Source organism: Saccopteryx bilineata, chromosome 2 (assembly GCF_036850765.1).
Source record: "Saccopteryx bilineata isolate mSacBil1 chromosome 2, mSacBil1_pri_phased_curated, whole genome shotgun sequence".
In the NCBI taxonomy this organism is placed as follows: domain Eukaryota; kingdom Metazoa; phylum Chordata; class Mammalia; order Chiroptera; family Emballonuridae; genus Saccopteryx; species Saccopteryx bilineata.
The window spans coordinates 298,703,282-298,761,833 of NC_089491.1; the positions used below are offsets into that span (position 1 = coordinate 298,703,282).

The 58,552-nt window shown below is 45.6% G+C and overlaps 1 protein-coding gene, 1 long non-coding RNA gene and 2 pseudogenes across 3 annotated transcripts; 1 reads left to right on the plus strand and 3 right to left on the minus strand.

Annotated features, from left to right (window-relative positions):
- Nucleotides 1–695: 695 nt before the first annotated feature.
- Nucleotides 696–33,840, minus strand: UTP25 (UTP25 small subunit processome component). 2 transcript variants are annotated; one of them, XM_066261447.1, is made up of 12 exons: nt 33,637–33,840; nt 32,239–32,278; nt 31,430–31,661; nt 28,038–28,208; nt 22,455–22,543; nt 20,126–20,317; nt 17,285–17,504; nt 15,488–15,690; nt 13,298–13,480; nt 12,719–12,831; nt 11,323–11,568; nt 696–1,278 (listed from the first exon to the last, which is right to left on the minus strand). In XM_066261447.1, the coding sequence occupies exons 1-12, from the start codon at nt 33,741–33,743 to the stop codon at nt 1,035–1,037; spliced, it is 2,040 nt and encodes a 679-aa protein (XP_066117544.1). In that variant the 5' UTR covers nt 33,744–33,840; the 3' UTR covers nt 696–1,034. The 2 variants fall into 2 exon arrangements, with proteins under 2 accessions (XP_066117544.1, XP_066117543.1); XM_066261446.1 differs by having other exon boundaries at nt 20,126–20,536.
- Nucleotides 30,579–31,002, plus strand: LOC136323314 (small ribosomal subunit protein eS19 pseudogene; annotated as a pseudogene).
- A 5,282-nt stretch (nt 33,841–39,122) lies between the features above and the next one.
- Nucleotides 39,123–46,146, minus strand: LOC136322538 (calponin-2 pseudogene; annotated as a pseudogene).
- Nucleotides 46,147–48,253: 2,107 nt separating this feature from the next.
- On the minus strand, nt 48,254–51,063 carry LOC136323315 (uncharacterized). Its single transcript, XR_010728958.1, has 3 exons — nt 50,980–51,063; nt 50,237–50,499; nt 48,254–49,784 (listed from the first exon to the last, which is right to left on the minus strand). It is a non-coding gene; the product is annotated as an uncharacterized lncRNA (long non-coding RNA).
- Nucleotides 51,064–58,552: the final 7,489 nt, after the last annotated feature.

Sequence of the window (58,552 nt, forward strand, 5' to 3'; positions counted from 1 at the left end):
CAAATAAAAGGAAAACCCTCCCAGTTTCTGTAGGATGATGTGGCAGCATGTACGCATGCACAGATGATGACGTAACACCATGTATACAGTGGAGCAGCCCACGGCCATGCCAGTCGAGATGTGGACGGTACAGAGGAAAGTTCAGTGTGTTCTGTGGCTCGCTAAATTCAAACCTGTGACCAAAGTGCAACGTGAATATCAGCACGTTTATAACGAAGTGCCACCACATAGGAATAACATTACTCGGTGGGATAAGCAGTTGAAGGAAACCGGCAGTTTGGTGGAGAAACCCTGTTCTGGTAGGCCATCAGTCAGTGACGAGTCTGTAGAGGCTATACGGGATAGCTACCTAAGGAGCCCTAAAAAATCTGTACGTGAGCCCACATCGAACTGCACTGAATAGGTATGAAACTGGGAGAGTTTTCCTTTTATTTGGTGCAGATTTCACATTTCTATCATCTTCTGTTGCTTTCCTGTGACCGGTCAAAAGTGCACCATGACTTTACAGACACACTGTAGAATATTTAGTTTTAAAGAAGTTGGGGGAAAAGAACAGTTCTACAAAACCAGTGCAACCCAGAATTATGAGTCAGCAGCAAGAAGGAGTCTAGTCTCACATAACCAGTCCTCACAAGCAACAACATGTGTGCCTTACTTTAGGAAGTGTCAAACAGAAACAGGCAAACCTGAACGAGTTTACCAAGTGTAATAAATTAGAGATAAGATCACAATAAAAGAATTTATGGCTTACAAAACTATTCACAAGCAGAAGTTCCCTTTATCAGCTCCCCAGAGTTCCTCCCATTGGTTCCCTCCTGACCTCTGAAAGGTGGGAGTTACCAAAACTTGGTTTACATTGCATTTCTCAGGGACATGGACCCGAAAAGAACGTTGTATCTATCGGACATGCTGCGCCCCGGTGCTCCTTCCTTGTAGCAGTCCTGCTCCTGGAGAAGTGATCAGAATCAGGTCCAAGTGGCACAGAATCAAGTATCATGTCTCAGGCCAAATACCATTTCCTAGCCAACAAATTCTCATCTTTCCCCAGTAATGAAGAGGTGGACATTCTTCTTGGACTGCAGCATCTGCGCGGCCCGCTCCACACCAACTACCGCGGCCAGCGGCTGGGCGTCGTACTTGGAGTAGAGGACAGTGCAGGTCCAGGCGGCTTCCTCCCCTGTGGTGGTGGCTCTCAGCATGTTGCAGACTTCACTGTAGAAGTGGGGATATGTTGGCAGTTCATAGAAAATCAGGTTCCTGATGCCTTTGATAGTATACCTGTTGGAAGGGGAAGAGAGGCCGTGTCTAGCGGAGGAAGTGCACGGAAGAGGCCCTGAGAGATCTGCAGGGCACAGCTCACTCCCACCGCCCCGCTCCAGGGGGCAATGGCACAAGTATCAGACCACAGGGTTATGCTCATTTGAGCTTAAAGGGCTTATTTTTTGTGACAACATATTTGAATTTCTAACATTTGCCTTAAGATATAAATAAAATAAATTGCATTTCTTGAGTCTACTCTGGGTAGACTGAGGTAGGGTGAAGAAAACAGTAAACTGTTATAAGTCTGTTGGAGAAAACAGACTTTAAAAGTAGGCACTTATAATTTAACGTTATTCTTCTTATAATCTGGCAAAAGGGAATGATCTGGAATGAAGATGAGGTCAGAGCCAGTACATGAAACAAACTGCATAAACTGTAAATGCATCCCCATCAGTCTTTTCTTGTCACTCTACAGACATGTTCACTCCACGGCAGATGTTCCAAGTTCATCCATTTACAAAACTCCTGAGGCCCATTAGGCATTGTAGGAGAGCAACGGTTCCAACAGCTCTGCACTGCTCTCCCTGCTGCACAGCGCTGCAGGGCGGGGGTGGGGGGCTCTAGGGACTCACTCTGGTTCCGGTCAAGGTCAATCGTTCCCTCTGGGGTCCCCTAACAAAAGATTTTATATGTTGACAAGGTTCTGATTTTCCTGTTAGACTCTCATACACTGCTGACATTTCAGGCTCCCTTGGGAATTTCATTTTACTCACAGAGGTTAAGCTCTCCTTGCCTTTTTACCCCATGTCTCATCCTGATCTCTGGAGAACCTCCTCTTTCAACTGTAACTGCAATCCATTCCCTGGTCACCTTCCTTTTTTTTTTTTTTACAGACAGAGAGAGAGTCAGAGAGAAGGATAGATATGGACAGACAGGAACAGAGAGAGATGAGAAGCATCAATCATCAGTTTTTTGTTGCAACACCTTAGCTGTTCATTGATTGCTTTCTCATATGTGCCTTGACCGTGAGCCTTCAGCAGACCGAGTAACCACTTGCTCGAGCCAGCGACCTTGGGTCCAAGCTGGTGAGCTTTTTGCTCAAATCAGATGAGCCCGCACCCAAGCTGGTGACCTCGGGGTCTCGAACCTGGGTCTTCTGCATCCCAGTCTGATGCTCTATCCACTGTGCCACCGCCTGGTCAGGCTCCCTGGTCACCTTTCTACATCACGTTTCCATAAAGGAATTCTAATGGCTAATGAACTTGAATATGCTCTTCTATCTCTCTAGTTACTAAAACAAACAGAAACAAACAATGAGTTCCACTTCAGCTTACTATAGAAAACTCAAGAGAACACTGCTCCCACGCTAAGGAGAAAACTCCCTGTCATCTACAAAGCGTTCCTTCTCTTGAGCCCAGACAGTTGATGTCAGGAGGCAACCAGGTGAACTGACTCAATCAGGTGCTAGTGTAGTTTTAGTAACAGGTTCTCAGTGGGCAGAAGGGTGCTGATTTGAAGCACTTGTCAACTTCTGGGGTGTAAATACTCCCACCATGGTCAATATCAAGCTACCACTGTCATGCTGCTGAACTTGAAGTTGGGAAGAGACATGCAAGCAGATCTTAGGGGCCACACAGACCAGCTGCAGACCAACAATGACTATCCTCCACAGTGACAACCTCTCTGAGGACGGGACACGAGAACTACTTCACCTCTGGCAGAGAACAAGAGGAAGGGAGGAGCCGCCAGGAAAGTGGGGAGGAAGAAAACAGCTACACTTTAACCAATTCTTAAAGGGCAAGTGTGGGCTGGGATAGTTCAGTGTGCCCGGGGTTCCCGGACACTGCTTTAGCTAACACTCACTTGTGAGCCCTCCACAGCCTCCACTGGGAGCCCTGGAAAAGGACTGGAGGCAGGCAGAGACCTGAGACCCCACAGGTGGTGCAGACACGAACCCTTATACACTTCCCAGACCGTCTTACATGAAGCAAAAGCCTAAAGCCAATGGGAGAGGGGCAAAGGTCAACTGCTGGTGGAGAAGGGTAGGTGAAGCAAAAGCCATCTGCCCCTAAGGAGGGGCAGTAAAGCCCCCAACTCCACCCATCCCCACAATTACACCCAGTAAAAAGCAACAGCAGCCTGTTCCTGGGAAAACAATGCAAAGCCTGTTCAGCCCAAGATTCCACTGATGTGACGAGGTCTGTCACCACCGGGGAAGGAGCAGGAACACTTCCCCAGCAGACCCCTCACAGACACAAGAGTTTGGTTGCCATGGGGGCCAGGCCAGAACTCAGAGAAAGTCCCACCTCCAAAGTCCACAACGAACAGGCTTGCTTAAATCTGAGCTGGACCCCGAGAACCCCCTCTCCCCCCTCAGGTGGTGCAGGGAGCAACAAGCAGGAGCACCTGCTGCTGGAGGCGGGGCAGGAGTGTGGGGACAGACACCCCCCACCTTGGACACTGGGGCACAGGCCGTGGGGAAAGCTGTGAGCAGAGCAAGACACTGAGGAAGGTCCCTGCATCACCCAGGCTCCACATGAAGCTGGCGGAATTTACTCTGCAGTGCAGGGAAGGTTACTATAGTAACAACCAAATCCTTACTAGAGTCCCAACTCCCACACCAGTGACTTGGCAGAAGGAGGTGTGCTTGGACATGAGCGCTACTTACCTCTGCCTCTACAGTCAACTGACAATTGTAAAAGCCCTAAATCACAACAAAAAGACATTAAAACAATGAGGTTATCATTCTGGCTATCAAGTCACTGACAGCCTGACCAGGTAGCGGCGCAGTGGATAGAGTGTCAGACTGGGATGCGGAAGACCCAGGTCCAAAACTCCAAGGTCGCCAGCTTGAGCACGGGTTCATCTGGTTTGAGCAAAGCTCACCAACTTGGACCCAAGGTCACTGGCTTGAGTAAGGGGTCAATAGGTCTACTGTAGCCCCCTGGTCAAGGCACATATGAGAAATCAATGAACTACTAAGAAACTGAAACGAAGAGTTGATGTTTCTCATCTCTCTCCCTTACTGTCTATCCTTCTCTCTGACTCTCTCTGTCTCTGCCACAAGAAAAAAAAAGTCACTGACAATAAGTATAAATTGTTCTGTATTTGGCAGAGAGGGAGATAAGGAGAAGATGGGGGAGATAAGTGGCGATGTGTAGCAAATTTTTAATTGTGTAACTATATGCATAAGGATGTTCCTGGCATTATCGCATGTAATAGAATAAAACAGGGAAAAATCCATATGCCTATTAAAAGGAAACTGAGTTAATTATATATCCACACATTGTAATAGTATGTAACCATTAAAGGAATGCAATACACAGCCCACAGATCATTAATTACACAGAAAAGATATTTTTACAATGGAGAGAAATGGATGGAGTGCCAATCCACCTTGACCAAGTGGTTATATTTAGTATTACCAAAAGTGGGGCAAATGGCCACTGTGCCCTCAGATGAGATGCAGTGGGAAGTCAACATCTAGAATGTCAGATTCTTACCAAGATGTTTAATCTACATCAGTGGTGCCCAAACTCTGCTGGATATTGAATCCCGTTTGTGCTTTTAAATATCTATGCTTGACACTGTGATTTAACTGGTATTGAGGTTTGACCTGGGCATTCAGATTTTTTAAAACTGCAAGGGAATTTTAATGTACAGCAAAGTTTGGAAACCTCTGATTTAAATAAGAAAACATGGGACATAAAATAGAGACTCAGAGACACGGACAAGAGTGTGTTGGTTATGGGGGGGAGGGGGGGAGGGGCACAAAGAAAACCAGACAGAAGGTGACGGAGGACAATTTGACTTTAGGTGATGGGTATGCAACATAATCAAATGTCAAAATAACCTGGAGATGTTTTCTCTGAACATATATACCCTGATTTATCAATGTCACCCCATTAAATTAATTAAAAAAAGAAAGAAAGCCTGACCTGCGGTGGCGCAGTGGGTAAAAGCATCGACCTGGAACACTGAGGTCGCTGGTTCAAAACCCCGGGCTTTCTTGGTCAAGGCACATATGGGAGTTGATGCTTTCTGCTTCTCCCTCCCTTCTCCCTCTCTCTCTCCTCTCTCTAAAATGAATAAATAAAATCTAAAACTAAAAAAAAGAAAGACTTAAAAAAAAAAGAAAGAAAGAAAAAGAAAAAGAAAACAATTAGCATGACCAGGCAGTGGCACAGTGGATAGAGCGTTGGATTGGGACGTGGAGGACCCAGGTTCAAAACCCCGAGGTAACCAGCTTGAGCGTGGGCTCATCTGGTTTGAGCAAGGCTCACCAGCTTGAGCCCAAGGTCGCTGGCTTGAGCAAGGGGTCACTCGGTCTGCTGTAGCCCCTTGGTCAAGACACATATGAGGAAGCAATCAATGAGAAACAAACGTGCTGCAATGAAGAATTGATGATTCTCATCTCTCTCCCTTCCAGTCTGTCTGTCCCTGTCTGTCCCCCTCTCTGTCTCTGTCACACACAAAAAAAAGAAAACAATTAGACAAATTGAGACTAGGGGACATTTTATAGGAAACTCAATTACATCGTTAAAAAAAAGAATAAAGTAGAATTATTTCATATCAGTTTCCACCTCAGCTCTACTGCTGTTCTGAGCCAGATCACTGGTGGTCCTGGCGACTGTCCATGTACCACAGTGTTCAGCAGCGTCGAGGCCTCGACCTACTAGCACCACCAGACCACTAGAATAACCCGCCAGTTGTGACAACCAAAAATGTCTCCAGATATTGCGAAATGTCCCCCGCAGAGCAAAACCATCCCTGTTTGAGATCTAAGATAGATAAAAGAAAAATAACCAAATGCACTGTATGAGCCTTAACTGAGTCTGGATTGGGGGGGAAACAACTACAATGGTCATTCTGGGGACAACCAGGGAAATTTGAAGAGAAACTACATGTTGGATGTAACTGTAGTGATGCCAAGTGGTATGATAATGTGTTGTGGTTGGAAAAAGGGCTCCTCCCCCTCCTATGCTTTGGAATGTGTGCCCCACCTGCCCCCCCTGCCCCCAGAGCTGTGCCCTGACAGAGCCGTGACACAGAAACACGGTGATGGGACTATCTGGGTACGTGATGACCCCAGTTAGCGCCCTCATGTGAACTTTTAAGATTCTGGCAGTCTATACCTTCATTTAGCAAACAGTCCTATATCCAAGTTACAGTGGATACATATTCTGGATTTATAGTAACCTCTGTCAGAACAGGAGAGGCTGCTAAGCATGTTATAGCTCATTGTCTGTATGCATTGTTCTATTATTGGATTTCCTAAACTGGTTAAACTGAAAATGTTCCTGCATATGGAGCAAAAGCATTTACTGTATTTTGTCATTCTTACAATCTTTAAAGTTAAGGTATTATTAAAGTGTACCCAGCAAATATTTTAAGGTCAATTAAAAAAAAATTTAAAAGGGGGTAGTCATATCCTGGAACTCCTACAGGTCTACCATATCATGCTTTTTACTTAAAAAAAATTTTTTTTAAATTTCTTTTGAATGCTGATGAACAGGAGATGCCAAATCTTTTTCGCCTGCAAACTACTACCTTCTTTATTAGATCCAACTAATAGCACTGTTTTGTCTTTTTCCAAATAGCTCCAGATATATGGAAAAGATTTATATAGGCAGATGGGGATCCTCAAACCCCTCAGCGAGATCTTCTGAGCATGGCTTTTAAGATACCTAGAGGCAGAAAAAGCCCAATAGAGATCAGGGGAACTACCAGCTTTTAGGATACACCCTTAAAGGCTCCAATGCCCCAAAGGGGTCTCATAGGATGCCATCTGGATCTTGCTTCAATAGTGGAAAGGAAGGTCATTGAGCTAAAGCCTGCCAGAATTACATGCCTCTGCTGTGAGGAAACAGGGACACTGGAAGGTAGGCTTCCCCCTCGCTCCTCTAAGGGAGGGTTCAGTCTCTTCCAGCCCTGTTCCAGCCACCTATGACCTAACCTTGCCCAGAATGCTGGGGTTTGCCACTGAAGGCTGAAGGTGCCCAGGGCCGTCGGCCCCATCTACGACACTGTGGACAAGCCTAGGGTATTGCTTCCAAGAAGCAGGTAAACTGATCTCATTTGCACAAGGCCACTTAACTATGTCTTGCCTGAATAGTCAAGTTTTTTATTCTTCCCTCGAAGATCTCTGTTGTGGGTGTTGATAGTCCTATTTTCTGCTGTTTTGTTTAATATATAGTGTTTCCTTTATTCCTCCTACCTCAATGCCCCACTCATATTTCAGGCTGGAACCTACTCCTAATTTAGAGCTCTCTTTCCCCCTTTTGCCAACTTCTATTATGAATCTACCTTTGCCACCGAGCTTAGTGTATCCCAAGGTTCTCTTTACCAAGCCACAGTCACAGAGCTCCAGGGAAAAGCAACCTGGTCTCATCTCTCCAGGCAGAGGAGAACAGAAGCTCCATATCCACACATGCTGCAGATGGCTTTTCCAGTCTACCTGAATCATTACCAGCTAGAAGCAGCGGTCATTGGGACTTGGACGTGAGCTGCAAAGTATAGAATTGTGACAACAATTCCAGAGCCATGCAGACTTTTCCTGGATGTGGACTTTTCCTGGACCCCTGCTCCTTGTGACAGCTCCTAACAGACTGAACTGGGGTTGGGTTGCATTTTCCAGGGATTTGGCATAGTGTTGGGGCCAACTCGGACTTGGTGAACATGTTAAGGACACTACTCTTTTATGGATTCTTGCTGTATTGGCCAAGAATTTGCTTAAAGGCTTTAATCACTGTAAAAAAAAAAAAATAGAAGACTAGATAAAGAAGATGTGGCACATATACACCATGGTATATTATTCAGCCATAAGAAATGATGACATCGGATCACTTACAACAAAATGGTGGGATCTTGGTAACATTATACGGAGTGAAATAAGTAAATAAAAAAAAATAAAACAAGAACTGCAGGATTCCATACATTGGTGGGACATAAATATGAGACTAAGAGACATGGACAAGAGTGTGGTGGTTACAGGAGGCGCGGGAAGGGGAGGAGGGGGGAGGGGGAGGGGGAGGGGCACAAAGAAAACTAGATAGAAGGTGACAGAGGACAATCTCTCTTTGGGTGATGGGTATGCAACAGAATTGAATGACAAGAAAACCTGGACATGTTTTCTTTGAATATATGTACCCTGATTTATTGATGTCACCCCATTAAAATAAAAATTTATTTATAAAAAAAAAAAGATTCTGGCAGTCGATGTGGGAAAGTGTTCATCTTGTGGGCACCCAGACAAGCCTTGTACATAAGTTCCCTTGCCTAGTAAACCTGCCACCCACCAATCTGCCTCCTGCTCCGGGTTCTCCTGGCCCTCCCGAGTATGGAGGCCAGGCTCAGATTACACCTGAGAAGGCCCCAGCCAGGGTTTCACTGATGTAAGATTTAGGGGTTAAGTGTTATGAAGCCTCCCACAATTTATTTCAAACAATTCAGAAAGAAAAAATAAGAGATGTGGGTGAAGAGAGAGAGAGAAGAGAGCATGGGTGTGTGCGAATGTGGCCACAAGCCGACGCCTGGTGAAGTCTAAGTGAAAGGAGCTATAGACGTCCAATTTTATAGCCTTATAATTTCAAAATAAAAAGTTGGGGGAGGGAAGATGGGACAGAACTATATATGTTAACTTAATACCAAAATGTTAATGTATTCAAAATTTTTTCAATGAGCACATAAAACATTCAAGATTTAAAAAAATTCCATAACACCTGACCAGGTGGTGGCACAGTAGATAAAGTGTCGGCCTGGGATGCAAAGGATCCAGGTACCAAACTCCGAGGTTGCCAGCTTGAGTGCAAGCTTACCAGCTTAAGTGTGGAGTCACTGGCTTGAGCATGGGATCACAGACATGATCTCATGGCCACTGGCTTGAGCCCCAGGTTGCTGGCTTGAAGCCCAGGGTCACTGGCTTGAGCCCAAAGGTCACTAGCTTTAAGCCCAGGGTTGCTGGCTTGAGCCTAAGGTCGCTGGCTTGAGCAAGGGGTCACTCACTCTGCTGTAACCCCTGTGTCAAGGCACATATGAGAAAGCTATCAATGAACAACTAAGGTGTTGCAATGAGGAACTGATGTTTCCCATCTCTCTCCCTTCCTGTCTGTCTGTCCCTATCTGTCCCTCTCTGTCTTTGTCACAAAAAAATAAAATATCAGATCACAAAGGCAGTGCAGTTCGAAGAACACATCAACATTGTGGTGATCTCCAGCAAAAAACCCTATAGTTGGAAACCCTGAGATAATTAGTCACAGAACTCTGACGCACATTTTTCCATTCTCACGTTCAACACGGGATATACGTATTAAACTGGTCCAGGGTTTGAAGCAAATGGCACATGCTAGGTCACACTAGGTTTGTCTTTACAATGACTTTGCAGGCAAAAAGCACTTGGTAAATAAGTGAACAGTGTTAGACAGGGGACTGTCCTGTCTACTGAAGAGAAAGGGCCTTTCTCTTAAGTAGGACATCATGCCCTGTCCCCGAGAAGCTGCTGTGAGAGCCCCTCATCCCAGCTAATTCACACTTGTAAGACAATCACACTGGGAAGTGTTCCAGTCTACCCACTCCACCGCAAGGGCTGCTTTCATTTGTCAAGCTGATAGAAAACAAAGGGCTCTTAAGACCTGCTGAGTACAAACTCCCCCCAAATACCACTCTCCAACATGAATGAAAACAACTTACCGGAACAAAGCAAATAATGTCAGCAAGCAGGCATTCACTAATGCTCTTTGGCCGACAGCCTCGTCTCTTGGATGGGACCCATGAAACACAAATGTAGTCATTTCCCTACTCTCCACTCACAGATCACTTGTCAGCAGAATACCCACAGAGGTCAGGTCATGGCAGCCAGCTGTGGCTGGAGAGCTGCTGGGGCCCTCCCACCCCTCTTGGTGACGAGAGCAGGGCAGGGAGCCCCATCCTAACACCAGCACCCAGCACTGCAATGTCGGGATGCACCAGCCAGTACGCTCCAAAGCCTGGAAGAGCTCTGGCTCACATGTTAGGGGTTCTCTGAGAAAACAAGCCCCTGGTGAGTATTTATGATGGAGAGTTAATAAAACAATAAAGACAGAACTTAAATGCACCAAACATTATGAATCTGGAAGAAGAGGTAATACGACGCAAATCCCATCTCTCTCTAGGTGAGGTTCACACAGGGCTTTTTCATTTGGAAGCAGAGAGAATTAGCAAAATAATTGGGGAAGCAAAAGGCTGTAACTATCCCAAATAGTATCAGAAGGTTCAATATTACCAACACCCTAATTAGAATATTAAAATAAAAAGGCCAATCTGAAAAAAAAAAAAAAAAAGGCCAATCTGACTTATTTTGTCCAAGTCACATGGTAGGGAAGCTATTCAACTGTGAGCCCCTCACCTTTTGTCTCCTGCCAACATCAAGGGGCCCCAGTTCCTGTCTCCATGGTGAGGAAGTAAGTGCATGCCTACCTCTCAGGACACACCAGAACTTTCTGAACATGGACACGTGCTCAGCATCTATCTCAACAGCCACACAGGGCCCAATCTGGTGTCTGTGTTTCTAGGACAGGTCTCTCCCTTTCCCGTATTCACTTGTGTTGTCCCAGTTAAGAGTTGTTCACCTGATCTGTGGTGGCACAGTGGATAAATCATCGACCTGGAATGCTGAGGTTGCTGGCCCAAGGCTTGCCAGGTCAAGGCACATACAAGCAACTACTGTGAGTTGATGCTTCCCGCTCCTCCCCTTTCTCTCTCTCTCTAAAATCAATAAATAGAATCTTTAAAAAAAGAGGTGTTCAATTCTGTCTTTCTTGAGGTGTGCCACCACAGCTACAGAAAGGACCCTGACAATGGACCCCTCCAATCATTTCCATAGCCTTTTTCAACAATGCCTATTTTGGGAGAAAATGAACCAGACAAGGAGAGTCTGTCCAGCCCCCAACCTCCTTGGCTTTTCTGCCTGAGGCAGAGTGAGGGAGGACCTTGTAAAAGCACGTGTGCTCAGAAACAGGCCCTGCTCTTCTCTGCATCACCCCATGCAGAAACGACCCTGACCCCCTGCACCTCTCACTCCTTCACCTTTTGTAGAAATGGAAGCGCTCTGTGAGAAGCAGAAACTGCTTCTCTCCTTGAAGGAAAAAGTGCCTGGCCCTGGAGATACCAGACCTCTGGGTGTACTCGCAGATATGGGTGAAGTTCAGCTCTTCCCTCTTGAAGTAATTTCGGAGACGCACAAAGTCAAAGTAGGAGGGGACGTAGATGAGCGTGTGAGACATGACTGCATCACGATACTGAGGCAAAATCTTGTTCACGAAAAAGTTAAACCTGATTTGGAAAGGCAAAGGGGAAAGTCAATGGTCTGGAGTGAGCCTGTAACATCACTACTAACTGAGTAACCCTAGGCAAGTCACAATCTCCCTCCACCTCCCCAGAGAGGACACTATGGCTTACCTCATTGCAAAAAGATTACATAAGAGGCCCTGGCCGGTTGGCTCAGTGGTATGGTGTCAGCCTGGCGTGCGGGAGTCCTGGGTTCGATTCCCGGCCAGGGCACACAAGAGAAGCACCCATCTGCTTCTCCATCCCTCCCCCTCTCCTTCCTCTCTGTCTCTCTCTTCCCCTCCCGCAGCCAAGGCTACATTGGAGCAGCGTTTGCCTGGGCGCTGAGGATGGCTCTGTGGCCTCTGCCTCAGGCGCTAGAATGGCTCTGATTGCGGCAGAGCGATGCCCCAGATGGGCAGAGCATCGCCCCCTGGTGGGCGTGCCGGGTGGGTCCTGGTCGGGCGCATGAGGGAGTCTGTCTGACTGCCTCCCCGTTTCCAACTTCAGAGAAATACAAAAAAAAAAAAAAAAAAAGGAAAAAAAAAAGATTACATAAGAATAAAACTTGATACACACATTAAAAACACAAGCACTAATACCATTCATTATCAAGAAGAGATGTAATGCTAGTTATCCCTGAAAATTATTCTAGGAAGTATCCAACCATATCATGCATTCATTCTGTCATCAGTCGGTTGGTCAGTCAGTTAAGAAATAATTGCTGGACACCTCCCACATGCTAAACACCATTCTGCTGCCAGGGCACCCTTAACTAACCGTGAGGAGGAAATGGGGAAAACAGAGAGAATCAGCAAAACAGTTTTTGCCCCGAAAGGTTTACAATTAAATTGCTGACATGGAATACTTTGTAGCATTAAGCAGTACAATATAACTTAAAGATGCCACAGTCTGGGAGAAGGATCCGATTTACCATATTAACCCTGCTACTAACTATGAGAAATAGGCCAAGGCATGGTTTATCTCTGGACTTCAGTTTCCTCCTCTGAAAATGGCATGGCTGGGTTCATTTCTCTCATCTCATTTGGTAAATGGTAATCTATAAAACCAGCATGGAGTCCAATTCTAAATCTATATGCCTAAATCAAATCCCTCTGTGGCCCAGGTGTCTGATGGGACTGGGAGGGTTAGGTACCTAGCATCAATCACTGAAGCAAGGCCTCCAGCCTCCAGCCTCTGGAAGACATGTGGGAGCTGCACCAGCACATGACTGATGGAGCCTGTCATCGGGACATTCCTCACCGCCACCTGCCAGGAGACAAGGAGAGCATTAGGCGGCGAACTGTCCACATCAGGAGTCCCCAAACTTTTTACACAGGGGCCAGTTCACTGTCCCTCAGGCCGTTGGAGGGCCAGACTATAAAAAAAACTATGAAAAAATCCCTATGCACACTGCACATATCTTATTTTAAAGTAAAAAAACAAAACGAAAATAAATATATACAATATTTAAAATAAAGAGCAAGTAAATTTAAATCAACAAACTGACCAGTATTTCGGTGGGAACTATGCTCCTCTCACTGACCACCAATGAAAGAGGTGCCCCTTCCGGAACTGCGGCGGGGGCCGGATAAGTGGCCTCAGGGGGCCGCATGCGGCCTGCGGGCCGTAGTTTTAGGACCCCTGGTCCACATCGTTGACCAATGGCTCGCCTTCCGCCTCATGACCCAAACACTACACTATGCTACACAAGGATCCAGAGGGGGGAACACACCTGGCCTTGTACATTGACACAGTACTTGTTGAACACGGAGTTGATCTGGGCATCCTGCAGGGCCCCAAACAGCAGGGTCTGACGATAGTACTTAGACCAATTATTGAGGCTCCACATCCGCACCCGAGAGAAGTCCACCCCATGTGAGTCCAAGGGCAGCAGGTTCATGTGGTTCATCAAATGCTTTGAGCAAAAATAACACTACCATTAATGTTCACTGAACATCAACAACTGGGCACTGCCAAGCATTTTACAAATCAGTCATCTTATTTAACCCCATGGATAAAGTACATACTTTCATCTCCTAAATTACAAGAAAACTGAAGTTGAAATGAGTAAATGCTTTGCCCATAGTCAGGAGAACAATCCCAATAAGAAGATAAGCTAAGACTGGCGCCTTTTAGACCTTGGATCAAAATGGTACCTACAGAAATATTCCTTTAAAAGAAACTTCTGAAATGCCCCTGTGGTCACTCCAATAGATTCCTCAGTCCCACACAAGACAAGAAGGAAAATGACAGAGAAAACAGACTTCTTTCCTTCAATGATGGGTTCTCAAAACATCAGGAGCTTCCCAGAGCCACTACACATACCTTGTCCTCAGATTAAACACTATGACAGACATTGGCATGTCTTTTCTATTTTAATTATATTTTTACCTTATAATATATGTTAAAGTATAATGAGTACTATAAACTTATCACCTACTTTATAAATAAGTACTCCCCTTTATTTGTCCCAAACTTCCTACAAGCCCTGAGGTTAAAGGTAAGTTCTCATATGCCTTAAAAAAACAAAGCCATAGAGGCCCTGGCTGGTTGGTTTAGTGGTAGAGCGTCGGCCTGGCGTGCAGGAGAGTCCCGGGTTTGATTCCTGGCCAGGGCATACAGGAGAAGCGCCCATCTGCTTCTCCACCCCTCCCCTATCCTTCCTCTCTGTCTCTCTCTTCCCCTCTCGCAGCCAAGGCTCCATTGGAGCAAAGTTGGCCCAGGCACTGAGGATGGCTCTGTGGCCTCTGCCTCAGGCGCTAGAATGGCTTTGGTTGCAACAGAGCAACACCCCAGATGGGCAGAGCATCGCCCCCTGGTGGGCGTGCCGGGTGGATCTTGGTTGGGCACATGCAGGAGTCTGTCTGCCTCCCTGTTTCCAACTTCAGAAAAATACAAAAAAAAAAAAAAAAAAAAAAGAATGTCACTTTCTCAAAGACTAATTGCATCTTTAAAACAAAACAAAACAAAACAAAAAAAACAAATAAAAAAAAAAGCCATAGCTCTGTGATATAAATTGTTCCAAAGCACAGTTTTTTAATCCTAACACTGACAATACTGCAGAGTATGTAGAGAGGAGAAATAAAAATCACAGCACAAATTACCGTAGAGGGAGAGAGGCATCCTAAATTTCTCTGCAAAAAAAGATCTCACATTAAAAAATTGTGAGCCTGACCAGGCAGTGGCACAGTGGATAGAGCGTCAGACTGGGATGCGGAGGATCCAGGTTCAAGACTCCAAGGTCACCAGCTTGGACCCAAGGTTGCTGGCTTAAGCAAGAGGTTACTCAGTCTGAAGGCCAAAGCTCACCAGCTTGGACCCAGGTTTGCTGGCTTAAGCAAGGGGTTACTCAGTCTGCTGAAGGCCCGCGGTCAAGGCACATTTGAGAAAGCAATCAATGAACAACTAAGGAGTCACAACAAAATACTGATGATTGATGCTTCTCATCTCTCTCTGTTCCTGTCTGTCTGTCTCTATCTATCCCTCTCTCAGACTCTCTCTCTCTGTATATATATATATAAAAAAAATATTGTGAGCTTTCCCTTCTCCACTGACGACCAAACAAGAAAGAATGAACATAAAATGTGAATTGTATCAGGTAAAGACATTTCTAGTGTGGAGGATTTTCAACCAACCAAGCAACCAACCAACCACACTAAAGTGGTCTAATAGCAGAAGTGACCTTTTAGGGGAAGAAATCTTTCTGGAGATTTGAAAATACTGACAAGAATTTTTATCTTTTTGGAGTTTATTGACCAATCTGTGGGTAAAAGAGGGGACAAAACTTTTCATCTCATATTAGAAAAATGTGGCCCATTTCCCTATTTCCAAACTATCTGTGTTTTCATTTGGACTTAAATAACCCTGTAGGACTTAAACCACTGAGCTTCTTGTCCCTCCAGGTGTGAATGACCAGCATTACCAGGACATGCTCCCAGTTCTGCATCAGGTAAATGTCAGCTTGATCAATGATGAGAAGCTCAATAGAAGACAGAAAGTCAAAGTCTCTCTTCTTCTCCCCTTCTGCACCGATGATGGTCCTCAGGCCCAGAGGGGAGGCAATGAGGATGTCCGAGGAGTAAAAGGGGGCATAGAGCCGGATGCTTCTCTGTAGTATTGCCACTCCTATACAGAAGAGCCAAACATACATAGTTCATTCATCATGACCCAGCCATTAGCTCTACCCTCTCAAAGGACCCACCCTTACAACTTCCAAATCCTTCCCCTTAGCCTAAACCACGCTGAAAACTGATTTATTAAAATCATCATCACCCCTCCCTTGCACCTGTGGATCCGTCTAGCTCCCACTCTCTTCCTTTCCTTCACTGTCAAACTCCTCCAGCAGACTGTCCCTGCTCCGCTACCTCCCACTCATCCTCAACACACCGCCATCTGGCCTCTGATGCTCAGGCTGCACTGAAATGGCTCCTGCTAAGGCACTTTCGTTTCTTGTCATGATGCATACACAGCACTTTGAACACGCCTTCCTTGAAATGCTCTTTTCCTCTCTGGTGGTTTCCATACTTGCTTCGCTTCTATCAATGAGCTGGCCATCATCAGTATTTCCAGATCCAAATAGCTCTTCCACAAATCCCTGGATTTGCCCTCAAATTCTTTTCCTCTACATAGAGTTTTGGGTAAATTTACTCACTAACCGTTTTTAACATCACCTTCACATAAATTTTTACTTCTAGCCCATAACTCTTTCTTGGGTGTCAGACTGACAGGATGTATCAGCAGCATGCTGGATACCTGCACAGGTTTAAAACTGAACACTGGCTCTTGTCGCCTACACGCCAGCCCTGCTGAAGCTGTGTGAATTTCAGGTCATGCCTGGCTTATTCACCCCAAGCCCGCTGCACATGCAGTTTCCTGGCTGAAAGTTTTTTCATTTGTAACTGGCAAAATCCTATAACAAGTTTCAACTTAGAACAGATGGCACCTCCACCAGGTGGCCTTCCCTGACCACCCTGTGCCCGTGCTGGGTTAAGAAGACCGCTTTAAATGCTCTGAGAATACTGACTGCATCCTCTGATCATAACAGTTATCATTCTGTACTGTTTCCTCACAAGGCTGAACTTGCTTAATAGTAGGAATCCTAACTTTTATTTCCTCATCTCCAGCTTCTTAATAGTATCTGGCAAAGTAGATGCTTAAGAAATGTTTGATAAATGAACATATGCAGCTAAGGAACACTCCAAGAACTTCACTCGGTCAATGTACAACCAACCAAGTACACTGGTGAATGACAGACAAGCAGAAGTGTGAAAAGTTGAATGGGAGTCACTAAGTCCTGCATGGAGGGTATTCGGGGGTAGGGACTCTGTATGGCAGGCAGGAGGGAAGTCCCCCATTATGCAAATGCTTGGTTTATGCAGTCTTCCCAGGTGGACCCCTCAGCCCATCACGCCAAGCTCCCTGAGAACTCCTGTTGCATCGACTATGTGCTACAGCTCTGGGTGAGCTGAGACGTCAGCTATAATGAGCATGTGCTTTCTATGTGTGCCTTCTGAGATGCTCCACCCCATCAGCAGTGGCAAGAGACTCCCCCAAACTCCCAACCCTCGACAGACAAGATGCCTCAAATGCACTGGTTCTGCTGGGAGGCTGAGTCAGTGATCCACTGAAAGAATGCCTAATTCCAGGTTTCTAGAATGCAGATATGGGAACCTCACACCACAGGCCCCTCGGGGCCTTGGTGCTGACAAGGAGGAATTACCGATCCTAAAGTGGTCATCGATGTTGCCGACAAATACGGCCTCGTAATCCTCAGGCCTCTTCAGGTTGGGTGGTCGCTCCTCAGGATCAGAGCCATACTCTCCGTTAAACCTTTTTTTGTTGCTTACAATTATTTTCTTCTTGCTGTCGCCCTCAAGCAGGCTGATGAAGAGCTGCACCACCCGCAGGGCAGCTTCCCGGAACGGGACCACTATCAGCACCTGTGGGGGAGCAACGGGCAGCCTTGGTGGGAAGGGGAGGAAGGGCGTCCGCGGCAAGCCTGCTGAGGACGGGTGCCGAGAGCACCCTCTGTACAGGAGTGGCCCCAGCCAGGGGCATCTAGGTCAGGCCCTCTGCACAGAACCTGGCTCAGTGCTAGAAGCTGAGTGCCCTTCACACCCACAGTGCCATGTCCTGTGGATTTTAATCTCCTGGTTCCATGGGAGCCAACTCTCAAGCAGAATTTGGAAATATCTTTTAGGCTAAGTCAATGCGTTTAACAGAGAAGTCCATCAGCAAACACCCAAGGATATAAACACACATGCTCTTAGAGGGCAACTTCTGTCTCCTAAAAAAATTAATACTTTTTAAAATGTTTTTATACATAAGACCCAAGGAACAAATATATGTCAAATAAATAATGAATTAGATATGATAAGTAGACAGAATTAAAGGGCGTTTTCTATCACAGCCCTAAATCCACTGAAGCTTAGGCTTATGAGCCCACACAAATGCAATCATCACTTTAAGCAGCAGTAACTACACAATGGAAAACGGATTTTTCTTTTCCAAGGTTTGTACACTTATGCGGCTCAGTGGAAGAGAATCTCTGATTCTCATCCCATCTCTGCTCTCTCCTGCTTCTCTTCAGCAAGGCCCTGCAAATCTGCGTCTCAGAACAGAGCTGGAACACGTAGAGATTAAACAAGAGGCTCATCAGGGGCCCATCCAGCTCCACAATCACAAAGAGCTTCATAATGGAATGTTTATTTATGGATGCTCAGGGTTTACCTTAAACCAGAATGATCATGGAGGTATCTCCTACTCACAAGTTTCCAAATAAACTGATGAACAAAACAGACACAGAGGCATGGACACCTAGAGCAGACTGACCGCTGTCAGAGGGGAGGGAGTGGGGGGCTGGAGGAAAGAAGGTGAAGGCCTTATGCAAAAAAACATATATATATGTTTTTTGTAATGACAAAACATATATAACACATAAGCACAGACTACAGTGTGGTGACAGAGGGAAGCGGGCAGGTGGAGGTGGGCAAAGCAGGGGGAATAGGGACAGAAAGAGACTTTGCTGGGGGCGCTAAGCGCATGACGCAGCGTGCAGACGATGTCTGGTCGAGTGGTACACTTGCAACCTGTATGATTTTGTGAACCACTGTCACCTCAATAAATTCAATTAAAAAACAAAACTGGACCTGACCAGGCAGTGGCACAGTGGATAGAATGTCGGATTGGGATGCGGAGGACCCAGGTTCGAGACCCTGAGGTCGTCAGCTTGGGCGCGGGCTCATCTGGTTTGAGCAAAAGCTCACCAGCTTGGTCCCAAGGTCGCTGGCTTGAGCAAGGGGTCACTTGGTCTGTTGAAGGCCCGCGGTCAAGGCACATATGAGAAAGCAATCAATGCACAACTAACGTGTCGCAATGAGAAACTGATGACTGATGCTTCTCACCTCTCTCCGTTCCGGTCTGTCCCTATCTATCTCTCTCTCTGTAAAAAAACTAAACAAACAAAAAACAAAACAAAACTGGGGCCTGACCAGGCAGTGGCGCAATGGATAGAGCATCGGACTGAGATGTGGAAGGACACAGGTTCAAGACCCCAAGGTCGCCAGCTTGAGCGCAGGCTCAGCTTGCTTGAGCAAAAAGCTCACCAGCTTAGACCCAAGGTCACTGGCTTGAACAAGGGGTTACTCGGTCTGCTGAAGGCCCATGGTCAAGGCACATATGAGAAAGCAATCAATAAACAACCAAAGTGTCGCAACAAAAAACTGATGATTGATGCTTCTCATCTCTCTGTTCCTGTCTGTCTGTCCCTGTCTATCCCTCTCTCTGACTCTGTCTCTGTAAAAGCAAACAAACAAAACAAACAAACAAAAATACTGGGCCTGACCAGGCGGTGGTGCAGTGGATAGAGCGTCGAACTGGGATGCCGAGGACTCAGGTTCGAGACCCCAAGGTGCCAGCTTGAATGTGGGCTCATCCGGTTTGAGCAAAAGCTCACCAACTTGGACCCAATGTTGCTGGCTTGAGCAAGCAGTTACTCGGTCTGCTGAAGGCCCACGGTCAAGGCACATATGAGAAAGCAATCAATGAACAACTATGTGTCGCAATGCGCCACAAAAAACTAATGATTGATGCTTCTCATCTCTCCATTCCTGTCTGTCTGTCCCTGTCTATCCCTCTCTCTGACTCTGTCTCTGTTAAAAAAAAAAAAAAAATACTGGGGCGGGGGGGATCATCTACTGAGCCAAGTTCAGCACAGCTCTGACACTACCTGGCCCACCTGATAGGCTCACTGTTGGACTCATTCATTACTCTAATTATTAAAATACCCAAATACCGGCCTGACCTGTAGTGGTACAGTAGATAATGGATCGATCTGGAATGCTGAGGTCGCAGGTTCGAAACCCTGGGTTGCCTGGTCAAGGCACATATGGGAGTTGATGCTTCTTGTTCCTCCTCCCTTCTCTCTTCTCTCTCTAAAATGAATAAACTAAACTAACCAAACAAACAAACAAACCCTGAATACCTAATAAGTGTCAGGCATCTATATGGCAGTGCCTTGCAGCCTCCTTCTTGAGGGCAAAGCTCTCCTGCTGCCACTCACCTTGGGCCTTGTTAGCCCTTGGTCCCTGAAGTCATCATCGTTGCCCACCCCAAGCTTCTGGCTTCGGCGCCTGCTGTTGTTGCCAAGCACCTGGGCATTGGCTTTGAGGACGTGGTTTACTGCATGCAGGCAGTACACATGGCGGATCTCCTCCCCGTTCTTCAGGGCGGTCCTTTCCGGGTAGAACAAGTCCTGGTAAGAGTTCATAATTAAGAAGAGCTCTTTCTGGAGGGGTGTGAAGGGGATACTTGATTTTTGGGGACCAGAGAGAAACTGGCTATTGGTCTTGGTCCAGGTGGATTCCAGAGGCTTCTGGAGATGAAATGCCTTTAAGTCAACATCCTTTGGGGGTTTAAATGTTTCCAGCTTCTGAAACTTGGATGAAAAGACAAGATGACCCAGGATGGGCCACTAGGGCAGAAAGAGATGAAGAACTATGTTAGAAATGAATTATAATAGCTTATATCCATTCACACAGTACTTTATAATTTACCAAGACCTGGCCCTCCACTGGCCAGTTAGATCAGTGGATTAGTGTCATCCTGAAACACCAAAGTTGTGGGTTCGTCCCCCGGTCAGGGCACATACAAGTGACCAATGAACGCACGACTAAGTAGAACAACAAATAAATGCTTCTCTCTCTTTCTCTCCCTTCCTCTGTCTAAAATCAATTAAAAAAACAAACAAACTTATAATATACCAAGACCTCTTAGGATTTATAGATCATCTCATTTAATCCTCCCAACAATCCTGCAAAGTAAATACTACAATGCTCTTTTTAGAGTTTAGAAAAGGCCAGTGTTCAGAGAAGCTAAATGATTTAGACAAAGTTTTCAAACACTTTTAAAATGACAAAATTATAGAAATGGAGAACAGAAGAATCAGGAATGGGGTGAGGGTAGTGGGCGTGCTTATAAAAGGACAAGGGGAAACAGGAGAGGTCTTTAAGGTGCTGGAAATGTTTGCATCTTGACTGTGCTGGTGTGACTGTAGGGGAACTACACATGTGATACAACAGTATAGAACTAAACACACCCCCTGAGTGGGAGCAGAACTGGGATAATGTACGACAGGCGGACTGTATAAATGTCAACTTTCTGGCTGTGATATTACACTGTTGTTTTGCAAGATGTCACCACTGGGGAAACTGGGCAAAGGGTAAAAGGGACACCTTTGTATAATTTATTACAACTACATCGGTAATTATTATCTCACTAAAAATCCAATTAAAAAAGTGTGACCGCCCTGGCCAACTGGCTCAGTGGTAAAGCATCAGCCTGGCATGTGGAAGTCCTGGGTTCGATTCCTGGTCAGGGCACATAGGAGAAGTGCCCATCTGCTTCTCCACCCTTCCCCCTCTCCTTCCTCTCTGTCTCTCTCTTCCCCTCCCGCAGCCAAGGCTCCACTGGAGCCAAGTTGACCCAGGTGCTGAGGATGGCTCCATGGCCTGCACCTCAGGTACTAGAATGGCTCTGGCCGCAAGGAGGAATGCCCTAGAAGGCAGAGCATCGCCCCCTGGTGGGCATGTTGGGTGGTCCCAGTCGGGCGCATGTGGGAGTCTGCCTCCCTGCTTCTGACTTTGGAAAAATACAAAAAAAAAGCATGACCACCTCTATGAACAGCATCAGTTGGTAGAAAATAAAAAAAAAACAAAGCAAAAACTGCTCCATATTTGAGTAATTTAGTTGTGAACCTGTATCTGAGATTTCAAACAAAGAACAGTAGCTATTGTTTTACTGAAAATTTTTTATGTATCAGCCAGTAATTCCTTTATTTTGAGGTGGGCAATATTGTCCCCACTAACAGATCAGAACAAAGAAGATCAACAAGGTAATAAATTAAAAAAAAAAAAAAAAAAAGCCTGACTTGTGGTGGTGCAGTGGATAGAACGTTGACCTGGAACATTGAGGTCACCGGTTCAAAACCCAGGGCTTGCCCAGTCAAGGCAAATATGGAAGTTGATGCTTCCTGCTTCTCCCCCTCCTCTCTCTCCCCTTCTCTAAAATGAATAAAAAAAACCCAAAAAACCCAACAAGGTAGGTTACCCTGCCTTAGGTCATGTTAACAACCCCTCACAGATGTTGGTCTAAACTCTGGTGTATTGTCTCCAAAACACTTGGACCTTATCTGGCTCCTACGCTCTAGCCCAGGGCCTTTCCTAGCTGCACCTGTGCCCCCCCAGGTTCCTCCAGCCGCCCTGTGCCCTGCTCCCTCATCCAGCCATTCACTGCTGGTGCAGATCCTATATTCGGGGAGACTGCTAAAACCCAAGACCACAGCTTCATTAGAGCTTCCCTCCCTGTGACTGAGATGACCAAGCAACACTTACTTTTAGCTCCTGGGTAGTTTTGGGATTTGTGGCAACAGCCTGAATTTCTTTTTCTTTCAGTTCTTTGTTCACATGTAGTAGAAATGGATCTAATTCAGAAATAAAAAATGTCAGAATACTTGGAGGAAGCAGCAGGCATGTTTTGGTCTTCCCCGTGAATGACATGCTGCTCTTCATGGTAACTCACCCTTTTCCCCATATACTTTCCCTGTTCTCTCCCAGTCCAGATCTTAAAAGTTCCTGACAGGTCATTTTCTTAAAACATTTCTCTAATCACATTACTTCCCAGATCAAAAACCACTGAAGATTTTCCTTTTGAAATTTGGGGTGCTACAGGATATACTTCCAACCTACCTCCCCAATGTAATTTTTGAATTATATAGTCCTCAAATTCTTCTGCCTCTGTGGCTTTCCTTCCTTAAATTAAAAATTCTATCCTAGCCTGACCAGGCAGTGGCGCAGTGGGTAGATCATTGGACTGAGATGCAGAGGACCCAGGCTCCAAACCCCGAGGTCACTGGCTTGAGTGTAGACTCACGTGGCTTTAGTACAGGTTTGCTGCCTTGAACATGGGATCATAGACATGACCCCATGATTGCTGGATTGAGCCCAAAGGTCACTGGCTTGAAGCCCAAGGTCGCTGGCTTGAGCAAAGGGTCACTCGCTCTGCTGTACACCCTGACCCAGGTCAAGGCACATATGAGAAAGCAATCAATGAACAATTAAACAGCCACAATAAAGAACTGATGCTTCTCATCTCTCTCCCTTCCTGTCTGTCTGTCCCTATCTGTTCCTGTCACAAAATTAAAAAAATTCTCTCCTTGCTTTCACTTCATTTTTGTATATCCAAATAGTATCAGTTTAATGTTACCCCCGTCTCACAATCAATAACTATTTCCCTGGAGCCTGCTATGTCAGGCACAGTGCTGGCTCCCCTAAGAGGCACTGGTGGCCCCTATAGGGTGTCCCCCACCCTGCCTCCAACCACCAATTCCAACACACATATGTGCATGCTTTATCTCATCCGCTGGACTGTTAGATCCCTGAGGGCAGGATGCATGTCTGACTTATCTTAAATTGCAGAACACACAGAGAAATACTCAACACTCAACCGAGTTGAGCAAATGATCCAAATGGTGGCACCCGCACTTGGGGTTATCGTCAGTGCTCTGAGTTTGTGAGGCAGTCCATGGCAATAAAGACCAAACAGATCTGGAAAATTACTGCTCCAATAAAAAAGAGCAAGTGAAGGATAGAAATAAAAATGCAAAGTATTTCTCCTTTTCCTCTTTCTTCCCTATATGGGAAGAAAATCAGAAGTCTTCCCTTGATCCCAGGTGTGTGAGTGTGAGGCCTGTAAACTGGCCTCTCTCTTACCATTCTTAAGCTGTCTACTCTCCTAAATAGCCTCCTCCCCACTCTCAAACTCTGAATACTGCCCAACCACTGAAAAGTACAAAATACCACATTTTTCACTCCATAAGATGCACCTGACCATAAGACACACCTAGGGTTTTAAGGAGGAAAATAGGAAATAAATACTCTGAACCAAATGGTGTGTTAAAATATTTAATAAAATACCGTATTTTTCACTCCATAAGACACACAGGCATTTCCCCCTCCACTTTTGGGGGAAAAAAAGTACGTCTTATCGAGTGAAAAATATGGTAACTTTGAGAGGTACTGTATTTCTCGCTCCATAAGACGCACCTGACCATAAGATGCACTTAGGGTTTTAAGGAGGAAAATAAGAAAAAAATATTCTGAAGAAAATGGTGTGTTAAAATATTTAATAAAATATACCACAATAATATTTCAACAATGTAAACTCAACAGCAGTATTAACAACCATTAGCACTGTTATTAACAAATGAGAAGAGATTCAATGTTCAAATACTCTTCTAGTTGTCCAGGAACCCCAGGAACTCATCATCACTAGTGTCAGAATTTAAGAAGCTCAGTTGCTCACAATCACTGGTATTTTTTTCTTAGCTATTTTCAGTGCCATTTATGGCCACATTTTTTGAATGACCATACCACGGTTTCATTCTTCACTGACTGCCATGATATTTTCACCCATTCACAAACTTGAGTGTTGGTGGGTCTCTTCATTCATCCAGTTGGTGTCAGATCACGATTACCAGCAGCCACTCATTTGTTCCACTCTTCTCACATAAAGACTTTAAATAGTTTGTTGATGAAAAGGTCGAGAGGTTGCAACTGGCTGGCAAGACCCCCAAGAATTACAGCTAGATGAGTCTTCACTTCTTTAAAGGTTTTTTGTGTGTGGTTTCATTAATATGTGCTCTAAACTGGTCAAGCACTAATAGGGCAGATTTTTTCAGAAGCCCTCTAGGATATTTGGACCAAACTTTTTCAATCCACACTCATTCCATTTTCATCCATCCATCCTTTCTCAAGAACGTGCACAACAACTCCTCGTGGTATCACTTCTTTTGGCATGTTTTCCTTTTGAATATTAGTTTCGTGCCATCTGCACAGCAGGACAACACAACCGTGTAATGGGTTTTCGCATGTCCTGACATTTTCACGGTTATGGTTTTGGCACCTTTCAGATCAACAGTCCTGCTAGATGGCACACTAAAGGTTAGTAGGACTTCATCCATATTCCCAATCTGGCCAATTTCCAAATCACTTTTCTTCCTAGCGTCAACTACAAATTTATGCCAAGACAGAATCTTTGACTCATATTATTTGGGCATTTTTTGTGCAAGTCTAGTTTTGGTACGCATGGCAAGGCCACATCGCTTCATAAATCTGTAGCACCATGATGGCGATCCAGTGAAATCCTGAATGCCTTTCTCTACAGCTTTGCGTTTGGCTTCATATATTATCATTTTTGTAGAGACTGAGAAACCATTATTCCTGTGACGTGTGATCCATTCTTTCATGTCCACGTCTAACTCTGGCCACTTTGCAGCATGCCCACGAAGAGTATGCATACTTTTATCTGCTTTTTGCAGTTGATCCTCCTGTTTTATCCACTCCCTTATCATTTTTTCAGTAGGAGGTGACCCAAAATGTCTCTCCGCTGCTCTGTTTCCATGTTTCTTAGCATATTTTATTACCTCCAGTTTAAAAGGAATTTTATACGCTAGCCTTTTCTGCTTTGACATTTGTGTAGGTAGCAAAAGACTGTGGTATTTTTCTGCAAGAAAATACAGTAATAACACACTGTTATGGAGTGGATCTACTACTGATGCACTATTATGCAGATGGGTTAGCTGCTGATGCACTGTTATGGGGGACACTACTAGGGTTATATCTCATAGGGGACACGTTACTGAGAGACACTTTCTTAGGCCCCATTCGCACGACCATATTTTGTTCCCAGTCAATGGGTCTTGAAAAAAACTGGACGCAACACGGATGTCTTCAGTGTTTTTTTGCAGATTTGCATAGATATGGTCGTGTGAATGGACCCTGAGGGGGGCATCAGCAGATCCTAGTCCCAGACCCAAACAGTAATATACAGAGCACCGCTGAATCCTATCCCCCGACCCAAACATTAACATACAGACTGAGGAGGGGGATATATGAGGGGTTCTGGTCAGCGGCTGGGGGTTTGGTGAAGGAATTAATGTCAGAAGGTAGGGAGGGGGGTTAGGTGAGGGGTTTGTGTCAACAGCTGGAGACCAGGTGTCAGCAAGGTCCAACCCGGCAACGTCCGGATCAGCAGCTGCAGAGGGAACTTGAAACGCAGCAGTGGGCTTGGGGAACGCAGTCTATAGTTCCGTCCTATTTTTTCATCTACAAGCATCATTTTTTTATATTTATGATACATGCGTGAGGCCCCTGTGTGTCCCAGAATTATGCTTTTAGGAAAATGGGTGTTGGTACTCGCGTACTAGGCTTACTTGCACTTTGCCCCCCTGAAAAACAGGCATCTGTGATTGGGCGATGGCAGTCAGGCCAACTGCAGCTGTGTGTACAGGTGCAGTTTCGCTGGGGGAGTGTGGTGCAGGCAAGAGAAACTAGCCTTTGAGGAGGGCGGTTCTTTGCAATTAGGATGCCCCCCTGATCCTAGTGTGTGGGTACTAAGACCCATTTTCTTACATATTGGTGTTGGTTTGCTTTAAAGATGAAATCCAGTAAAAAATGAGTGGACTTCCCATTAGTCCACAGCAGGGGTATCCCAAATTGGGATGTGTACACTGGCCCTCTGCACCACTGGAAATAGGGCCGCTGATACTTACCACTTTGCTATTTGTGCCCTACATGCCCGCAGGCAGTCTATCATGCTTGCTGTACAGCTGTGCACGTTACTGCATGCCCTGTGAGCCTGATGGGCTGCTCTGTGGCTGCTATAGAATGCTTCTAGAAGAGGTAGGGTAAGTATCAGCAGTTCTTGGTAGTACGAAGGACCAATGCCACAAGGGGGCGACTTAAAGTGGACCAAAATACAGGGTTTTGGTCCATTTCCTTGGAGCATCCCAACTTGGGATACCCCGCCATATGAAATTCCCTGGATTGCTCATAAAACATACCTTTCCCAAGTTCCCATGGCACATGTGCGGGCTCTGGTCCAATCAGCACTTTATGCCACGCATATTATGCATGGCATAAGGCCTTGTATCAGACAGAGCTCCAGTATTTGGAGGAAATGGCCGCATCCCCGGTCCCACTGCGGTCTGCAGCATGCTCAGGTGTCCAGCCTATCTGAATGGCTGGGCTCAGGAGCATGATTTAGCTGTGAAGATGCGGTGTGAAACCCCCAGAAATGGTGAGTGTTTATGGGCGATCTAGAGGATAGTAAATCTGCTGGCCCTAGAGTCTTTTAGACTCCAGGAACGCCCATTCAGGTTGTTGTTCTTCTTTAATTCAGGATGCCCCCTGCTGCTGCACTAGGGAAAGTCCAGTTATTTTTTACTCTAATGTCACTACATAGGTAAACTACCTGGATTACAGCTGGAATAAACTGGTGGATATGAGCAACACAGCCTGCTCTCTCTGCTGTTGCCAGTGCTTGCACTGGCTTCCCAGCTCACTGCACGTGCCTCGCACCCTTGGCCCCGCCCCTATCTGCCAGCCAGCCAATGAGATGCTATTAGGCTGGCAACAAGTGGCATCAGCACATCACACAGAGCTCCAGCAGCTGCAGCACAGCCCTCCACTGCTGCAGCGTGGCTCTCACATCTGGATGATGCCAGGTGAATGCGCCCAGACAACGTTGCTCTCCTTCCTTCCTGCACTGCATGCAACTGTGGAAACCAGAACCAGATCACTCAGCAGATGCCAGGTTCTGCACACCACCATGGGGGATATGATTACACTCGTGCTGGTGCTCAGTCTACATATATTTACCGGCGCAGCGCCCTGCAGCAGCTAAAAAAAAATGAACATTCGCTCCATAAGACGCATGGGCATTTCCCCCTCCACTTTTGGGGGGAAAAAGTGCATCTTACAGAGTGAAAAATATGGTATTTCCTCCCAGGTCTCGATCTAGCTGCTAAAGTACGTGTTTTTATTGCTACTCATTCAACAACAGGAGAAAATGTTTATTAGCATTCAACCCCTACACTGAGCACCTGCTGCATTCAACAGCCCACACTGAGCTCTGACCTTGTGATGCTTTCAGAGAACAGTTGGCTCCACCTTCCTCTTCCAGAAAATTGGTTTCCAGACTGAAAAGGGACTCATGTTTTGCATCTGTAAACTCCTCCGGGGATTCTTCTGACGTTCCAGGTGGGGCTTCCCCATCTTTTTCCTCAGGATCAGCAGGTAAGACCTTACCTTGAATTTTGAGGAACATGTTGTGAAATTACTTAGTCATAAATACAATTATATTTCTGTTGACAAATAAAATCTAATTCCTTAGCTTATATCAATACTGATGTTCACTGCCATTATTCACTTCTAAGCAAATTCAGGTAAAAAACAAATTTCAAAATTAAGCTTGACTGCTGACCTAGTTCCAATTCTAGGAACTTATTCTAAGATGATAACAAGAAAAAGTACACTAACCATATATGCAAGATGTTCAAAGCAGCACTGGATTTTATAATAAATAACTGGGAAAAAGATTTCATCATTTTCTATCAATGGGGTAATTAACACATATCATTTACAATGGAATACTATCTAATTAAGAAGCTAATATGAATCTAGTTAAACACATAGAAAAAAATTTCATGATATATTATTCTTTTTTAATTGAATCATGGTATATTATTAAAGGAAAAAATTAAGTAACAGAAATGTATGAGACCAATATACACATACACACAAATATATGTGCATACTTCTACCTGTCCACAAAAAAATGGTCTGAAAGGTTACACAAAATGTTAAATGTGCTTTTCTCTCGGTGGTAGAGATATAGGTTAACTATACACTTTCTTGAATTTTTACAATAAATATATATTACTTCTTTAATAAAAAGAAAACTCGACTATCATCTGGAAAAACCAACTTTGGACTAAACTAAGAGGACTCTTCAACCAAGGAACACTGAAGAAGCCACACAGAGACTGCTTAGTGTATCCCAAGGTTCTCTTTACCATGCCACAGTCACAGAGCTCCAGGGAAAAGCACCCTGGTCTCATCTCTCCAGGCAGAGGAGAACAGAAGCTCCATATCCACGCATGCTGCAAATGGCTTTTCCAGTCTGCCTGAATCATTACCAGCTAGAAGCAGCTGTCATTGGGACTTGGACATGAGCTGCAAAGTATAGAATGGTGACAACAATCCCAGCACCATGCGGACTTTTCCTGTGTGGACTTTTCCTGGACTCCTGCTCCCTGTGACAGCTCCTAACAGACTGAACTGTGGTTGGGTTGCATTTCTCAGGGATTTGGCATGGTGATGGGGCCAACTTGGACTTGGTGAACATGTTAAGGACACTACACTTTTATGGATTCTTGCTGTATTGGCCAAGAGTTTGCTTAAAGGCTTTTAATCACTGTAAAAAAAATAGAGGACTGGATAAAGAAGATGGGGCACATATACACCATGGTATGCCATTCAGCTAGAAGAAATGATGACATCGGATCACTTACTGCAGAATGGTAGAATCTTGAGGACATTGTGCGGAGTGGAATGAGAAAAAAACAAGAGCTGAGGGATTCCATACATTGGCGGGACATAAAGGCGAGACTAAGAGACATGGATGGGAGTGTGGTGGTTGGGGGGGGGGAGGGAGGGAGAGGGGGAAGGGGAGGGGGAAGGGTACAAAAAAAACTGGATAGAGGGTGACGGAGGACGATCTCTCTTTTGGTGATGGGTATGCAGCAGAACTGAATGACAAGATAACCCTGGAAATGTTTTCTTTGAATATATGTACCCTGATTTATTGATGTCACCCCATTAAAATAAAAACTTATTTATAAAAAAAAAAAAAAAAAAAAAGAAAACTCATTTGGAAAAATCCAAAAACAGGAACAAAAAATGAAAAAACAAAACAAAAATCCCTAACTTGGAGGCAATGAATTTTTATCCCAGTAAAACTAATGAATTAAAATACTAGGAACGGTGTGCAACACCTTACAGAAAAAAATAACTCTGTAAGGAAAATAGGCCTTAAGGTAGTGAGATATAAGTTACCCAGACATGTTCAGACAACGAAATACTACTCCAGCAATAAAAAATAAATTACTAAAACATGAACAACATGGATGAATCACAAAATGAGGAGCCAGACACAAAAGGGTACACACTGTATGCTTCCATTTACACAGACGTCTAGAACAGGCCACACTAACCATAGTGAAAGAGAGCAGGGGAGCGGCGGCCTGACGCCAGGGATGGGAAGCTGCTGGGAAAGGACAAGAAGGGATGTTCTGGAGGCACTGGAAATGTTCTGTATCTTCCTTGTGATGGTAATAACAAAGGCCTACACATCTGTCAAAATTCAGTGAACTGTGTACTTAAAATGGGTATACTTTATTGTATGTAAATCAAACTCAATAAAGTTCATTTTAAAGTTAAAGAAAAAAGTCACCTAGAAGTCTTAGTGAGAAAGGGTTCCTTTAAGATTTCAATCCCAACTCTTCTTGTTTGCCCGGGTGGCATGAGACCACTCCGCATCTCAACACCCTATATCTGGCTGTCCCATGAAAACCCGCTCCTTGCTCTTCCCCTGGCTGGCAGCACGGAGGTCGCGCGATGCCTGGAGAAAAAGACATGAACCAACAGGAGTTCACCAGAGCTCTGGCACCTTCCTCAGAGAGTCCAGAAGCTCAAAGTCCCTAAATGGGTGGACACTGTCAAGCGGGCCAAACATAAGGAGCTTGCTCCCTATGCGAGAACTGATTCTATGCACAAGCTGCTTCCAGTGTGGCACTTGCACCTACGAGTGGCGCGGGAGTCAGCTCCATGACCAAGATCTACAAGGATGGCAGAGAAATGATGTCGTGCCCAGCCACTTTAGCAGAGCCTCCAAGAACGTGGCCTGCCAGGTCCTCCAAGCCCTGGAGGGACTGAACATGCCAGAAAGGACCAGGACGGGGGTCGCAAACTGACACCTCATGGACAGAGAGATCTAGACAGAGTGGCCGGACAGGTGGTAGCTGCCAACAAGAAGCATTAGAACAAATGATGCTGGGTTAATAAACTGTCTTATTTGTGTAAAACAAACAAACAACAAAAATAACTGCTCCTTGAAAACTTTTGTGTCCATTTTACATTACATTAGGTTTCTCTGATGAACAGTAATCTCTTTAATAAATTGAGACCATCACAAAAGCAAAATTATGTTCTCTTTCCTCTCATTCAGGGAAACTTTGATGAAGTCCTGGCAATCCTAAGCAAAAATGTTACTTCTGCATTTTTCTAGCAAGAAGGTTCTATGTTTTCATCAGACTCTCACAGATATCACTGAGGCCCAACAAGGTTATGAACCTCTGCTTTGAATCCACATGCTTCCAGGCAGCTCACACAGTAATGGGCACTGTGCCCATGGGGCACTCTGTCTATGGTCCTGGCTCAGATGATGAACCCACAAGAAAGACACTTACCCTTCCGTAGTTCAGCAGACTCTGCTGCTGTCTCTTCTTCCAAGCTGACATCACTGCCACCATCCTCACTGTTCACTTCTGCCTCATCTGGAGCACTGTTGTCTTCTTCTTCATCTTCTTCCTCTTCCTCAGAAACACTCTTTAATGTGGCGAGTAGTTTGTGGTACCCAGAAACCTGTTCTGGTTCACTCTCTGCTTCACTTTCAGAATTCGAATCATCTGAACTCTCTGACTAAAAAGAAAAGGGGAATTTTAAAAACAAAATGATGTTGTTCTCATTGCTTCCCCATGACTATCAACACACCAATAGCGTAAGAGACTCAGACTTTCCTAAATACAATTAGCTTTTCTGTACGTATTCAATCCTATCCATGCAAGCACGCCCAGCATCACGTTTGTCTAAAATAGATCACCTAGCTAAGACCCTAGCAGCTTTTCATCTTCTTTGAACTGCTAATGTTCCACATGGGAAGAAAGCTGACATAAAGCTTTTGGCTATATAAGGAGATCTAACCTATTTGGCAGACACTATAAAGGATCAACAGAAAAATTACAATAAAAAAAGTAGTGGTATGTGTCCTTAACAGGTTCTACTAAATTGATCTCTCAGGGTAGTTCAAACTCCAGTGATTGTTGTAGTTATCAAAATGGCCTTGCAACAGACATCTGCCTTTAAAATGAAGCAATATCACCAAAATAACAGCTCACGTCTAAAATAAAGTGGAATTGTAGCTAAACTTTATTATTACATATAATTTTAAAAGTAACAACCCAGAACCAATTACTAAAAAGAAGGTATAAAGCATTACCAGTTGACAAATCTGTGGTTTTGCTTCCTTTTTGGAAATCCTGAGAAGAAACAAGTAATGTGTGAGTATGTAGCAGATAGGAGAAAGGTCCAATGATACAGCTATAAACGAAAAAGGCAGAGTATACCGTTATAAACGCATTATAACTATAGCCACGTAAAAACAACGTGCACTGGGACGGAGAGTGTAAGAATATGACAAATAGATAACACCTGACAAATGAAAAGCTTCACGAGGTCACATGACAGATACCAGAGTCATACAACAACTGGTTCTCATCCAAAAGATGGCTAGGTTTGGCAAATAAAAGACCTCAGGTTCACCTTTTCTAGCAAATTTCTTAACTAGAAGACCCCTCTAAATTTCTGGTAAAGCGGCCCAAAGCAGTGGGACGAGCATTTAGGGTAACTAAGAGTCTGGACACTTACAGAGGAACCCACAACTACCGATACATCAGTTTCCTCATTGTAACTGGATAGATCTGTGATGTCCTAGGTCCCACAATTCTTTATTTTTTTTAAAAAAAGATTTTACTTATTCATTTTAGAGAGGAGATAGATAGAGAAGGGGGAGGAGCAGAAAGCATCAACTCCCATATGTGCCTTGACCAGGCAAGCCCAGGGTTTCAAACCAGCACCTCAAGTGTTCCAGGTGGATGCTTTATCCACTGTGCCACCACAGGTCAGGCCCCATAATTCTTTTCTTTTCTTTTTTTTTTTTTTGTATTTTTCTGAAGTTGGAAACCGGGAGGCAGTCAGGCAGACTCCCACATGAGCCCCACCGGGATCCACCCGGCATGCCCACCAGGGGGCGATGCTCTGCCCATCTGGGGCGTTGCTCTGTTGCGACCAGAGCCGTTCCAGCGCCCGAGACAGAGGCCATGGAGCCATCCTCAGCGCCCGGGCCAACTTTGCTCCAATGGAGCCTTGGCTGCAGGAGGGGAAGAGAGAGGCAGAGAGGAAGGAGGGGGGGAGGGGTGGAGAAGCAGATGGGCTCCTGTGTGCCCTGGCCAGGAATCGAACCCGGGACTCATGCACGCCAGGCTGACGCTCCACCACTGAGCCAACAGGCCAGGGCCCCACAATTCTTTAAAGAAAACAAAAATCAATCTAGACAATCTCTGACCATACACACACCAGCCGACACACAGCGGGAATGTGGCCTGGCATAAAGGTACGGGCTCCACAAAAGGCAGGAAAACCCGTAAGAACCACGTCCCAGGCGGAATGTCGCCAGTCCCCTCACCCGCGAAGCCCGACCCTGAGCACGCGGGCGCCAGGGAAGCGTGGGCAGAGGCGGGAGAAGCACGGTCACCATCTCACGGGAGACCCGCGGACCCAGCCCCGGGAAACCGGGCTCACGCCAGGAAAAGACGCTGACAGCCCTGCCCCTCCATACTTGTCATAGGATGGATGCTCCTCGCCGAAATCCCGAAGATGCTTCTTCTGCTTTTTAGTCAGGGTGCTGAGCAGCTGGCTCCGGCTCCGGCTCCCGCGTTTCCCCATAACAAAAATCAAATTTGTCCGCCTTCAAAACCAGCGTAACACACCCAAAAATTCTATCTTCTACCCGCCGGCGTGGGATCGCCGATAGCGCTTTACGGCAGAAGCAGGTTGCCATAAAGCAGTCCCGCTTTACGTCGCGCTTGTACGACAGGCGTCAGAAATTTCTGCTTCCGATTCTCTGCCCCCTAGCGAGGCTCTTTGGCAGCACAGGCGCGCGTGCCCGCTCCTTCTCGGAGTCCTACCTGGAACGTTGGCAGGTAGGCTTGGGGCCGCCCGCGGTGAGTTAGGGGGTGGGCGTGCTTTGTGCTTCTGTTTTGGTTGTGGGAATCAACTTGCGTAAACATGTAGTAGCGGATATGGTTGAATGAGTGACTTTATATTATATTATACTGTTATAAATATACCAACCAATATGTAAGGGTGGCCACACATCTCACTTCATCCTGACTCAGGACACTAGTCTGATACTGCAGATAAGGAAAGTGACACTTAGAAAAGGTTACATACTTCCTGACCAGGCGGTGGCGCAGTGGATAGAGCGTTGAACTGGGATGTGGAGGACCTAGGTTCAAGACCCCGAGGTCGCCACTTTGAGCAAAAGGCTCACCAGCCAAGTCGCTGGCTCGAACAGGGGGTTACTCGGTCTGCTGAAGGCCCGCAGTCAAGTCAAGGCACATATGAGAAAGCAATCAATGAACAACTAAGGTGTCGCAACGAGGAACTAATGATTGATACTTCTCATCTATCTCTGTTCCTCTCTGTCTGTCCCTATCTATCTCTCTCTCTCTCTGACTCTCTCTCTCTCTGTCCCTGTAAAATAAGAAAGAAAAGGTTACATACTAGCAAGAGAGATGGATGGAAGCCTAAGTCTTTCTCATGTGACCACTGGCTCTTATCCCTGACATATGTGTCCTATATCAAGAATGGACACGCAAGACTGAGATTCTGTCCTGATCCCACCCCTCATAGTCTGAAAGTTTTGGAAAGTCCGTAGAAACAGATGTGTTCCTACATTTTTCATGTTACAAGAGCAGACACACAACCAGAAAGTTAAAGTGACTTTCCTAAAATCACCCAGAGAGCCAGATGTTAGGAGGAAGCAATAGAACATGATCATGTGTCTAGAAAATCAACGCTGGGCAAAGGGGGATGGAAAACATTTTAAGGTGGAGTAACCCTTTTATACCTGATCTTAGCCAAAGGCCAAGAAGCAATGGAGTAGTAGCCTGACCAGGAGGTGGCTCAGTGGATAGAGCATCGGACTGGGTTGTGGAGGACCCAGGTTCGAGATCCCGAGGGCGCCAGCTTGAGCGCGGGCTTATCTGGTTTGAGTAAGGCTCACCAGCATGAGCCCAAGGCCGCTGGCTCAAGCAAGGGGTCACTCGGTCTGCTGTAGCCCCACGGTCAAGGCACATATGAGAAAGCAATCAATGAACAACTAAGGAGCCGCAACAAAGAATTGATGTTTCTCATCTCTCATCTCTCTCCCTTCCTGTCTGTCTGTCCCTATCTGTCCTTCTCTCTGACTCTCTCTGTCTCTGCCACAAAAAAAAAAAAAAAAAAAAAAAGAAGCAATGGAGTACCGTTTTATACCTTGATCATGGTGGTAGTTACACTTTGTATATAATTATCAAAATCAATCACACTGTACATTTAAAAATTGGTGAATTTTAATGTATGTAAATACTAACCTCAATCAAAGACAAAGCAAAAAAACAAAACTGGACTCAGTACTCCAGGGACATGCAGAGTGTGCAGGGCTTGAGACCAAGGGACAAACACAATGACACTTTTCTCCTAAGGATAACTAATAAGATCATGTTCTATAAAAACAAAGTGGTAATTCATAACCACAAAATTCACCTGATTTTTTAAGGTGAAACAGGAGCCATGAAAGAGTGTTCACTCGGCTCTGCTACTCAGGGTGCTTCTGTGGGAAACTCTGAGCTTTGCCCGATACCGTGTCACACCTGCAGAAGTTGTATTGGAACTATTAGGATCCTAGTCTTGTCAGTTCTGGTGGCCATCTACTACTCCTAATTAGATTCTGGGAGGCTGAGGTGGGGTAGGGAGGGCAGGTAGAAGGAGTATCAGGGAAATATGCAAACAGCGGTTGGTGACGGCAGCTGGCCTAGCTAAGGAACCCATACACAAACAGACATCTGTCTTCTGTCTAATGGCAAGATAAAAGGCACAGTCACTTATGTTAACAAAAGGCTATGTGTAAAATGTCATCATATATTCTAAGGCGCTAATCACAGTATAACCTGGTTGTGACAATAAAGACTCAGACTTTTATTCCCTCCTCCCACCCTCTCCCAAGTGGCCCAGCTTCCTTCCCCCGAGGCAACCAGTTTCTTGGTATTCTTCCAGAGATCTATAAAAAGCTATACTCTTGAGCAATTGAGGTGACTCCTTACTCTCTTGGTTTCCACATCATTGTAGTCCTGCGGACAGGTCTAGACTGTTCCCAGGTTCAGGCAAAAATGTGCCCAGCTCCACCCAAGTGGCCTCCTCATTGGTTCACTGAGCAATGGGAAAGGGGCCCCCCTTTCTCCTGAAATTATTTACATTAGCTTTTGACAACATAAAAGGGGATACTTTGTGGCATTTTAATTTGAGAGTCCAGAATTTGAATGTGTTTTTTTTCCACACCACCACAAGTGAAAGTTCTCTTAATAAAACCCAGACAAAGAAGATATTTGTGCCAAGTAGTGAAGGCTCTGGGAAAAGTATAATGAAGGTAAAATTTGTTCTTCACTTTCTCCTTCCCACAGATAGGCTTCCTTTTCCTTCCTCCAAGGTTTTCTTGTACCCTCAGGCACTCAGTATTTTCAGGAGTAGAGGCAGTCCAGGACTAATCGTTTATGCTAGTTTGTAAAGACATGTTTAGGAATTAATGTTACATTTCCCAGGGTATTTGCAATTTCCAGGAGACTCCCCAGGATAATGACCTCAAGGAGTGGGAGAGGGATAGTTATCCCTTAGGACAAGAATATCAGAATGTTCAGGGAGCTGCGGGAAAGAGGTGATGTGATTAAACAAAGAAAGAAAAAACCACTTGCAGACAGACAACAGTGTGGGGATTATAGGAGGGAAACGGGACTGGCAGGAAGCAGACGGAAGGGAAGTTTGACTTGGGGTGGTGAACACATAAATTGTAATATACAAATGATGTATTATAGAATTGTGTGCCTGAAACCTGTATAATTTTATTAACCAGTGTCACCCCAATAAATTTAATAAAAGAAGAATGTTCAGGAAGGTGTTAATAATTTTTTAATAAAAATTTTTTTTTGGAAAATTTCAAGTATATACAAAAGTAGACAAAGTAGTATAATCACTCCCATGTCCCCATTACTCAGAGTCACCAATTATCAACACAAGGCTATCTTGTTTCATATATATGCCCACCTACCCCCCAGTACCCCTCTCCGTTATTTTTATTTATTTATTTTTTTTGTATTTTTCTGAAGCTGGAAACGGGGAGGCAGTCAGACAGACTCCCGCATGCGCCCGACCGGGATCCACCCGGCACACCCACCAGGGGGCGATGCTCTGCCCCTCCGGGGCGTCGCTCTGTCGCAACCAGCGCCACTCTAGTGCCTGGGGCAGAGGCCAAGGAGCCATCCCCAGCGCCCGGGCCATCTTTGCTCCAATGGAGCCTCTGCTGCGGGAGGGGAAGAGAGAGACAGAGAGGCAGGAGAGGGGAGGGGTGGAGAAGCAGATAGGTGCCTCTCCTGTGTGCCCTGGCCGGGAATCAAACCCGGGACTTCTGCACGCCAGGCTGACACTCTACCACTGAGCCAACCAGCCAGGGCCTCTGCATTATTTTTTAAATAAGTCCCAGACACCATATTATTTCAACTGTAAATATTTCCTTTTTAAAAAGATTTTATTTATTCATTTTTAGAGAGGAGAGAGAAAGAGAGAGAGAAGGGGGGAAGAGCAGGAAGTATCAACTCCCATACGTGTCTTGACTGACCCGGCAAATCTGGGGTTTCGAACCGGTGACCTCAGCATTCCATGTTGATGCCCTATCTACTACGCCACCACAAGTCAGTCCTCAACTGTAAAAATTTCAACTGTTAAAATATTTAGTATGCCTTTCTAAAGACAAGAGTTCTTTTTTAACAGCCACATCAGCATTATTTCACCTACAAAGAGTGATAATTATTTAATATCATCAGGCTTCCAGTCAGTGTTCAAATTCTGATTGTCTTATAAATATGTTTTTTGTGTTTTTGTATTTTTTTTTTGTATTTTTCCGAAGCTGGAAACAGGGATAGACAGTCAGACAGACTCCCGCATGCGCCTGACCGGGATCCACCCGGCACGCCCACCAGGGGCGACGCTCTGCCCACCAGGGGGCGATGCTCTGCCCCTCCGGGGCGTCGCTCTGTTGCGACCAGAGCCACTCTAGCGCCTGGGGCAGAGGCCAAGGAGCCATCCCCAGCGCCCGGGCCATCTTTGCTCCAATGGAGCCTTGGCTGCGGGAGGGGAAGAGAGAGACAAAGAGGAAGCAGAAGGGGAGGGGTGGAGAAGCAGATGGGTGCTTCTCCTGTGTGCCCTGGCTGGGAATCGAACCCGGGACTTCTGCATGCCAGGCTGACGCTCTACCACTGAGCCAACCAGCCAGGGCGTTTTTTGTGTTTTTACACTTTGTTGGGTCTCCCTTCCCCCCTTAGAAGAGGTTTTTATTGCCAGTAGTCCACAGTTGGTATTTCACATTATCTCTCAGTCCCAGGGCTCCTGGGTTGGACGGTCCCAGGGAAGGCCTCCCTGTGGGGGTCCCTGTTCTGTAATTGGTGTTGGGGGGAGATGGAGAGGGTGAAGGGTCTTGCTTTGCCTCAACCACATAAAACTCCACTGTCCTGTCTGGGCCTCAGTTTCCTAACTGGGTCCCTGGGAGGGTCCTGGGGCAGTCCAGTCCCTCACAATGCCTAAAACACCAAGGGACTGTGGCCTGGCCCCCTCCCAGGGGACTTCCTTCCTATCACCTTCTTCCACCATTCCTACCCCATTTCCCCAGAAAATTTTTTTTTTAATTTTGTTAAAACTGCCTGAAATTTCTATGGGTTCAGAAACCACAAACTGATCAGCAGAGACAAGGAAAGAGGGACTGAAGCAATGGAAAGCCTTTGAGCCCGTTTCCTTCTCTGCACAGGTTTCTTCTTCCTGGCCCTGCCCACAGTTTGGCCCAGAGGCTGTTGGGAAATTTGCCTTCCTGGATGTACCCCAGCAAGAACCCCCAACCCTATATGCATCTGGATCTGGCCTTCACAGACCCTTAGCTGGAAGCACTTGAACACATAGAAAAACAAGACGAAAACACAGAAAAACCTGAAATCCCAGATGAGGCAATGATGTGAGGGAGCCTCAGTGGCCTGCCCCCTCTTGGTAGTGGGGGACAGGTACTGCAGGGCCTTCCCTGGGCTTGGACAGTCACTTGCTAATCCTGGAGCCCGTCAGCCACTGGGCCTGTGGGCAGTACTTGGAGTCATATATCTGCCAACCCAGGACAAAGACTTGGCTTCTCTGGCTGGTGCCCTGCAGAGACATAGAAGAGCTCTCACATTTGTCGGTCCCCAGCTTGGTGTCATAGATGTGCCGCTGGGTCCTGGAAGCCACCGTGCCCACCTGGCTGGCACACTTGTTGGCACTCATTTGCAGGCTGATGGTTGAGTGGTCCATGGATGACAGTATGTGATTCTTGGGGTTCTATAGATGCCTTTTCATGCCATATTCACCAGGCCTGACTGGCACAACACTTACTGGTGCCCATCTGGAGCCCAATGACACACTGGCCTACCTTCATGGTGGCATCATCCAGGTTCCACTCCTGCTTCTCTGAGTACTTGATGCTGATGTCCACATCACTCTGCATCCCCTTTGTCTTGGCCTTCCATGCCAGAACCAGAAGAGACACCTGCCCCTGTGTCAGCTTTCCGCTCTCGGACAGGTCATTGGCCTCGAGCAGGCCCAGGGAGTTCATGCCGCAGTTGCCCATGGCCTTGATGAAGTCGGAGGGGTTTTCTAGCTGGTGCCAGTTTTGCAGGGAGTGGTTAGTCTTTGGGACTTAGTCCAGCTGCAGTTTATTCATGAGTGTGCATAGGATAATTCCGTCCTCCAGAACACTCTGGAAGTTGGGACCATGAGTCCCTCCACCCTGCTGTGGAGTTCCACTTCCTTCTGAGAGTCATATCTGGACAGGATCTGGTTCTTGACTTTGGCTGGAAGCCTGTAGGAGCGCCCCTTGTTGAACTGTGTGGAGCTCGTGCTGGCAGCGGGACCATTGGCCTGGTGGGTATAATGATAGTGGATGCCTACACTTTACTGATTTTCTGGGTTCTACTGTTCTTTATGTTTCTTGTGAAGAGATTATTGGACCTAGAATTTTGATCAGACTTCATCATCATTGGTATTTTATATTTCCATCAGGAGGCATATAACATCTGGTTGCCTTTGATTTTGTGACATGACTGGCCATTGGTGCTTAATGTCTAAATTTGTTACTCATTAGAGGTTTCATTCTACTTCTGTCATAGGGGCAAGATATTCTAATTCTACCATTTTCCTTACCTAAATTTTGGGTACCCAATGATACAGTTTATATAGGTACAATAAATGATCGATTCTTTCCCTTCAGTTACTAGTTTTCAATACAAGGAGTCAATTCACTAGATCATCTTGTGGTATTTAAGTTTTTGATTTTGTGTTTGGTGTCATTATTAATTCAGTTATACAATTTGATGTGTTTTAATCCCTTGAAAACATGATGGTGTATATGTTTTGAGAGAGCTTATCTGATATACAACTGTGTTTGAAAAGACATAAACCAACCACTTTCTAATGCAAGTTACAAAATGTAAGCTGAGGTCTACCTGAGATTCTCAAGGGTGGGGTGGGGAGGTCAGAGCTTGAGGATACAGATCAGATAGAAGGGATGTCTGAATTTTGAAATGTATGTAATAATGAGGCACACAAATTCAAGACATGTTGACACAGAGCCATATATAATCCAAATGTATGACTCTGATGGTAAAAGTTTAGACATCTCAGCTACTGATTTGGGAGGATTCTGGGGAAAGTGTGAGTGTCTGTGTATCTGTCTCCTCCTGGAGGCCTGAAATCAGAGTCTCCTACGTACAAGACCAGCCCCTTCACCACATGCATATGTATATGTCTATGTACACCCCAACACAATCCAGCCTCCCCCTGAGTGTGCTGGCAGAAATCAGTCTTTTGCTACCCTTAAAATGAAGTGGGCTTATTTATTCATTCAAAAAAAAATTTTACTAAGTACTGTGTGCCCAGTGCTACGCAAGCAGCTGAGGTGAGGAGAAAGAATAAGACTTATGTGGGCCTGGCTCTGGCCGGTTGGCTCAGTGGTAGAGCGTCAGCCCAGCGTGTGGAAGTCCTGGGTTCAATTTCCATCCAGGGTACACAGGAGAAGCGCCCATCTGCTTCTCCACCCCTCCCCCTCTCCTTCCTCTCTGTCTCTCTCTTCCCCTCCTGCAGCCGAGCCTCCATTGGAGCAAGGTTGGCCCCCGGGCACTGAGGATGGCTCCATGGCAGAGCATCGCCCCCTGGTGGGTATGCCGGGTGGATCCCGGTTGGGCACATGTGGGAGTCTGTCTGTCTGCCCCCCCATAGACAGAAAAATTATATATTCTTTGTATTTGGAAAAATACAAAGAAAATAAAAAGACTTCCACCCATTTCTTCAAGAAGTTTGCTGTCTTGTCCGGGTATGAGCAGGTACACAAATGATCACAACACACTGTGGTCAATGCGGAACTGATAAACTCTGGGTGCTAAGGAGGCAGGGAGGACAGTAATTTGGGTTGGGGGTCAAGTGGGGAAGGGGAAATCCGCTGCCATTGGGCATCTGTAATCAGCCACATTCCTTAAACATTAGTACTGAACTCAAAATTAATCTGGACTCTAGATCTTAGGCTGTATGAGTGTTTCAGTTGACTTTATGAACAGCGTGTGTGTGTTCAAAACAGGATATGAAGGATATAGAAGAACAGGAAATTAGAAAGCTGTGTAGTCATCGGGTCCCACAGTGTGTATTGTGTATGGAGCAATAGCTTTCTAGGTGGAGAATATTTTAGAAAATGAGATTATGTCATAGAAAAGAAAAGCTTTGTAATGCACTTAAATACACTCTACAATAACATAGAAATGCAAAATATTATGACATATACTAGTTCCTACCCTTTCTCTTCGTCTGTACCCATAACAACTTACACATGGTCAAGCCCAGAGCCTGGCCTGTAGTGCCCTTTAATAAACATGCTACTTCCGGTCTATCAGAGATTGATTTACTTTGGGTCTAGGATAAAACAAATATTTTGTCAGATTATATTAATCTAAAAATGAATCTAAAATGCTCTGCTAGGGGGAAAAGGTTTACATCTCTCTCTCTAGTGGAGTACTGGTCTAACTACACTGTTTTTTATATTTTTTGGTAAAGGTTCGGCATGAATATTTTCCTTCATTTATCAAACATTTGCGAAACAAGCCCTGGCCGGTTGGCTCAGTGGTAGAGCGTCGGCCTAGCGTGCAGAAGTCCCGGGTTCGATTCCCAGCCAGGGCACACAGGAGAAGTGCCCATCTGCTTCTCCACCCCTCCCCCTCTCCTTCCTCTCTGTCTCCCTCTTCCCCTCCGGCAGCGAGGCTCCATTGGAGCAGAGATGGCCCTGGCGCTGGGGATGGCTCCTTGGCCTCTGCCCCAGGCACTAGAGTGGCTCTGGTCGCAACAGAGCGACGCCGGAGGGGCAGAGCATCGCCCCCTGGTGGGCAGAGCATTGCCCCCTGGTGGGCGTGCCAGGTGGATCCCGGTCGGGCACATGTGGGAGTCTGTCTGACTGTCTCTCCCTGTTTCCAGCTTCAGAAAAAAACGAAAAAGAAAAAAAAAAAAAGAAAAAAAAAAACATTTGCTAAACAGATACTGTATTCCAGGCATGAGGCATCAGGGATTTAAAAAGCTCAGACCTCAGATTTTTCTCTTAAAGATCTCATAATCCGCCCTGGCCGGTTGGCTCAGCGGTAGAGCGTCGGCCTAGCGTGCGGAGGACCCGGGTTCGATTCCCGACCAGGGCACACAGGAGAAGCGCCCATTTGCTTCTCCACCCCTCCGCCGCGCTTTCCTCTCTGTCTCTCTCTTCCCCTCCCGCAGCCAAGGCTCCATTGGAGCAGAGATGGCCCGGGCGCTGGGCATGGCTCTGTGGCCTCTGCCTCAGGCGCTAGAGTGGCTCTGGTCGCAATATGGCGACGCCCAGGATGGGCAGAGCATCGCCCCCTGGTGGGCAGAGCACCGCCCCTGGTGGGCGGGCCGGGTGGATCCCGGTCGGGCGCATGCGGGAGTCTGTCTGACTGTCTCTCCCTGTTTCCAGCTTCAGAAAAATGAAAAAAAAAAAATGAAAAAAAAAAAAAAAAAAAGATCTCATAATCCAGTTAGGGAAACAAAGCAATTAACAAATAATTACACTGTCATAGGTTAAGCACTGTATTAGAAGGATGTACAGCCCTGACCAGATAGCTCAGTTGGTTAGAGCATAGTCCCAAAGTGCAGAGGTTGCCAGTTCGATCCCCAGTCAGGGCACGTACAGGAACAGATTGATGTTCTTTCTCTCTCTCATGTATGTGCCCTCTCTCCCTTCCTTTCTCACTAAAATCAATTTAAAAAAACATTAAAAACAAGAAGGATGTGCAAAGGGCTCTAGGAACCTAGAGGATAAGGAAACACTCTGTTGTTGGGTGAGGATCATGGAGAGCTAAATAGGGTGTGCCCAGTCGGGGTTTCCTGGGTAAACACATGGGGAAAGAGCATTTCAGAGAGAGGAAGTAGCACAAGCAAAGGTGTAAAGATATGTTTGGAGAACTGCACGTGGTCCATGTTGCTATGGAGGATGGGTGGGAGAGGAGAGGTTGCAGGGGTAGGCACGCGAGAGTCAGTCTATTAAAGGCCAGTCATGCCTTGCTGCGGGGGTTAGGCCCAATCCCATTAAAGGATTTCAAGTGAGGGGGTTGTGTGATCAGATCTGGACTTCAGAGATATCACAGTGCTGTCTGATATGTGTGACAAGGCTATTCTATCTTCCTTTTTTGATGCCCCTGAGCAGTTACTTAATAATGTTGCCCACCAACACTTTGGAGACTTTTTCATATTTTTACCAAGTATTTCCTTCCACTTCTCAGTCTCTCTCTCTCTGTCTCTCTCTAAGTGAGATAGGAAGGGAGAAAGATGAGAAGCATCAGTTCTTCATTGCAGCACTTTAGTTGTTCACTGATTGTTTCTCATATGTGCCTTGACTGGGGGGCTACAGCATAGCCAATGACCCCTTGCTCAAGCCAGTGACCTTTGGGCTCAAGCCAGCAAACATGGAGTCATGTCTATGATCCCATGCTCAAGCCACTGACCCTGCAGTCAAGCTGGTGACCCACGCTTAAGCCAAATGAGCCTGCACTCAAGTCGGTGACCTCAGGGTCTCGAGCCTGGGTTCTCTGTGTCCCAAACCAGCGCTCTATCCACTGACTCAGTACCTGGTCAGGCTCAGTATCCCTTGAAATTGATATCTCAGGTTTCTCCTGATATAATCATCCTAAATTGATACTGTGGTGGATTCAGTTTTTGAAATCTATACCACCCATGTGGGGGGCATGGTTACAGCATGGGCCTGTTCCCCACAGCTGTTAACTTCTGTCCTTCCTTTGTCTTGTGGCCTCAGAGACCCTGTATCCATGTGTCCAACAGATGTCAAGATCATTTGATTTGCATGTTAAGCCTGAGAGTTTTATTAGACAGCCAATGGAGAAGTCCAGAAGGTAGCCAAAAGTGTGTGCACATCTGGAGCACATCTGGGGTTCAGGGGAGAGATCCAGGATGCCCATGTACTTATGGGAGTTGTCAGTATGAAAGTGAGACCAGACAAGATCACCTATCATCAATACAGAGAAGAGGCCTGGGAACGGAGCCCTGGGGTCCCACACATTTAAAAGCCTGGTGGGGGGGGGGGGATGAGGAACCAGCAAGATGACTGAGGAGGAGCCACCATTGTGGGGGCAGGAGAGCTGCTGTTGTTTCTCATTTGCTGACTGGTCCTTCTCAGGAAAGGCAGGTTCACAAAGGGATTACAACAGCAGGGTTACAACTCCGATGGATCTGGATTCAAATCTCAGTCACCTATTAAGTACTAAATGAGTTCATATATGCCACTGGGTCCAGTATAGGACCTGGAGGGCATCTGTTAAGTTGCCCTTGATTGCATGCTGGGCATATGGTGAGTGCCGGGGAATTTATGTGAAAATCAAACAAAGGCCCTGGACTCAGGGAGCCCATGATCCAGAAGGAGGGAGCAGTCTAGAAGTAGATGATTCTCCATGGTATCACAGTTTGACAAGTTCCTTAATGCAAGTGTGAGTCATGCACTAAGAGACCAGAGAGGAGGAGTCATTAATCCAACCGGTGACAGCTCATTTAAAAGTGATACATTTTTCTCATTTGCCTTTTTTCATGCCCTCTTGCTCAAGAAAATCATGACTCTTCTGAGCATCACCACTCAATCTATGTGATAATATATTATTATTATTATTTTGAGGAAAGAACTGGGAAAAAGTCCTCGGGGTAGAGATTATGGTCCTAGTTTTCAAAAATGAAATTAAGAATTACCATCTTGCCTGACTGGGTGGTGGCGCAGTGGATAGAGCATCGGACTGAGATGCGGAAGACCCAGGTTCAAGACCCTGAGGTCGCCAGCTTGAGCGAGGGCTCATCTGGTTTGAGCAAAAGCTCACCAGCTTGAGCCCAAGGTCGCTGGCTCGAGTAAGGGGTTACTCAGTCTGCTGAAGGCCCGCGGTCAAGGCACGTATGAGAAAGCAATCAATGAACAATTAAGGTGTTGCAATGCACAACAAAAAAACTAATGATTGATGCTTCTCATCTCTCTGTTCCTGTCTGTCTGTCCCTGTCTATCCCTCTCTCTGACTCTCTCTGTCTCTGGAAAAAAAAAAAAAAGTAAAAAAAAAAGTTACCATCCCAATATGCAAAAACTGCTGATTTGATCCCCAGTTTGGGCACATGCACGAACAGATCAATGTTTCTGTTTCTCTTTTCCTTCCTCTCTCTAAAATCCATAAATAAAAATTTAAAACAACAAATAATTTGAATGAAATTGAGCCTACAATTGCCTATCAGCTCAAATCAACAGCAGCTACTGAAATGCTTGCCTACTTATTTTTTTTTTTAAATTATTGATTGATTTTAGGGAGAGAGGAAGGGAGACAGAGACAGACAGAAACATCAATCTGTTTCTGTGTGTGCCTGGACCCGGATGGACTGGTACCAAATCGCTCCAGAGTGCAGCCCTCATGCCACAGGCAAAACTAGTGAGCATGTTGCATCTGGGTGGTAGGCTTCAGTGATCTTGATCTCTTTGCCTTGGGCAATGGCTTACCTGACACTTGGGGGGCCGCTTTTCCTTTAGCTAGTGAAGCCCCAAGACTGTCAGCCTTTCTCATGTTTAACACCTATACATTCCTCACGAACAAGATCTTCTAGTGTCTTCTTGTGCTTTCTATTTCTCCTTGCTTTCTTCTCTATGCATTCATTCTGAACTAACATTTCAGAAATAAAATTGGTAACTAAGGATGTCTTTTCTGAATGTATTATAAATCCTAGCACTGAAAATTCCACCAAGGCAGATTGCAAAGCTGTCTGGAGCTCAGCGTTGAGCACAGAGGGGGGCTATCCTTGTTCTGCAAACTTACAGCTCCTGCAGCTCTGCCTGAAGACACCACCAGGGATTTGGGATCCAGATGAATGTTTGGATCATGGTGTCCTCCAATCCTGAAGTGACTGTAAGCACAGTCCCTCTGATGGCTGGCAAGGATGAGGGTGAATGTATGTGGGACAAGGCAAGTTCTACCAGAAGGGAGATAAGGGTAGTGCCGGCAACGGCTGAGCATTGTCAGCTGGGATCCAAGGAGGAAACTTTTCAACCACACAAACAGACACCCTGGAATCAGCTGTTTCTCTTCAGGAAACAGAAAGACCTTGACAAATCTTTAAAAGAAAAGAAACTCAGGGAATTGCATATTCCTGATTTAAAAATGAAGAGAGCACTTGGCTTTCATCTTAGAAAAGATCATAAAGGTTTATTCTCTAAGAGGGGTATATATTATTTAAAGAATAATCATCTTTCAAAGTTGTCCCTGTGCTTCAGCTTTTAACTGAAAGGACTGAGTGTCATTTTATTTTATATTATTTTATTTATTTATTTATTTATTTATTTTTTTATTTATTTATTTCAGAGAGAGGGATAGATAGGGACAGACAGGCAGGAACAAAAAGAGATGAGAAGCATCAATCATCAGTTTTGCAACACCTTAGTTGTTCATTGATTGCTTTCATATGTGCCTTGACCATGGACCTTCAGCAGACCGAGTAACCCCTTGCTTGAGTCAGCGACCTTGGGTCCAAGCTGGTGAGCTTTTTGCTCACACCAGATAAACCCGTGCTCAAGCTGGCAACCTCAGGGTCTCAAACCTGGTCCTCCGCATCCCAGTCTGATGCTCTATCCACTGCGCCACCACCTGGTCAGGTTGAGTGTCTTTTAATGTAGGGATCCCAATGACTCTTGAGTATAAAGCAGTGGTGCCCAACCCCCGGGCCGCAGACCGGTAGCGGTCCGTGGGCTATTTGGTACCAGTCCACAGAGAAAGAATAAATAACTTACATTATTTCCGTTTTATTTATATTTAAGTCTGAACGATGTTTTATTTTTAAAAAATGACCCGATTCTCTCTGTTACATCCATCTAAGACTCACTCTTGACACTTGTCTCGTAAGTTCGACAATTATATTTAAAAATACCACAGTTTTTATGCCGGTTGCATAATTTTATTTTGTGCATTTATCCGTCCCACCATAAAGGCCGGTCCGTGAAAATATTTTCTGACATTAAACTGGTCCGTGACCCAAAAAAGGTTGGGGACCACTGGTATAAAGAACTGAAGTAATAAAAAGTCACATGCTAAAATCCCAACAACCAGTGTAATGGTATTAGTAGGTGGGGTCTCTGCGAAGTAAGTAGATCCTGAAGGTGGAGCCCTTATGAATGGGATTAGCGTCCTTATCAAAAGGACTTCAGAGAGCAACCTTGCCCCTTTTTTCACACAGTGTGAAGACAGCTTTCTTTCCATTTATTTAATGAGAGTGTAAGGGGAGGGGGGGAGAAACATCGATTTTTTGTTACACTTATTTATGCATTCATTGGTTAATTCTTGTAAAATGTGCATCCTTGGCAACCTTGGTGTATTGGAACAAGGTTCTAACTGACTGAGCTTTCTAAGAGCCAGGAAGTGGGCGTTCACCACACTGAATCTTCTTGGACTTTCTAGCCTCCACAATTATGAGAAATAAATGTCTGCTGTTTATAAGCCATCCAGACTATGGTATTCTGTTCTAGCAGTCCAAACAAACTAAGACTACGTGAATAGATTAGCAAGAAGTCAAGTCTCCCCTGTGGTTTGGCCAAGTCTCTCTGTGATGTGGACCCAATCCAAAGGGTCAGTCCTGCTGGTTACCTTCACTTTGAGCAGTCACTACTGAAGCCTGGGGACATTCTCCCCTACTTTCCCCTTCTCCTTTCCCTATATTCCCTCCAGCCTGTGCACTCAGCTTCAGGCATGCCCTACCAGAGCGAGCTCCCAATGAGACTGCGCTTTAGGGTCCAAACTCTTCAAATGACAAGTGCACACCCATTTCTCCAGACACCCCCTAATGCAAGCCTGGATGGGCTAGAAGGAGGTTTCAACATCAACCACACATGTTACCATAGCCTGTCGTCTCCTCAGATGGGCTCTAGGCCCTGGGTCACTGGCATCGGGTCTCCCCTGTCTTATGGTTAAAGTTCATGTCAGTGTCTTTATCACAACTGTCTGTCATTGAGCCTCGGTTAGAGCACCCCTAGTTCATCTGACATGTTATGGTAACTGAATCTCAAAGAGACTAGATCAATAATGCTGAATATGAGCTGTTCTTGGTGAGCATTATTTGTTGTCTAAGCACACGTTTCTGTTAAATTAAACTGAATGGAAGAGGAACGATGGGGAGGAGTTGGCTTTGTGCTCCTAAATAAAAGTGTGTGTGTGTGTTGTAGGTTGCAGGGAAATAAGCAGGCTTTACAGACCAGGCCCTGGGAATATATTCTTCTGAGATCTAGGACTCTTCTTTCTTGTGATTTCCCAAGAGCTTCTAGAATATGACCAATATAAACATATTAAGACGATTCTAGGTGACAGGGAAATTTTATAACCTTTTGCTAATTTGCCATCATTAGAGTCTATAGTCTAAACTTCATGAACTTATGGCCCGTTTGGGCAGGGGCCTTGCACTGACAGTGGTAACCACATATAACATTTCTGTAAGTTTTGACAATCATATAACAGGCCAGATAGAACCCACACTGTAGAAATGCCAGGAAACCCTAGAGCTGTCTGCTAAGAGCCCTGGGAATTCAGAGAGATGCTTCTTTGGCCTATCACAAACAGTTTAATTTGTCACCACCCAGTTAGTAATGCTGACTGGGTGGTGCCCAATACTGTACCTTTAAGGAATAAAATGCTGCAGCTGTTTCCGTGGAAGAGTTGAAATAATTAAGACAACAGACTGCTCGGGATCGCTGGCATGGCCTTTCTCTGCAGCCTTTCTCTGCCGTGGCAACAATTGTGTGACCAGCTCGCTACATTTGGAGGGAAATACACATCCTCCTGGGTGATACTTCTGCACAAGGACAACTTGAGTCTTGGACTCAAGGAAAAATTTGCTCTGAGCAGTCAGGGCATTTGGGTTGAGAGGTGAGACGGCAGCAGCTGGCATCCCTCCTGTCTGATCCAGAGCTAGGATAGAAACGGTACCTCCAGGCTTTACCATTCATCAGGGCTTTTGGACCCAGGAAAGTAGGCACACATATGTCCCAGGAGGGGGTGGCTACTCGCCTGGAGAGCTGGATGCCTTGCTGTGAAGAATCATCTAAAGAAAACCAGATAGAAAATGACAGAAGACAATTTAACTTTGGGGGAGGGGTATGCAGCACAATCAAATGTCAAAATAATCTAGAGATATTTTCTCTCAACATATGTACCCTGATTTATCAATGTCACTGCATTAAATTTAATTTTAAAAAATTAAAAAAAGAGAATATACTAATAAAATAAGCTTATAAAAGAAAAAAAAAAGAATCATCTGAAAAGGTACCCCCCCTACACACACACAAATACAAACAAAACAAGTCCAAGTCGGGCTGGATGTGAACAAGGTCTGGGGCTTCTAACCCAGCCCCCGTACTGGATTAGAAGAGGTTGGCCATCTCCTGGGAGAGTGCGTTGGTTATTTTTTTGCAAAAAGCAAAGTTCCCCAGTTTTCTACAGGGGTATGAGAAAAGTCACTTTTAATTATGTTAATTACAACAACAGAGCACTTACCTCCTTAGGAGAGCTTTTCATCTTCAAAGGGATCCAGGATGGAGCATTAGCTGTTGACATGAAAGTGCAGTTTCTGAGCTGATGTAAGAGGGCCCCTGGCTGTGTGGCCGGGGTGCCTGGATGGGGCCTGGCAAGCCAGGGTTTGAGGAGTTCTTGGCTCTAGGATGGAGAGCAGGTCAAGGCCTGGGTCTGTGTGTCCTGACTGATTTTGGAGAGGTGGGGGTGGAGTGTCAGCCTCAGCCCAGTTCTCCTGAGCCCTGACCCTGTGTATCGGGGCCAGATAAATACAGAACACCAGTTAAATTCGAATTTCAGATAGACAGTCAACACATATGCTACACACAAACACACACACACATCCCTCGTGCAAACAGAGGCTGGCTTCCTACCCGATAGACTCCTACCTGAGAGGTCAGCATGTCAGGGCGTGTTCCCGCAGGGCCACGGGGAACAGGCCTCTCCAGACCTGTCTAGACCTGGCCTCTTTCACACCCACCCTGCCGTGGGAATCAGGGAAAGTCCTCCTTAGGGAAAGTCCTCCTCAGGGAAAGGGCTCTCGAGGGACAGACAGCATGTCCATCCTTCTCACCTTCTTTCTTTGCCTTGGATTTGGGGATGAAACAGCCCCAGGAATGGAATGACTAAAGTTTCCCTTCCCTCCCCTCCCATCTTCTCTTCTTTACACCTTGACATCCACCCCACCCCCTGGGGCCAAATACCCCCCCCCCCCCCTACACACACACCATTGCTCTGAACTGCTGGAATAGAAATTCCTGTGACAAAAACCAGAAAGAAATGGTCACTGGGCTGCGCTGAGCTTCCTGCCTAGGCGGTGGAATCTGGGCTGCTAGGACGGGTCTGGGCCTGAACTAGAAATGCGGCTGGTTTCCCGGGCTGGGCGGGAAGGGAAGACAAGCTGGCACTTGCCGTAGCACAGAATAGGAACTGGGAGGTGGGGATGCCTGCTCTGAACCAGGGCGAAACTCACAGAAACTCACAGGGCCTCCGGACACTGACGCACCCGCAGAGTTTCCCAGGCCCTGGAAGCTCCGGATCCAGCCCCTGGGCTCAGTCATTCAGGGTCAAGGACAGAGCAGGTTGCCTCCTTCACGCCCCCAGGGTGGACAGGTGGTCACAGACATCCCAGATTAGCATTCAAAGCTTGAGTTCCCCTTCATGACCTAATGGAAAGGGCATGAGTGGGACAGATCGGGGTCAGCTTCCTACTCATCATTTACCAGCCAAGTGACCTTGGATACGACTCTCTTAAAAATTGAATTAAAAAAAATTTTCCACAATGTACTTGAAAAGAAAACTCTTTAAGAAAAAAAGAAGTGTGTAAAATGAAACTGGCTGACTGGCCGGCAATGCTGGGCAGGGAATTCCTGTCCAGCTGGCAGGACATTGAATCCCAGCTGTTCCTTCTATGACAAGATTCTAAAAAGATTCCAGAAAAGCTAATATTGGTAAATAACTCTTAAAATTGGGAGCAACACCTCTCCCGTAAATTGTATAGTTGGTGAAACATGCTACTAAGTGTTTTCTTCCATTCTTAACCTTTCTTAGTAAATTATAATTGTATAAATATATGAATACAGCATGACACACTCAACTAATGGGCATCTTTCAAATCATTACCAGCCAGTTATGGACATATTTTGCACTCTAGCTAACAAATGTTGACTGATTGACTAAAGTATTGTCTGATTAGAGGAATAGAGGAAGAGAGTAAAAGAGGAATTAATTTGGAGTTGTCTGAGTGGATTTTAGTAGAAATGCTGATGCTTATTTAAGAAGACTCATCACTGGTGTTCTATTCCCCCAAGTCCCCCTTCGTGGAGCTCTGCTATTTTCCCACCTCCTTCCATTTCTATTCTGCCGAAGTCTTGCCCAAGCTCTGCTAACAATGTTTTGTAAATAATGAACAGAAAGAGCTTTGAAGCTACCTGGCTGCCCCAAGGGATCTGGTCGGCCAGGCGCCTGGCCATTGAAGGCCTGGAGGGTCCTTCTTTGGATTTGAAAGCCTAGGCAAGCAGCTCAACGTTCTGCAGATGTCACTGTGCTGGGGAGGGACAGGTGGTGTGTGGGCTGCCTCAGTCTCTGATTCCTAGGTATGAACAAAATAAAAGTCCCTGAGAGTGGGATCAGAAGTTTCCCGGGGGGGGGGGGTGAAAACCAAGTGGAGCCTCACACAGGACTTTGGCAACTTGTAGGGACGGCTTGGGGACTGAGGTCAGTGTAAGGGTGTGATGCAGCACTGTCTTCTACTCTTTGTCTTTCTTGCCAGTCATTTTGTCTATTTCAAAGTTAAGAGATTCTTTTAAAACATGATTTTATTAAAAAAAAATTTTTTGGCCCTGGCCGGTTGGCTCAGTGGTAGAGCGTCGGCCTGGCGTGTGGGAGTCCCGGGTTCGATTCCCAGCCAGGGCACACAGAAGATGTGCCCATCTGCTTCTCCACCCCTCCCCTTCTGCTTCCTCTCTGTCTCTCTCTTCCCCTCCCGCAGCCAACATTGGAGCAAAGTTAGCCCGGGCACTGAGGGTGATTCTGTGGCCTCTGCCTCAGGCGCTAGAATGGCTCTGGTTGCAACAGAGCGATGCCCCAGATGGGCAGAGCATCGCCCCCTGGTGGGCGTGCCGGGTGGATCCTGGTCGGGCGCATGCGGGAGTCTGTCTGACTGCCTCCCGTTTCCAACTTCAGAAAAATACAAAAAAAAAAAAAAGAAAAGAAAAAAAATTTTATTTATTGATTTTAGAGAGAGAGGAATGGAGAGAGAGAGAGACAGACAGAAGCGTTGAACTGTTTCTGTATGTGCCCCAATGGGGGATGGAATCGCAACCTTTGCATATTGGGACGACATTCTAACCAACAGAGCTATCTGGCCAGAGCCAAAGTTCAGAGATTTGAACTTGAACCTGAGCATGGCCATTTCTCACGTGACCCGTAATCCTCCCTGAGCCTGTTTCCTCAAGTGTAAAAAACACATACTGATAACTAACCCATATACGGGTATATAGTCAATGTGTATTGAACACCCTGCGCCAGGCCCTGCGTGCATTGAGCACTGAGAACACGGTGGAAACAAGACAAAGTCCCTGTCCTCCTATAGCTTACTGATACTTTAGGGTAGAAGCCCCAAACAGCAGCTGCTATGGGGTGTTTTATGTGGCACGTGTAATTCAAATAAAAAAAAATTGGAAGATTTTTACCTAAAGATCTAGATTTCCCAGCGACAACACTGGGCCTGTGTTTCTGTATAGCAACCCTCAGCCAGAGTTTAGTGGCTGCTCCCTTAAAAAGGAAAACTGCTCTCTAGGTCATCACCGTCCTCAGCGTCCCCAGACACTCTTGCCTTGCTCAAGCAGTATTTCTGTTTGTTTGTTTGTTTGTTTTACCTAAAACCTTTTGATATTCTCTCATTGTAAATGGGAGAAAGTCCAGTTCTTTGATATGACACTACAGGTCTTCCAGATCAGTTTCCTGCTTGATTCATCCCTACAAATGTTACGCTCCAGCAAATCTCAATTTCCTAACCATCCCGCGCCATACCTCTGAACCTTTGCCGTGCTGTTCGCTATGCCTGAAATATCTTTTCTGTTTTTTTATTGCCCCCACCCTTCCCCTCTGTGAAGACTTCCTGTGAGTAAATGCCCAGAGGGTCACATGATCTGGAGAACTTCATAGATGTGAATGGTCCGCTGGAGACCAAAGGGTCATCAGTAGTTCTTTACCTTATGATTGGGCCTAGGGGCCTTCCACCGGGTGATGATTTGAAAAAGGCCTCATCTTTCCCATTTAATGGGGACAAAATATAAACATTAAGTGACATTAAACATGTAAATGAAGTTAGATAATGCATAAAAAACTTAGGAGTTATTGATGCTGAAAGAGAGTGGTAGCTATGACCCCAGTTGTTATTATTACGAATAACAAGTGAAGGTAACTTCATTAAGGATGGTAGGTAAGGAGCTGCAAAATGTGTTCAGGGAAGAGTCTTAGGGCTTCAGGGTGGTAGAATGGTAAGAAATATGGTCCAAAAAAGTGGGATAGCGTCAGAAAGGGGCCTTCCACCTGCTCTCCCTGCTCGGCCCTTTACTTCTTTCTTAGACACAGCAGCCAGAGTGATTGTGCAAAACAGGTCACCCCATGTCACTCTGCTCAAAAACCCCTCATAGGTTCCTGTTAGTCTCACAGTGAAAACTGGATGTTATCTCTCAAACCTTACATTTCAACACTCTCCCCTCCCTCCTCACTCTGCTCCAGCCCCTGGGCCTCCTTTGCATCTCCATGCTCTTCCTCTGACTGGCAAGCATGGTCTTGCCTCAGGGCCTTTTCACTTAGCAGCCCCTCTTTCTAGAACTATCTTCCCTCTGCTATCCACAGGGTACCCACCATCACTTTCCCAGATCTCTACTCAAATACTATGTTCTCTTACTCTTTTTTTTTCTTATTTTTTTAAAATTATTTTTATTTATTTATTTTTAGATTTTATTTATTCATTTTAGAGAGAGGAGACAGAGAGAGAGAGAGAGAGAGAGAGAGAGAGAGAGAGAGAGAGAAGGGAGGGAGGAGCAGAAAGCATCAAGTCCCATATGTGCCTTGACCAGGAAAGCTCGGGGTTTCGAACCGGTGACCTCAGTGTTCCAGGTCAATGCTTTTACCCACTGCGCCACCGCAGGTCAGGCTGTTCTCTTACTCTTGCCCTGTCCCCTCCCCTTCCCAACCTCCCTCTCTTGCCTTACTGTTCTTCTTAAGACTTACTACCAACTAGCCTGCTTTACTTATTTTACTTTTTTTTTTTTAACACTTTATTTATTGGTTTTACAGAGACAGGAGAGAAAGGGGAGCATGGAATGGGAAGTATCAACTCATAGTTGCTTCATGTTAGTTGTTCATTGCTTGCTTGTTGTATGTGCCTTGACCAGGGTTTCGAACCAGCAACCTTGGCCTTCCAGGCCGAAGGTTTATCCCCTGTGCCATCACAGGCCAGGTTTATTTTACTTATTCATCTTGTTTATTGTTTGTCTCCTCCATTAGAATATCAGTGCCACGAGAGCAGACATTTCAGTCTGTCTTTCTCACTGAAACAGAGCCTAGTACACAGTAGATACGTACACAATAAGCATTTGTTGGATGAGTGAATAAAGTTTCTTGATTCAATAAACATTGGGAAATCACAAGGTGTTTTGAGCTGGAGGGTGAATGGATCAGAGCTCACGGAGGGCTGTAGACTAGATTAGAGTGGGTCTGGAGGCTGGGGGATAGAGGTGGTCACAATAGTAGGATGACACAGGAGAAGACAGTAGGAGGCAGTATGTTGTATGAGGGCAGGGATTTTGTTTGGCATATACTGAATGTTCAACGAATATTTGATAAATGATGAATGAAAGACTGATGCTTATGTCTTAGTGCAGGGGTCGGGAACCTTTTTGGCTGAGAGAGCCATGGACGCTACATATTTTAAAATGTGATTCCGTGAGAGCCATACAATGACCCGTGTACCTTACGCATTATCCAATAAAAATTTGGTGTTGTCCCGGAGGACAGCTGTGATTGGCTCCATCCACCAGTAACCATGAACATGAGCGGTAGGAAATAAATGGATTGTAATACATGAGAATGTTTTACATTTTTAATGTTATTTTTTTTTATTGAAGATTTTCTTTTTTTGTTTTTTTTTTTTTAATTAATTTTTAGAGAGGAGAGAGAGAGAGAGAGAGAGAGAGAGAGAGAGAGAGAGAGAGAGAGAGAGAGAGAAGGGGGAGGGAGGAGCAGGAAGCATCAACTCCCATATGTGCCTTGACCAGGCAAGCCCAGGGTTTTGAACCGGCAACCTCAGAGTTTCCAGGTCAACGCTTTATCCACTGCGCCACCACAGGTCAGGCCTTTTTTTTATTAAAGATTTTCTATGAGCCAGATGCAGCCATCAAAAGAGCCACATCTGGCTCGTGAGCCATAGGTTCCCGACCCCTGTCTCAGTGGGATGGACCATGTGCTGGGTCTGAGCCTGTCTTACAGAAGACCTAACCCTCCTAACCTTTTTTGCTTTTGACTCTGGGATTTTCCTTGCCGGGGGTCACATGAGACCAACATTGAACTCTTACATCTGTACGTACACCTTCCCTTTCTTCCTTGATGGGGGTAACCTTCCATGGTATTTAGTCACCTTGTAAGCTTCAGTTTAGTGCAGACAAACTGTGGTTCAGGCTGGAGGAATTAAGGTGGAGTTTGAGCTAAAGGTGTCAAAGGGCAAGGACTAGATGAATGATTTTTGAATGCAATACAACTCAAGTTTTAGGTGATGTGGAGAAAATAGTATGGAAGGGAGCCTGTAGTGTGAAAACAAGTGTGCCAGTCTGGAGCCACTCAATAAAGTGGAAATCCCTGTGGACACTATCTTCACCTTTTTGGCAGAAGCACAGATTATTGAATAGGAGGCTAATCTAGCCTGAAGCTGTGCATGTGGACTGTGTTAAGAGAAAGTTCTCACAGTAGAGAGGTGAAGAGGTAGGAATAGGGCTACTACGTGGTCAAAGAACCTCTCATTTATACCCTCCCTTGCCTGCCCTTTAGTTAGCCACATCTCCTCAAAGAAATTATTCAATGGGCTTTGAGATCTGTACTGATACCTTGCCCCTAATTCATTCAACAGAAATGAGGTCCTTCATATCCTTCCTGCCCAAAGAATAAATACATATATAGCAACTCATTTCTGAATCCTTCAGGTTTTTATTATGACTCAGGTTGCCCAGAACTGTGTCAGATCCTTGCTTAAATATAGGCAGGTGCAGCCATGGATGATTTGCTCAGTGGATAGGGCATCAGCCCAGTGTGTGGACATCCCAAAGTTGATCCCCTGTCAGGGCACACATGAAAAGCAACCATCTGCTTCTCTTCCCCTCTCTTTCCCCCTTCTCTCTCTTTTCCTCTTTCTCAGCCAGTGGCTCGATTGGTCCAAGTGTCAGCCCCAGGCACTGAGGATAACTTGGTTGATTTGAGCATCAGTGCCAGACAAGGATTGCTGGTTGGGTCCCAGTCAGGGCGCATGCGGGAGTCTGTCTCTATCTTCCTCCTCTCACTTAAAAAAAAAAAAAAAAAAAAAAAAAAAAAAAAAAAAGGATGGGAGGGTGCAGCAGCAAAGAAAAGTAATTTTTGCTGAGACCTATTACCATTTTATTGATTTCATTTAATTCTCCTGTGAAATAGGCAGTATCCTCCAGTATGAGATGAGTAAACTGAGCTCCAGCTAGCTCATGCAACTAGGAACTGAAAGAAGGGATATTTGGGACAAGTTTTGACTAATTCCAAAGTACAATTTTTGAATAGTTGTTTTTGTGAGGACATTAGGGCTGCCTCTAGAATTTAATCATAGATCTAGGACTTGTCACAATTAGGTGACTGTGGAATTTGTTCGGCTCCCTCAGATGAAGGGCTCAGGCTCAGATAACCACAAGGACAAGCGCTGCTGTCACCGAGTGCCAAAGAAAGGTCTGACACCCAGGCCTCTCAACTCCTGAGTGCTTTTCCTTCTTTCTTTAAAAAAAAGTAATGATAAATGCATATCTTGAAAAACAAATAGTACTGAAGGCTTTATAACCAACATCAGCCCTCTCCACTCCCTGTTGAAATCTCTCATCCCTTCTTAACTCCCTTCCCATGCTTTCTGTCTGGTCTTAACCTTGTGGATCAATATCTTTTTATTTTTTTATTTTTATTTTTTTAAACTGAGAAGAGAGTAGATAGAGACACAGACTCCCGCATGTGTACTGGCTGGTATCCACCCGGTAACCCCTGTCTGGGACCAATGCTCAAATCAACCAAGCTATCCTCAGTGCCTGGGGTTCATGTTCAGACCAGTCAAGCTACAAGAAGGGAAGAGAGAGAGAAGGGGGAGAGTGAGGGGAAGAGAAGCAGATGGTTACTTCTCACGTGTGCCCTGACAGGGGATTGAACTTGAGATGTTCGTATGCCAGGCCAATGCTCTATCCACTGAGAAAACTGGCCAGGGCACAATACTGATTTTATTTCTTTCTTTCTTTATTTATTTATTTTTTATAGAGACAGTGAGTCAGAGAGAGGGATAGACAGGGACAGACAGACAGGAACGGAGAGAGATGAGAAGCATCAATCATTAGTTTTTCATTGCGCGTTGCAACACCTTAGTTGTTCATTGATTGCTTTCTCATATGTGCCTTGACCGCGGGCCTTCAGCAGACCAAGTAACCCCTTGCTGGGGCCAGTGACCTTGGGTTCAAGCTGGTGGGCTTTTGCTCAAACCAGATGAGCCTGCGCTCAAGCTGGGGACCTCGGGGTCTT

Bases quoted from the DNA above. Each gene is read 5' to 3' on its own strand.
- UTP25 (XM_066261446.1), bottom strand. From the start codon at position 33,743: ATGGGGAAACGCGGGAGCCGGAGCCGGAGCCAGCTGCTCAGCACCCTG. The intron at 31,662-32,238 runs GTAATGCTTTAT...TTTTCTTTTTAG, and splicing joins AACCACAGATTTGTCAACTG to TCAGAGAGTTCAGATGATTC. The intron at 17,505-20,125 runs GTGAGTGGCAGC...GCTCCCCCACAG, and splicing joins AAGGGCTAACAAGGCCCAAG to GTGCTGATAGTGGTCCCGTT.